The 72,089-nt window shown below is 41.0% G+C and overlaps 2 protein-coding genes and 1 pseudogene across 4 annotated transcripts; all 3 read left to right on the top strand.

The window, feature by feature from the left end:
- The first annotated feature begins 17,179 nt into the window (after positions 1 to 17,179).
- LOC127649030 (5-beta-cholestane-3-alpha,7-alpha-diol 12-alpha-hydroxylase-like) lies at positions 17,180 to 19,611 on the top strand. The gene has a single exon (XM_052133910.1). It carries the CDS (start codon positions 17,197 to 17,199, stop codon positions 18,727 to 18,729), a length of 1,533 nt encoding a protein of 510 aa, XP_051989870.1. The 5' UTR covers positions 17,180 to 17,196; the 3' UTR covers positions 18,730 to 19,611.
- A 7,762-nt stretch (positions 19,612 to 27,373) lies between these two features.
- LOC127649023 (5-beta-cholestane-3-alpha,7-alpha-diol 12-alpha-hydroxylase-like) lies at positions 27,374 to 28,148 on the top strand (annotated as a pseudogene).
- A 4,265-nt stretch (positions 28,149 to 32,413) lies between these two features.
- gjc2 (gap junction protein gamma 2) lies at positions 32,414 to 69,976 on the top strand. Of its 3 annotated transcripts, none has more exons than XM_052133913.1 (2): positions 32,414 to 32,506; positions 68,202 to 69,976. In XM_052133913.1, the coding sequence occupies exon 2, from the start codon at positions 68,231 to 68,233 to the stop codon at positions 69,482 to 69,484; it is 1,254 nt and encodes a 417-aa protein (XP_051989873.1). In that variant the 5' UTR covers positions 32,414 to 32,506; positions 68,202 to 68,230; the 3' UTR covers positions 69,485 to 69,976. The 3 variants fall into 3 exon arrangements, with proteins under 3 accessions (XP_051989873.1, XP_051989872.1, XP_051989874.1); XM_052133912.1 differs by lacking the exon at positions 32,414 to 32,506 and adding an exon at positions 59,674 to 59,895; XM_052133914.1 differs by lacking the exon at positions 32,414 to 32,506 and having other exon boundaries at positions 68,241 to 68,348; positions 68,471 to 69,976.
- Positions 69,977 to 72,089: the final 2,113 nt, after the last annotated feature.

Genomic DNA, 72,089 nt, shown 5'->3' with positions numbered 1-72,089 from the left:
ATGCGGATGCCAGAGTGTGCCCTGCCCCTGAGAAAGAAGGTCCTTCCTCAGGGAATTCGCCAGGGAGGGGCTGTAGCGAGGAGTACAAGGTCCGAGAACCAGGCCGGGTGGGCCAGTATGGAGCCACTAGTGTGACTTACTCCTCGTCCTCCCTGACCTTGCACAGCACCTGTGCAAGAAGGCTCACTGGGGGAAATGCATACTTGCGCAACCCCGTGGGCCAGCTGTATGCCAGCTGTCTGCCCGAGGGGGCCTCTGTTCAGCCATACCAGAGCGGGCAGTGGGAGGTCTCTCGGGAGGCAAGCAGGTCTACCTGGGCCTTGCCGAATCGTTCACAAATCAGCTGAACCGACTGGGGGTGAAGCCTCCACTCTCCACTGGGCAAGAGTTGTCCTGACAGCGCGTCGCTACCACATTGAGTTTGCGGGGATGTGAGTGGCGCATGGCGACCTGAGTCGCTGCTGGCTCCAAACGAGGAGGCGACGGGCGAGTCGTGACATGTGGCGGGGCGTCACGCCACCTTGGCAATTTATGTATGCTACCGCAGTGGTGCTGTCTGACCTGATTAGGACATGTTTGTCTCGAATTAACGGGAGGAACTGTCGCAGGGCAAAGAAAACAGTCAGCAACTCTAGGCAATTGATATGCCAGCACAGAAGGGCCCCTCTCCAAAGGGCCGCAGCTGCGTGCCTGTTACAAACGGCGCCCCAACCCGATCTGGATGCATCGGTAGTGACCAGGACACGTCGGGACACCTGCTGCAGGGCCACACCTGCCCGTAGAAAGCAGAGGTCTGTCCAGGGTTTGAGTGTTTGGCGGCATGCGGGGGTGATTATCACACGGTGCGTGCTGTGGCGCCATGCTCGTCTCGGGACTCGAGTCTGAAGCCAGTGCTGAAGCGGTCTCATATGCATCAACCCCAGCTGCGTGACTGCGGCGGAGGATGCTATATGCCCCAGGAGCCTCTGGAAGAGTTTTAGAGGGACCGTTGTGCCTGGCTTGAACTTTGCGAGGCATTTCAGCACCGACTGTGCACGCTCGTTGGTGAGACGTGCGGACATTGAGACTGAGTCTCAATAATAAAGAAAAGCAGCCAGTAAGTGCCCAACATGGATGGGAACTCCTTCAATACTGTTTAAAAAGCATCCCATGGTGATTCCTCAAGAAGTTGGTTGAGAAAATGTCAAGAGTTCATTTCTGCAAATTCTAGGCAAAGGGTGACTACTTTGAAGATGCCAAAATATAACACAGTTTCTATTTATTTTGGATTTTGTTTAGTCACAACATAATTCCCATAGTTCCATTTATGTTATTTCATAGTTTTGATGACTTTACTATTATTCTAAAATATGAAGACAAAAAGCTGCCTATATATATATATATATATATATATATATATATATATATATATATACATTGGTATATGTCTCAGTCACTGTCATGACTGCTATGTTGCTCGGAACTGCACACAAGAATTTCACCTACTGTTGCACTTGTGTACATGGTAGTGTGACAATAAAGTGATTTGATTTGATTTGATTTTGATATATATATATATATATATATATATATATATATATATATATATATATATATATATATATATATAGCCAACTTAAGGTCAAATACACATTTAATCTCACTTTATCAGATTTTAACAATATCATTTATTGTAGCTTCTCTTTCTTATGATATCCACTCACATTTTACACACATAATATTCAGTATAACAGATGATCGCTCCCACTCCCATAAACTATTTGACCTCCTATAACCTCAATCAAGATATCAAAGTACTGTACTGTATGTGGTTGGGTTGCCTGTTCTAGAATTGTGGTGTCAGACTTTTTAATAGCCTTATATTTACTTCCTGATATGATTACATTTCCTAAGATTTTTTACACTATCGTTAAAGTAAAATTGCTCTAATGCATATCCTGTATACATTAACGTGGTGTGCTTAGTCTGCAATCGCACCAGTGACCTGTGGAATGCACGAGAGACCTTTCCACTGTTTACTCGTATCCGGCTAGAATGACCATAAACAACAGAAACAATATAAATCAAGAGACGCACTGCACTTAAATATTTTTGTCTAAACATCCTTAAAATAAGATACATTTGTTGGAGAAAATTACACAAGATATTTAGTCATGCTATCAGAGAAATCTTATAAAATATAGTGAGGTTTATTATTAAATAGTTTTAGAAAAAAACTATTTGGCCTTTATTTTAAATTTTTTTTTAACCACATTGGTAAATAGTGTTTTCTTGTTTTAAGCATAGACCTTACTAAATTGTGTTATATGCCAATGGGTCAAGAAAACGTCTAGGTTACGAATGTAACCTCCATTCCCCGATGGAGGGAACGAGACGTTGTGTCGGAGAAGCGACACTAGGGGTCTCTCTTGAGCCACCGAATATACCTCTGATCTATGAAAAAAGGCCAATGAGAAGTTGGCAGTCAGTATTTGCATACCCCGCCCCCGGACATACGGGTATAAAGGCGAGGCAAATACTAGAGTTCATTCAGGGTTTTTCTGAGGAGCCGGAAATGGTCCGGCCACTACAGCGGCTCGGCTCAACGACATGGCCGGGAAGGACACAAAGTCTCGTTCCCTCCATCAGGGAACGGAGGTTACATTTGTAACCTAGACGTTCCCCTTCTGTCGCTCTCTCCATGTTGTGTCGGAGAAGTGACACTAGGGGTCCAATTTAAATCACGCCATGCGCTGAGCCATGTACGTGGTCTGACACAGGAGCGGGCAGGTGTTTTTTACGTGCTAGACGACCAGCTGTATCAGACTACACGTATCCTTCCCCAATGCCCCACCAAAGTCGTCGGAATCCCTTTGGTTACCCTGACAGGGGAACAAGGTGACGCTTGCCAACCTGGGAACGGGCCAAGACTGGCTGGGCCTCTTTTCTCTCTATTTTCTCGCATAGAGCAATAGACAGCCGGGGCCCTTACACGCATTGAGGGAAGGGGGTCTTACCCAATTTCCTATTCTTTCAGGGGGAACAGACCCTGCGGAGACCACCCCTACCCAGCTGGGGAGGTAAGGTGCTGAATACATCACATGTGTTTTTAGGCGACACGTGGAAGTGGCGCGGTGGTAGATCCAGCCTCAGCGAGGGGGGAGTTGCTACACACGGCGACCGGAGGGCAGCCGAAACTTACCCAAGGAAAACGCGGGTCTGCTGTAAGGGGACCGTATTGTGGAAAATACACACAGGGGGAGTCCGCGTAGGAGTCCTCACCCTGTGGAGCACCTATTCCAGTACAGGGTAGATTTGAGTACCCGCAGAGGATTGGGTCGGCAAGTTCCTCCGCCGAACTGCGGACCCATGAGGGCTAGGGAGGAATCGACCAGGGATTCGAGCTGAGTGGAATCTCCTGGGAAAAAAGACGCACAGTTTTACCTCAAGCAAGGGAAAGGGCGTATATGCAAGCGATTCACCCGGTCAGCCCATCAGCGTGTTACCGAGTTCTACTGGCTCGGACCTGAGAAAACACGGGATGAAACCGACTCAACTCTGAGATTGTAGTATCTTGTAAAGGTGTTGGGTGTCACCCAACCCGCTGTTCTACAAATGTCTGCCAGGGAGGTAGCCCTGGCCAGTGCCCACAAGGACGCAACACTCCTTGTCGAGTGAGCTCGGACCCGCAAAGGGGGGGGGGCACGGCCTGAGTGTGATAAGCCAGTGAAATGGCATCTACTACCCAGTGGGAAAGCCTCTGTTTGGAGACAGCGTTTCCTTTCCGCTGTCCCCCAAAGCATACAAAGAACTGCTCAGAGTGTCTAAAGCTCTGCGTGCGGTCCAGATAGGTATGCAAAGCACGTACCGGACACAGCAAAGACGGGGCTGGGTCTGCCTCCTCCCGGGGCAGCGCTTGCAGGTTCACTACCTTGTCTCTGAAAGGTGTGGTAGGAACCTTGGGCACGTAGCCCGGTCGCGGTCTTAGGATCACATGAGTGTCAAAGGGAGGTCTCTGGAGGCCCGCAAGGACAACCGAGAGGTCCCAGGAGGGGAACAGGCTTGGCCGGGAGGGATTTAACCTCCGGGTGCCTCTTAGGAACCTGATGATTAAGTCGTGCTTACCAAGGGACTTGCCATCTACTGCGCCGTGGTGGGCCGCGATAGCAGCAACATACACCTTCAAGGTGGATGGGGACAGCCTCCCCTCCAACCTTTCCTGCAGGAATAGGAGCACTGACCTAACTGCGCACCTCTGTGGGTCTTCAGCCCGGGGAGAACACCAATTTGTGAACAAGCGCCACTTCAGGGCGTAGAGCTGCCTGGTGGAAGGGGCTCTGGCTTGGTTGATCGTGTCTACGACAGTGGGTGGTAGGCCAGCTAGATCTTCCGCGTCCCCGTCCAGGGACCAGACGTGGAGTTTCCAGAGGTCTGGATGCGGATGCCAGAGTGTGCCCTGCCCCTGAGAAAGAAGGTCCTTCCTCAGGGGAATTCGCCAGGGAGGGGCTGTAGCGAGGAGTACAAGGTCCGAGAACCAGGCCCGGGTGGGCCAGTATGGAGCCACTAGTGTGACTTACTCCTCGTCCTCCCTGACCTTGCACAGCACCTGTGCAAGAAGGCTCACTGGGGGAAATGCGTACTTGCGCAACCCCGTGGGCCAGCTGTATGCCAGCGCGTCTGCCCCGAGGGGGGCCTCTGTTCGGCCATACCAGAGCGGGCAGTGGGAGGTCTCTCGGGAGGCAAGCAGGTCTACCTGGGCCTTGCCGAATCGTTCACAAATCAGCTGAACTGACTGGGGGTGAAGCCTCCACTCTCCACTGGGCAAGAGTTGTCGTGACAGCGTGTCCGCTACCACATTGAGTTTGCCGGGGATGTGAGTGGCACGCAGCGACCTGAGTCGCTGCTGGCTCCAAACGAGGAGACGACGGGCGAGTCGTGACATGTGGAGGGAGCGTACGCCACCTTGGCAATTTATGTACGCTACCGCAGTGGTGCTGTCTGACCTGATTAGGACATGTTTGTCTCGAATTAACGGGAGGAACTGTCGCAGGGCAAAGAAAACAGTCAGCAACTCTAGGCAATTGATATGCCAGCACAGAAGGGCCCCTCTCCAAAGGGCCGCAGCTGCGTGCCTGTTACAAACGGCGCCCCAACCCGATCTGGATGCATCGGTAGTGACCAGGACACGTCGGGACACCTGCTGCAGGGCCACCCCTGCCCGTAGAAAGCAGAGGTCTGTCCAGGGTTTGAGTGTTTGGCGGCATGCGGGGGTGATTATCACACGGTGCGTGCCGTGGCGCCATGCTCGTCTGAAGCCAGTGCTGAAGCGGTCTCATATGCATCAACCCCAGCTGCGTGACTGCGGCGGAGGATGCTATATGCCCCAGGAGCCTCTGGAAGAGTTTTAGAGGGACCGTTGTGCCTGGCTTGAACTTTGCGAGGCATTTCAGCACCGACTGTGCACGCTCGTTGGTGAGACGTGCGGACATTGAGACTGAGTCTAACTCCATGCCGAGAAAGGAGATGCTCTGAACCGGAGTGAGCTTGCTCTTTTCTCGGTTGACCTGAAGCCCCAAGCGGCTGAGGTGTTTGAGCACCTGGTCTCTGTGAATGCATAGTAAATCTCGGGAGTGGGCCAGGATGAGCCAGTCGTCGAGGTAGTTGAGTATGCGGATGCCGGCTTCTCGGAGCGGGGCAAGAGCTGCCTCTGCGACTTTCGTGAAGACGCGAGGGGACAGAGACATGCCAAAGGGGAGGACTATGTACTGAAACGCCTGGCCGTCGAAACGCCTGGCCGTCTTTGAGTAGAAGAGTAGCGATCTCCGCGCGCAGGGATTGGGCATGTTCGCCGTGCACTGCGGTAAAGCGGACGCCCACGAAGGGGGGCGGGGGCCTGGCAAACTGAATTGCGTAACCGAGTCGGATGGTCCGGGCCAGCCAGCGTAACGGGTTGGGAAGTGAAAGCCACGCATCCAATCTCCGTGCTAGGGGCACCAAGGGGACGAGTATTTTACTTACCCGGCGTAGCTTCGCAGCGGGGCGGAGCAGGTAAAGTGCCGTCGGGAGGCAAGTGTGCGTCCCGAGGCTTCAGTGCTGAGAAAAGACTCGAAGCACTTACCTTGCTCCGCGCACCCAGCAGGGGGCGGGTTAGTGACTGAGGAGGAGGTCTTATGGTGGCGTCCTCTGGACTCGTCAGAACCGGCCGGCCGGGGGTCAGTCGTGGGGCTGAAGGCGGACCTGTGGCCGCGTCCAGCTTGCCGGGACTGTTGAGATCTGGGGGCAGAGTGCCGTGAGAATGGCATTTGCGGGCCAGATGACCCAGAGGCAAAGGAAATAGCTCTTTTATTGAGAATTTGGGTACCGCTGCCCCGGTTAAGGGGAGGGGCAAATGAAATGTATTCAAAACAAAATTCTCCTCCCAGCCCTCCACCGGGGGACGGAGCGGTCTTACCATCTCCGGAGCTAACGTCTTGGGCTCTGGGTCGTCCATCTCAGGAGCGCCTGGGAGCCTTCCGGGTCCACAAGGGGGTCCGTGAGACGGGGGGCGTCGACTTCCTGCGGGGCGCTCGACGCGTGGGCTGAGAGCTGGGCCCAGGTTGAGGCGGAGCAGCTTGTTTCTTCGCAGGGGGACGCCCTCGGCGAGCAGACGGGGCATGGCCCGAGGTGGCAGACTTGCGGCTGGGCAAGATCTGGGAGATCGCCTCCGTCTGTTTCCTCACCGCTGAGAACTGCTGGGTAATGTCCTCGACGGTGTTGCCGAAGAGGCCGAACTGGGAGACTGGGGCGTTGAGAAAGCGAGTCTTGTCGGTCTCACACATCTCGACCAAGTTCAGCAACAGGTGTCGTTCCTGGACCACAAGGGTGGCCATTGCCTGCCCGAGTGACTGCGCCGTGACCTTCGTGGCTCTGAGGGCGAGGTCGGTCGCTGAGCGCAGTTCCTGCAGCACATCGGGATCAGGGCTACCCACGTGCAATTCTTTGAGCGCCTTGGCCTGGTGGACTTGCAGGAGGGCCATGGCGTGCAGGGCGGAAGCGGCCTGTCCAGCGGCGCTGTAGGCCTTCGCTGTCAGCGAGGATGTTGTCCTACAGGCCTTGGAGAGGAGTACAGGGCGACCCCGCCAGGTGGTAGGGTTTCCGGGGCATAGGTGAAGCGCAACAGCCCTATCCACCGGGGGAATCGCCGTGTATCCATGGACCGCTCCGCCGTCGAGGGTAGCGAGAGCGGATGAGCGAGTGGCTTTGCGAGAGGTGCGAGGTGCGGCTGGAGTGGCTTGTTCTCAGTTGAAAACAAGTCGCGACCGCAACGTTGTCATGGTCATGCTCTCACAGTGAGAACATGAACCATCCACAAATGCAGCCTCGGTGTGATCGCTACCCAGACACACGAGACAACGCCTGTGGCCGTCTGAAACGGAGAGCACTCTACCGCATCCAGGAACTACACAGCGGCGGAATGGCATCTTTATAAAGACGCGTCCTGAAAAGGACGTTCACGCTCGCTGTGTTTGCTCTTTTAGAGGAAATTACTCTTTTAAATAAAATCACTCTTTTAAGAAACTCTTTCGAGTTTTTATCTGCGCTGTCGAAGCGCCCAGGGGCAACAATGCACAGCCGTGCACAGGATAGGAGAAAGCCGCTGTTATGTCAAATCCAACAGCATGCAGATCGTCAGAGGAATACACGGGTGTGTGTAACTCGTAGCAGACAGCATACAAGACCATCGGCTCCGAAGAAAATTTCTGAATGAACTCTAGTATTTGCCTCGCCTTTATACCCGTATGTCCGGGGGCGGGGTATGCAAATACTGACTGCCAACTTCTCATTGGCCTTTTTTTCATAGATCAGAGGTATATTCGGTGGCTCAAGAGAGACCCCTAGTGTCGCTTCTCCGACACAACGTGGAGAGAGCGACAGAAGGGGAAATACATTAATCAGAATATTTCTTGTGTTTAGATATTTGTACTGGACAATTTTTCAAAGAAAGGTAATTTTTGTATTGCTACTTCACTTGATCATTTTTAGATATAAAATTGGCCACAATATGAAATGTAATTAGTACAAAACTAGAAAAGGAAGTAAACTAATTTCAAAATAAAAGTCCTGAAAACATGAACAAAATCACATTTAAACATGAAAACATAATTTCAAAGCAGCTTTACAGAAATGTAATCTGTAATAGAAAATGATACTGCAATGAAAACGTGATTAAAAATCATGTTTAAAAATTATTTGTTTTGAGGCCCCCAGTGAGCAAGCCAAAGGACCCAACACTCCATAATATGTTAATGGAGGAGAATAAAAACCTTAGGAGAAACCAGGCTCTGCTGGGGGAGCCAGTTACTCTCGGGCTATACAGCATGAATATAATGCCAATATAAAGTTAGCTTAATGTAATACAAGTCATATGATAATTGAGTAAACTCAACAACCGAGTTGATGGACAATGTTTAAAACTAATGGATATTGATTGAACTGTAAAATTAATGTTTAAGTGTCTTTGAAGTCTATCCCGAATTGACTGTGGAAGTCCTGGTAGATGCAGTATCCTTTTTTATTTGGCTGATGAAGGCTATGTTTGGCATTAATTTATTTTCTCTGTATTCCATTTTAAGAATTGTGTCAAATGGTTGTAAAACGAAACTTAAATTTGGTCTGTTCTTCACAAAAATCTATTGTATGGCTTCAGAATCCTTTAAATTTAGCACAAGTATGAGATAATAGACTATCAACCTTAAAAACCTATTTTGTAGTTTTAAATAAACAAAACCATTGCCCCTACCCTAAATTCTACGTCTAACAAACTCTTGATTCTTTTCAGCAGTAGTCAGTATTATGGATAGCTTATGCAGCATCTGGTTCCCTCCTTTCAGAGAATCGACACTATAATAGAAACCAGATGTTCCCAATCAAGTCGGTCTCTCAACATGTCAAGAGGCTGATTCAGGGGCCATATACCACAGTGCCATGAACCTGATTTAGACTGGGCCTACATACACAAGATATTAGAATTGTGCAGAGAACAACCTCCACACTGAGGTGGGAAGGAAATTAATGACAAACTAATGTAAAAACCACTGACCAAAAGTGACATAAATAATAAAGTGGCTTACCATACAGGGAAGCACTTACTCGGATAGGAAGAACACTATTCCAAGGAAATATTAGCCACTAGACAAAGGGGTAGTGGACACAGACTTACAATTTACAGACAGAAGCTTTGTACAAACAATGCAAGAATGATTTCCACACAAAAGTGGGGATAATCAATACTTAGAGAATACTATCAAAGGCAATGAAAAAACTATTAGAGTGGCATTTTCCAACAGCAAAACAACCTCCAGGAGTAAAACAGAACAGAAACCATTCAAGGTAAAATACACATTTTACTAACCAATTGGGTAGTAAACATGATATATACACCAAAGGCACACTACAGCACTGTCTATTCAACAGCGAAGACAGTTCAGTCTTCATTAACATAAAAAACCTAGGAAAGAAATGGAAGAAAACGATGTTATTAAACCAAGCAAAAGTATTAGGGGAAGCCCAGCTTCCGCCAGGCAAATGTCCAACAAGGACACGGCATTCACCCACACCCAAGAGGAAGCCATGCCTCTGGTAGAGTGGGCTCTCACCCAACAGGGCATTTCAAGCCCAGTGAATCATAGGCCAGAGCGATAGCATCAACGAGCCAATGAGAAAGTCTCTGTTTAGAGACTGCCAAGCCTTTGAAACAGCCTCCAAAGCACATAGAGAGCTCATCCATCAGCCTAAGCTGACAAGTACGCTCAACATAAATATGCAATGCTTGTACTGGATTGAGCAAGTGCAACATATGCTCCCCATCTAACTCAAAAGGAGGAGGAGGAGGAGGAGGAAAAAGCTTGTAAGGTCACCACCTGAGACCTGAAGGAGGTGGACAAAACCTTTTGAACATAGCCTTCTCTAGGCTTCAAAATGGCCTTTGAAAAGACTGGACCAAACTCCAAACAGGAACTGTTTACTGGAGAGCCTGGAGATCACCCATGCACTTCACCAAAGCTAGAATGAGTAACAGCACAGTCTTCAGAGAGAGCATGCGTAAATCAACCAACTCGAGCGGTTCAAAGGTTAAAAATGAAAAGATTTTAATAGCGTAGATAACTGGCTGCAACAGTTATTTTGTCTCGAACGGCTCCCGTTCAGCAACCAGACATGGAGTCTCCACAGCTTTGGCTGAGATTCCAAGTAGTGCCCTTTGCCTTAGAGAGTAGATCACTTCTTATCAGGATTTTCCACAGTGGAGCTTCAAATAGCTCTGCCAGATCCGGACAGCAATGTTGGTTGGGCCATTCTAGCGCAACCAGCAACACTGTTTCCTGATCTTCTCTACAGTAATCTTGCACAACACCTTGTGCAGCATATGCACAGGGGGAAATGCATAAAACGTTTCTCTTCAGTCCACTTGTGCATAAAAGCATCCAAGCCCAGTGGAGTCTGAGATCTGTATTTGTATCTGTATCTGTTCATATGCAAAAATTATCTGTTTCTTATGAAACGTGTATGAGTAATGTGAATTTTACTCTCACATTTATTATTTCTATTTATAAAATATGCCTTGTATATGACTTTTCATAATGATAACCTAATAATAATAATAATTCTTATTATCATCTATGGCATTGCAGAGGGCGGGGCCTGGTCGTGATTATACCCACCCCTTATCAGGCTAATTAAGCCTCCGAGAGGGATAAAGGCCGATGGCAGATGGTGGTGCGACGAGAGAGAGATAGTTTACGCACATGTCCGTCATGTGTGTTTGTGTCTTTTAAGTTATTCATTAAAATATTCTTTATATTATCAAGCCGGTTCTTGCCTCCTCCTTCCCATTGAACCCCTTTACATCATTATAATACAATTATAAAAATATAATATTTTATTCTTTTTTTTTTAACAGATGAAGCTGAATTTGTAGGCTACATTATCTTTGGAAAATGTTGTTTAACTGTGGTTTCTCCAGATATTTCTGGCATTAATATCTGCATATAAATAAAAATTCAAACATTAAAAGAAATGAAAATAATCTCAATATAGCCTACTAACAGATGAAAGTCCTGTAAGTTTATCGATAATTTTAACCATTATTTATTTGAAATATAATAATAACAATAATAAAGTAAAAATTTATGTAGAGCTTTTCCAGAGTTAAAGAACACTTAACGTTCTCAAATTTATGCACAGTTTTAAAGAAGAAGAAAAAAAGACAGAGTATGTTTCAGTTTCTTCTTTTTACATAAGGAGGAATATCCCTAATAGATTAATAGGCTACTCTATTGAGCATTAAAGTCTTAACCAGATAACCTTAATCACTGAGGTGGATATAAATGTTGTCAACTTTAAGAGACGGATAGATGAGCTCCGACATGAAATCATCACAGGAATTTATCATCACGCTCAGAGTTTGGCTATAAATAAATAGATGGGAATCTTGTGTGAATCATGGGATATATTAACAGATATTTCAAGAATTTGAACATGTAGATGCGCACAATTAACAGAGACCGCAAATATTTTGTATCTTATTTGGATCAATCCATTATTCATTTTGAATGCATTATTCGTGCCTTCCTAAATAAGGTATTTGGCTTCGGGGACATCCCTATTGGAGAGTACCAGAGCCGGCAGTGCGTGTTCTCTGGGGAGGCATAAAGATTTGCTTCCACTCTCCCAAACACTTTCCAAATCCTCAGAACAGACTGGGGATGAAGTCTCCATTCCCCCAGGCAGATGCCTTGATGCGAGAGCAGATCAAACTCAACAATGGAAGCGACCAGACTCTGCCCTGGCAATTTACATATGCCACCACTGATCAGCACATACCAAGTGTTCAGGGCCAAAAATACTGTCAGTAAATCCAAGCAATTTATATGCCACATCAGCCTTGCTCCGGTCCTGGAGCCTAAGTGCATGGACGCCCATTGCAAAGGCCTCCCCAGCCCGTGCTGGATGCATCTGTGGTGACTACTTTGCATTTGGTCACCTGACCATTTGATAATACTCTACTTTCTTCCAAGGAGACAACATGGTTAGACAATGGCGCGTCACCAGAAGACCAACGTGACCCTGAGGCCACGCATGTCACGATACTCTTGCACCAACCCAGAACTTAAGAGTTATCATGTTTAACAAGACCAGAGGCGTGACAGTGGCACCTGGCAACCCCTGCACCCTCTGAAATTCAGGCTGCTTCAGCATTTCAAGTGCTGGAGAATAGAATGAATGTTGATGTCTGTAAGGCATGCAAGCATTCAGGTTGAATCAATCTCCATTCCCAGAAAGGAGATATTCTGCACTGGCACAAGAAAACTCTTTGCCCAGTTGACTCTCAGACGCAGCTGCTGCAGATGTGTGGGCAGCATGTCTGTCTTTGCAAACTTGAGCCTTTGACTGCACTAAAAGCAGCTAGTTATCAAAGTAGTTCAAAACGCGGATGGCACTCAGCTCCAGAGGCACACTTCATGAACATGAACAGAGACATAAAGTGAATCTCAAGAAAGGCCTGGGAGATGCACACATAAAAGTAAGTGTCTTTCAGGTCGAGACATGAACCAGTTTAACACGCGAACATGAGACATGATGTGCTTCCGAGTAATCATTTTGAATGGAAAACTGAGCAGAGTTCGGTTCAAACGGCGCAAACCCAAAATCGCCCGAAGTCTGTTGTCTTTCTTTGGAACAAGAGAGTAACAGCTGTAAAAGCCTCTCTGGGTGTCACTAGGGGGAACAATGTCCACTGTGTCCCTGGCAAAGAGGTTTTCGATCTCTGAGCATAAAATGAACGTGTCCCTGACTGTCACCGCAGAGGACTGTAGTACTGACATGGTGAACAAGGCCGAACCAGCTTGCCCTGATTCTGCGTACTACTTAGAAAGAGCGGACGGAAGTCTACAGGCTTAAGATGGGAGCCCCAAGCATTTTTTCCAACTCAGCACAGGTGTGCCGCGATCGTTTCTTCAACCTCTGGGACCTTGGAATAACCCTTCTGCACGGCATGGTCCAGGGTTGTGAAAGGGGCAGTTCCAGAAACGTGAGTGCATGCAGAGTAAGGCCGAGACCAATGAGACAAAGCCTTGCTTTCTGACGCGGCAATAGGCATCACATCATCATCCGGGAAACAGTCAAACAAAATCATGCTGTGCACCCCGACAGAGGGACGGAGATCAACGCTGGTGCATTCCATGGGGGAAGACGCTGTGTAAGGAGTGCAGGAGGACAGCAAAGCTTGCGCTGGCGGTAAAGCCTCCTTGAAATCTTGTCACTCAATATCGGAGCCTTGCGCACCACCCTTGTGTGTTCCTTCGTCTGTCACCTCAGGAGACAGAAGGGGCATTGTGAGATGCTAAGGGACAAACATTGGCCACATAATCTCAGTTCTCTCTGAGCCCACACAGCAGCGAAGAAAGAAAATCCTCGCTAGAGCACGGCAGGAGAAGAAAGTCAGTTCTGTCCACTGAAACAGGTGCACAAATATGTAACGAAACTAGGTGAAGTAGGCATGTATCCTACATATGTATAATCGACTCACTTGAATACGCTTGTAACATAGGTGGTAATGTGATGCAAGCAATAATGGAGTGGCAGTGGCGTAGAGGGCTAAAGCACTAAACTGTTAAGCAGAAGGTTGCTGTTTCGAACCCGACAGCCACCACCATTGTGTCCTTGAGTAAGGCACTTAACTCCAGGTTGATCGGGGGGATTGTCCCTGTAATAAGGGCTCTGTAAGTCACTTTGGATAAAAGTGTCTGCCAAATGCATAAATGTAAATACAATAAAATGTATCATTTTTCAATTCATGCATTTTGATGTAATAAGTAACAGAGTAACATGGGGAAAAATAGGTGTTTATGATTTTTCAATCTGATGTTTTACTCATGACTTGTGTGAAAGTCAATAAAACTGGTTGTTGTTGTGCCTCTGTATTTATTTTACCAGAGAACTGCAACAATATGTAGAATGAGGCATGTAAAACTAATTTAGCAAAAATGTCTTCGATAGGTGTGGGTGAGAAGGAGATCAATATTTAAGTCCTTTTTTACTATAAATTATTCTCTCTGCCCAGTAGGGGGCGATATGCATGAAATATGAAATTACTAAAAACAGAAGAAGGACTTTTAAGAGAGAAGAGTGCATATGAAAGTGAAAGTGGAGCTTTATAGTAAAAAATTTATTAATTATTGATCTGTTTCTCAACGCTTCTCATTTACTTGCATTGAATGGACCAACAGAGCTGAGATATCCTTCTAAAAATCTTCATTCATGTTCAGCAGAAGAAATTCATACACATCTGGGATGGCATAAGGGTGAGGAAATTATCGAATATTCCTTTAACATTCACATATTTTTACAACACACAATGAAGACTTATGTCATAAAGTGAAAATCTTAGTGAATATCATATATGATATAATGATATGGAGAACTTAAATCATTTTCAAGTAAATGCATATATTGCATATTTTTGCTGTGATCTTGCTTTATTGTTATCATCTTCACTGCCAACCCCTGACTTGGACATGACATCCCAGGCTGAATATGAATCCCACTCCGGCCCTGTCTTAAAGCAAGACAATAATCTCAAACATAAACTGGAGTGGTTAAAAAACAAAGAAGTGAATGTCTTACAATGGCCCAAATTGTATTATTCTTAAATGCTATTACCAGTTAAAGTTTATAATTTTCTTGTGCCACCTGTGCAGATAATAAACAAAAGATATTTTGTTTCTAGGTACTTTGAGTTGTTTATACTTCCCAACCCACCATATAATAATGTTTACTTGATTTATGTTTCCATTAACAAGGCATGGTGAAGTACCATTTGGTCATCATTATATATGAGATACACACACTCAAGTGACCTCCATCCACAGATCTTTTAAGAAAAGTCATAGTAAACCAATACAGAAATCTTATATATGGCCATACTGTATATGAACATATGTTGAAAATTATAGTTCAAAAATGTGTCACGGCTCTGGTGAGTTTGTTGGTTTGTTCTGTTTGTTTTGTTATTTCTCTCCCTCATGTTCAGTAGGCCCTGCTGGCATGCATGATCAGTGTTTCCATAGGAACACTGATTGCTCCCAGGGGAACGCTGATCATGTCACTAATTAGCGTGCTAGTAGCACCTGTTTCTCCGCCAATTAACTCCCTACTTAATCCCTTTGTGTTGTCAGTATCTTTGTTGTTTGGGGTAAAGTAACTTACCTCATGCTATCTGCCTAGTGGGTCCTGTCTCATGTATCTGTTTGGTTGCCCATCTCTGCTTGTGTGTCGGGAGAGTGGTTGCCCTCCAATTTGCTATATGCTTGTTCTCTGTGCTCACAAATCTTCAACGGAGGACTCCCTGTCTCTGCCCGTGTGTTGGGAGAGTGATTGCCTTCCAGTTTGCTGTGTGCTTGTTCTCTGCACCTCACTATGCTTCAACAGAGGATTCCTCACGAATATGCTCCTAACTACCACGACACACACTTGCCTACTAACACAATATTCACGAACTTCTCCCCTGCTACTGCAGCTGGTGCTGGGTCCTCCACTCTTTGCCATCATAGCTTAATTAGCTCTTGGGTCTCTTTGTCTCGCTCTGTGACAATATGAACATACTGTATGTAAATTCCACTAGTTTATGAAAAAATATCTTAAATATATGTAAACTGCTATTTTTGTTGTACTGTGAAATGCAGTAATTTGCATATATATTCAAGTGTGTGACTTTTTATATCAGTGAAAACCGTATAAAGTATAAACAGATTTTTTCATATGTTTTGTATATTTTACCATATATCAGATTCTGTAAGACACATTATCCCTAGTTTTAGTATTTTAAAATCTTTCAACAGTGTGGTAAGTCAAAGGAGGGTTCATTTTGAATTATTCACATCATTAATGAAATTAAAGATATCAAAAATCACATGCATGCAAAAATCACATGGTTTATCTTGTCATTGCCATTTGACAATTTCATTTAACTATCACAGTAAATATTGATGTATTTAGGTATTATTCTTTGTAGGTTTAATTGCAATTAGTAAATGCACCTATTGAAAGTTGAAGGACAGTAATTTAGCAACAGGCAATGAATCAAGGTAACCTTTATTGTGCAATCAAGATCATGTCTAACTATCTCAATGATAAGAAAAGCCTTAATCCTTTACATTCTAGACTGACACGAGCATTTACTGCATTCAAATCACTCAATTATTTTACTTGTAGTAACTCTTCCATATAGAAAATTTAACGTATATATTCTTAGTTTAAAATGTTTCTCTTATTTCATTTTATTTATTTTTTTAGTTTTGAAGGACTGGCATAAATCTCGCTTGGCCTTAAAAGGTTAAGTCATTAGGAATCAGATTTGGTCTGATTATTATAATATGTAATTACTGAATACACATTGCAGTTCACCATATGTATAATGATGTCCTCCAGGTGGCATTTCAGTGAATTTATGTCTATTTTTTTCTTCTTTTGTTTACTTATTAATGAATTCAATGTTTGCAGGTTTGGATTTTAAGTAGAAAAATAAAAATGTTATGAAATGATCCAACAAAGAAGTTGTGTGTTTTTGCCTTGAGTAATTTTATGAAAACTTTCTGTTGGAGATTTTATTTCAGACATTGTCCCTCACTTTGAAATGTATGCTTAACAGGATAACACAGATTAGCCCAATTGATTTATTGTACACACACATTCATGTAACAGAAATATAAAATGACACCAGAATGTTATGAAAATCAATAAATAACATTTTTTGAATTTATTATAAAAGTCACAATCTGAAACAATTTGTTAAAAATATTCTGCACTAAAAATGTACATGATTTAAGTAAGTGACTTACAATCAGAACATTTAATTTAATTATTGTTTTTTGTAATAAGATAAAGTCACATAACATTTTTTGGAATGCTGTCAACTGATGTTAAGGTACAACAAATTTAATACATAATATATTCTGCCTACAACACAACACACAGTAAAATTCACTTATATATATATATATATATATATATATATATATATATATATATATGACCACATTTGTGTCATTTCCTGTAAGTGCACAACAGGAACTGAAAAGAAGTGAGTCATATGACCTGTTATGACTACATGGGGAAGACTATAAACACAACTGTCATTTAAAACAGTGCAGAGTGCTGCCTGGAAAACAGCAAAAGAAGAACATGGGTTACCTCCCTCAAATCCTGCTTGCTCTATTCATCTCTGTCATAGGTGGTCTTTACCTCCTTGGGGCTTTTCGCCGCAGAAGGGCTGGAGAACCCCCTCTGGATAAAGGCCCTATTCCCTGGCTTGGCCATGTACTGGAATTCAGAAAGGACACTGCAAAATTCCTGCAGAGAATGAAGGAAAAGCATGGAGATATTTTCACAGTACAGCTGGGAGGGTTTTATTTCACTTTCATTACAGACCCACTCTCTTTTGGTGCTGTGGTCAAAGAGGCAAGAACAAAACTAGACTTTTCCAAGTTTGCAGAGCAACTGGTTATAAAAGTGTTTGGCTATCATTCCATGGAAAACGACCACAAGACACTCCAATCTTCAAGCACCAAATATCTCATGGGAGATGGTCTGGTTGTCATGACTCAGGCCATGATGAACAATCTTCAGAACTTGATGCTCCATAGTGTCGTATCTGGGAATGACAAGGCTTGGCAAGAAACTGGACTGTTTGCTTACAGCTACAACATTGTCTTCCGAGCAGGCTTCCTGGCACTTTTTGGTAATGAGCCTCCCAAGGGTACAGGGACTTCAGAAGAAGCAAAGGAAATTGACAGGCAACACTCAGAAGAAATTTTCTTGGAGTTCAGAAAGTATGACCAGCTCTTCCCCAATCTGGCTTATGGGGTTCTGAGCCCTGGTGAGAAGATAGAGGCAGAACGTTTGAAGAAGCTTTTCTGGAACATGCTCTCGGTGAAGAAATTGAGCTCCAGAGACAATATTAGTGGCTGGGTTCAAGAACAGGAACAGGCTAGGGCTGAGAAGGGCATGCAAGAGTTTATGCGGGATCGGCACATGTTTCTACTTCTCTGGGCATCTCAAGGAAACACGGGTCCTGCAGCCTTCTGGCTTCTCTTGTATCTCATGAAGCACCCTGATGCAATGGCAGCTGTCAAGAAGGAAGTTGAGGAGGTTCTCAGAGAAACCGGGCAGGAGGTAAAGCCTGGTGGGCCACTAATTGACCTGACCAGGGATATGCTCCTAAAAACGTCCATCCTAAACAGTGCAGTGGATGAGACTCTCCGTCTAACGGCTGCACCTGTCCTTACCAGAGCTGTTCTGCAGGATATGACCATCAACATGGCCAATGGACAACAGTACGACATCCGCAAGGGTGACAGGGTGGCAGTTTTCCCCTACACTGCTGTTCAGGTGGACCCAGAGGTGCACCCAGATCCCCTCACTTTCAAGTATGACCGTTTTCTCACACCAGATGGAAGCAAAAAGACTGATTTCTACAAGGCTGGAAAGAAACTCAAGTATTACAACATGCCGTGGGGTGCTGGAACCACCATGTGTCCAGGAAGATTCTTCGCCACAAATGAGCTGAAGCAGTTTGTCTTTCTCATGATTACCTACTTTGACTTTGAGCTGAAAAACCAGCATGAAGAGATTCCAGGTATTGATATCAGACGATGGGGTTTTGGCTCCATGCACCCAACCAAAGAAATTCAGTTTAGGTACAGACTAAGATTTTAGACTTAGAAACCTACATGTGCCTTTATTTCATGTGCATTTGAAGTGGTTTCTGGAAAAAAGTTAGTGTTACTGTGTCCTCTAATACTCTGAAGTGTTGTTTTTACAATATCTCAGAGACCATGAGTGTGTGTGTTTACTGTGTAATGAAAGGACTTTACTCGTGCTAGAACACTTGTCAGACAATAACACTGTTAAGAACATGATATTTATACATACGTAAACTGTGCAGGATCATTACGAATTTTGAGATATCTCCTATTATGCAGATTGCCCATGTGTTATTTAAGATTTTTTTGATCTCACATACAGTATAAAATAAAAGTATTAATTAAATTCCCCGTCTTTCGTCATTCTTTATAACTGAGCTGAGTATGATATAAAACTAGAGCACTGTATAAAAGAAAAAGTTAGAACATCCTGTCATACTACATGCTTTTTTTCTTCTTTTCTTTTCTTTTCTTTTTTTTTCTGCAGAAAGTGGATCAAACATAAGTAGTTCTTAATCTCTCTAAAAGCCGTGTTATCCAAGTAGCATGCTGACACTTTTTAGGCCTATTTTGATAAGCATAGCCAAATATTTAGAGAATGATATATATTTTAATAACGTAATTGATTTGGCTAGAAAACATATGCTGCCCAGCAATAATAAGCACTAATTGCACATTTATTTGGGAACTTGTCTAAGCAAACTAAAATGCCCCAGGTTTCAATCATGCAAATTTTATAAACAATGTAATAGGAAAATATGTGCTAAAACTTTCCGCTAAGGAACTCTGTAATATATTTCCATGACATGGAAGCAGAGTTAGTTTGGAGGTCCTGAATTACCATGCAATATGTTTGTCTGTAAATGTATAATATTTGCACAAATTCTATTATGATAATGTATAATTTGTCCATACCTACAGATAAAGGTTTATAACTCAACTCTGTTAATGCTCTGTCTGTCATTCATGTTCTGTTTGGTGTCTGAGATCAAATAACCCAAAAGCTATTTTAATACCTCAAAAATACACTTCAAACATCCTTCATTTGTGGTTTGAGATCCATAAAACATTAATAAATGCAATTTTTCACATGATAAGATTTTTAGATTGGTGTACACACAACAGATATCCACTCCAGCCAGTTGTCTTTATTACATTTTTTTTTGCCGGGGCTCAAATTCAACCAAAACAGAAATAATGTTACCATAGTGGATAGCAGCCACACTAATGAAAAGTTTATCTTACTTTGTGATTCAGCAGTGGGATAAGCTTCTAATAATATCTCCATACTGGGTTTTGATTAGGACAGAGCAAAGGTTTGATTTACAGGTGGGTCGTGTGGGATATATACCTACCACTTTTAGCTGGAGATGTCCCGATACTGATACTCTGCTCATGTACATGTACTTGTGCTCGTAAAAATGCTCAGATACCAAAAACCAATACCATCTGACATATGAATGCCGTTTCATAAACATTCAGTGCACAGATTAAAATCACGTCATGTCCTAGTGAGATTATTTTCCAGCAAAAGCTGCTTTTTAATGAGATAAATATATAGTTTGCATGTGCAGTGCTTTAAATGTATGTGGTTTTGAATGTGTGGAGCCGGTGTTGTGCTGACATAAAGACACAAAGTGCTCATACCTTTAAGAGATCCTTGGCTCATACACAGAAAACAACATCATGAGCATCGCAAGCTGTTTGTAGCAGATGACAGCATGCAGTGCGCTAATTCACTTTTTAGTGAGACTCCACAAGGGACATACAGAGTACATACAATTAATAGCAGTCTTTTGTGGTTAAATAATCACTTTAAGTCATGTAGAAACCAGCTTTTCTAGAGTGGGAAGCTACTGTCAATACATCAAAGCTCCTTGGTCTAACAACACAGAAGCACTTCAAAATAAAAGCTCCACCAAAATAAAAGATCAATTTAATTAAGGTGAAAAAGTACGACAGAAATAGATCACTACTGCAGTTTTGTAATAATCAATGTAGTACTACAAATAATAATAGGAATGATACATCAATAGCAATTACTATATTTAATCAATAACTAACATCTGTGATGATCTGTTATGCAGCACTTTGGACTGTGCTGTGAGGTTCTGAATAATATATATACACATATACTGTATATATATATATATATATATATATATATATATATATATATATATATATATATATATATATATATAAAATACAAAATCATGCTGAAAATGAATTGTTATACTTTCATTTGAATTCTTAATGTATAATGATTGCTCATAGCACACTCACAGATGCACACTCTCCTCGCTCTGCTGTTTCTGGTGCTCTTTTTCTGTTAAAATGCTAAGCTAATTGCAAATAGTTTTGACACATCCACTAACGTACATATGCAATATTCATTTATTAAATTATAAAGTTATATGTGGGTGGATTAGAAGTCAGAACTCCTTGTAATAGAGGCGAAAACATTATCATGAGACCAATCAGTCATTCTGGCTAAAGCTTTCTGATCTATATATTATTCCATTGACTAACCAATCCCAGTAATGACAGTGTTTGAAGTACGATAAAGATGACAAATCAATTTTGAGAAATATTTATTAGAGTGCTTGATTTGGTCATCAAAAATGACTATTTATCAAAACAGAATAAGAGTATATTACATTATTTGCACATAACCTTATTAAAAGTTCCCCACCACTTTTAAAAACAAATTGACACCCCTGGAACAGACAACATAATTAAAGAACTGGAAAGGGAACAGTGACCTTGCTTGTAATTTTATGCTGCAAGAAGTATAAAAAAGATTTACAGTTTAATGTTGTGTTTACATTCCATGGCCTTCTCAAGGGATTGGGTGGCACTAAAACTGCATGAAGGAACTGAAAGCGTTGGGTCACAGAATGCAGGCAGACGTTTGATTAGTCTCCAATCCCCAGGCAGGAATTTGATATTTTACCATCTGACAGAAGAAAAATAAAACTGTACAGATTTATTTAGTTTTAAGAAATATTAATCGCTCCAACCCTCCCCCTCCCACCCTCCTTTCCTACTCCGCTGGCGCCTACTGGTCAGCCTGGCTAGTACTTCCTCTTGGTCTGCTCCCTGCCCTTCTGTTAGCAATCCCTTGATTTGTCCCATCTGCTTCCCCAGGCTGGAGTCACTCAAATCTGCTCTTGACCTGGAGTCAACCCCTCTGGTTGGTCCTGCCAGCAACTCCCTGGTTTCTCCTGTTTGCTTGATACATGCACTGAATCATGCTACTGACTCATTTTTTATTTAGCATCAAAATAGACTGTGTAAAGAAATGACTTCAGTGTGCCAGAGATGTCACTTCACTCACAGCTCATTGATTCAGCAGCTGTTTGCAATCTGCAACCCAAACTAAAACTCTGGAGAAGGTTAGCTGTGTAATGCAAGTTACCATGGTGATAAACACAGTTAAAATAACAGATTTTGCTCAAACTACACTCTAGGTAATCTATACTCTAAACCAGGGCTTCCATCAAGTTCCCTTGTCGGTATCGTTGGTTAGTTTTGTTTGACATTACTATCAAATTTATTTTTAGTCTAGTTCTAGTGTTTTCTGTTTTGTTCTCTATGTTTGTTTCTTGTCTAGTCTCTTTTCTTGCTTGTTTTACCCTATCGGTATTTTGTGTGTCCTGCCTTAAGGCGGTTTTACACAGGACGTGGTTACCACACGTTCCATATTTATTTTTATTGAGAGAGGCTGGTGGAAAACGGAGGCGGCAGTCGAAGCTGCGCCACTTTCCAAGCTCGTTTACGAGAATCCTACAGCTTGCGGCACACTACAAATATTTTACATATACAAATATATATATTTTATATTACGCAGCTGCTGCTTGTCACTGACCAATCATAGCTGAATTTATTCACAAACAATCAAACGACATTTAACTTTTATGTGGTCAAACACAAAGTGGAGAAGAATAAACTCGCTGTTGCTGAATTTCCTGAGCTATATAGCGTTTCTTTAAGCATTTAAAGAGATATAAATAGGATAACAGCCAAGTCGGTGAACCAAGTGAAAATAGGATACTTGCGTTGTTTATGTTTGGAAGACAGACGACTGTGCGATATATGCAAATGGACTATGGACCATCTACTTAAATGTTCCCTTCTACTGCAGGTGTCTAAAACATCGACTTAAGATAATAAGAAAATACCATTTCTCACGTGGATTATTAGCAGATTGTTTAGTGGATATTGTATGTAGCCCCCCCATTTTAATGATTGATGTGATGTTATATATTCTATATCAGTTTGGCAATAGAAGCATAAAGCAATGCAGTTCCCCTTCTGTCACTCACTAGACATTGTGTCGAATGAAGTGACACAAGGTGACTTCCTGGGACTGAAAGAATAGGACTGGGAAAGACGCCTTCCCAGACGCATCTGATGGCGTTAAGATAGCCCCAGCTGCTTCAAGTCCTATGTGAGAGCCATAGTGAGAGAGAATGCTAGTCATGTAGCACCTGTTCCCCCCCTCAGGGGTGCGGGGAACCTAAGGTCTGTATGTGACATCTCTTTTGGGGCGTTGGGGAGTTCTACGTGCAGCCGACACAGGTACCTCTTGCACGCAGTAGCCTGCTTGCACCTGTCTTGACCGTTCACGTAGCATGGTCAGTGCATGCCATTTTTATATGGGACCCCTTGTGTCACTTCATTCGACACAACGTCTCGTTCCTTCCCTCGGGGAACGTCATGGTTACTGTTGTAACCTCCGTTCCCCGAGGGAAGGAATGAGACGTTGTGTCCCTCCTGCCACAGCACTAGACCTACCACTGTAAATGGCCGTAACTTATTTTCGGCTCTTCAGTGCAAAATCCTGACTGGCACTCACTGCCCCGTTTCCTTTTATACCCGTATGTCCGGGGCGGGGCATGCAAATTCTGTCCGCCAACTTGACATTGGCCTTTTTCTCATTGTATGATATTCATTCCAAACTGCTGCTCATCATGGCTGGCTGAATAAAGCTCCAAATTCCTGCAAACTGCCAGGAAACTTGCTCCTGTCAACAACTAGTAAAAATGTATGAGAGTTTTCTGCAAGATGGGATAACAGTTTTTTTTCTTTCACTTTAATAGCAAAGAAATTCCTTAAAAAGATGTTACTGCATAAGAATAGATCCACGAGCAGCAGTTTTCTTCCAGTTGGAATGAATAACACAAGGATAAATGGACCAGAAAAATTGCGAGGAAGCTCTGTATAAAGGCTTTAATGCATAACAACAGATAAATAAAAAATTAAAAAAGGAAATTGATAGCAATTCATGATAGATCACCACAGTTTATTGTGAATATGAATTGATCATATGCAAGAACAGTATGTGCTTTGGGGCCTAGTTGCAGCATCCGTCACAATATTCTCCCACAGCGACATTCGCGGGAGGACGCATACTGTATGTTAACATAGAGACGTGCACAATGGTGAAATCCATCGGTGTAGCGCATGGGTATAGAGTAACAATGTTTCCTCAGGTTCTTATTTACTTGCTTCAGCAATGCATGTATTGACAAGAACATTGGAAATGATTTGTTTTTCATTATTTTTGGCAGATTGGGTTCGTCTTTTATTAGAGAATTTGTTGAAGATGAGACCAAATAAATGAATCACTCATGCAGTAATGCAGGTAATTCCAAAGGGTTTACATACTTTTTCTTGCCACTGCAAATTTATAATTTGTTTCTTAACTCTGAAAGAAGTCAATGGTTCCTGCCATTTGCTGAAGTGGCAAGTGAACTGACATCTACCAATAATGACTGGCAGGTCATGTCATCCACCAGTGGCAGCTTCTGTCAGCCAGCGAGAGACTGAACCGTTATTACGGTGTGGGTTGTGCAAATCGTTTGTCAACTCTCTTTTGCTAATACATGCATGCCAAAATTACCCCACCACTGGCAAGTGTGCCTTAGGTTGCAGACTCCAGAGCTAGCCGTTTAGATTACTCCTCAACATCGATGCAGCAAGCAGTCTGTGGCCATCATTTCCCCAGCCCACAACACTGTGCTAATGGTACAGGCAACAGCACAACTTGCAAGACACACAAAAAACCCTAGAAAATTAGAAAACTGGTTAGGATTTATTCAAAAATATTTTCTGAAGTCACAATTTAGAAAACGTTAAATTGAAGAAAAAAATAGGACTAGTAACTGAAAAATGAACAATGAAAGTTATTTTTCTATTTCTGCATATGGATTGGTATTGTCTGTTAACAGTAAGGCTATGAAATGCATACACAAATATTATGCAAAATAAAAGTGTACATCCAATGAACATTGGCTTATAAGAAAGTTATTTAACTTACATAACATGGCAGCCCCTATGTGTGGACCCTCTCCATGTAGAATAAAACATATTTTATAAGGATACTAATGTGACTGAAGTCTTCATTTTAATGTGAGTGCTCATGATTTCCTACATATATTGCAAAATTACAATTCATGTCTGTAGGAGTTAACCTAGTTGTTTAAGGGGAAAAATAACAGAGTGCACCTTTAAAGCAAGACAATGATCTCAAACACAAACTGGAGTAGCTAAAAAATAAAAATGAGATTGTCTTACAATGGCCCAAACTGTATTATAATGTTCTTGTGCCAGCTGTGCTTAGATTCAGATACCAAACTAGAGTTATTTTGTTGCTAGGTACTTTGAGTTGTTTATTCCTTCCCAACCCACTATATTATAATATTTACCAGATTTACTTTTCCATAAGCAGGCATGATGACGTACTCTTTGGTCATCATTATATATGGGATACACACTCAAGTGGCCTCCACCCACAGATCATAACTGTGCTTTCAGAGGCTTGTACCGCAAAGCTGACAGTTCACCACTGTCCTACCAGGTTTTGATAATGCATTGGACAGTTCTTAACCCAATTCTAGGGATTTCACAAATCTTCTTTTCTTTGCTTGATACAGGCTAATAATTTGCCCATTCTAAAACATAGGAACATATTTTCCATGACCACAGGATACGTCTTCCTACTTGGTTGTTTAAGAAATAAGAAGCTGCACACTACATCAGTATGGGTTAAAAGAATTGTTACCAGCTAAAACTTAATCACTGCAATAATGATCCAATCATAGGCTCTTAAGCATCTACTTATTTAAATCCAAACAGCAACTCTTTTTTTTGGCCAGGCAGTGTACAATAGTCACTGAATACACACTGCAATTCATCATATACTCTATTATGTGTTATGCTGTACATTAAAAAATAAAATAAATATAAATATATATATATATATATATATATATATATATATATATATATATATATATATATATTTTTTTATTTTTTTATTATTATTTTTTATTGCTTACTTATTTATAAATTCACTTTGAATTAATTGCATGATGTGCTGAATCATTAACTGAATTAATCACAAATAATCGCATATCAATATTTATTTAGAAAGGCCCCAAATAAAGATAATTTTGTATATAACTATTTAAATAATTATAAATAAAATTATATTTCATAAATATTCAAAATAAAATAAAAAATAAAATACACACAGTATGTTGGCAGCAGACAAGTAAAGCATTTAGACGAACAGTGTCTTTAAAAGTCAAAATATTGTTTGTTTTATCCATAAAATTGAACATAACCCTATTATTGGCTTAATTCCGTTTGCACTGTTTTAAATTGTTGGTCTATGTACTCATGCATCGGACGGACACTTTTGAAGCATCTCACTTTGGTAGCGTTGTTTCTAGTTTCTAGTCTAGTTTTTTTTAGGATGCTGTGTCAAGTTTAACGTAGTTTGAAACTTTGAAAAGTACATCTCGAGATCCCCGAATTTTGCTGTCCTCTGGCTGTCTGTTTGGTCTGAGTGCATGAACGTTTCGTCTGTGGAAGGCTGTGCTGCCTGCTCTCGTTGGTTTGACATATACTTAAAAACATCAATGTTGTTGATCTAGCTTAAATTGCTCAGAAATTTTGCTTTGAAAATCTGGTTTGTGTCAGTGGACCTGAAAGATATACATTTTCATGTACAATGATCTCCTTGTCACAGGCCATTCTTGGGATTCTGAGGGTTTCAGTTCAAGGACCTTCCTTTAGCCTATTCCCTTGCTCCTCACACTTTTACCAAGTGTGTTGATGCAGCACAGGCTCCACTGAGCTGACTAAATAAAGTCATATAGATTTTTTCAGTTCTGTCAACTGATGTTGTAAGATATGGCACAATTTGGTAATCCATAGAAAATTTTGTCTACAACACTTGGAGGAAATTATAATTTGACCACTTGGAAACAGAAACACAATAGTATATATTTCACTCAATATTTTGAGCCATTTCCTGGCCCTCTACAACAGAAATTGAAAAGATGTGAGTCCTGCGACCTGGAATGACAGCTGGGTTGAATTTAAACACAACTGCCAAGAATGAGGAATCAAAAACAGAGCAGAATGTTGCCTGAGATATGCCAAAACAGGAGCATGGGTTACGTCCTTCAAATCCTTCACGTTCTATTCATTTCTGTCATAGGTTTTCTTTACCTTCTGGGGGCTTTTCGACACAAACAGGCTGGAGAACCCCCTCTAGATGAAGGCCCAATTCCCAGGCTCGGCCATGTGCTGGAATTCAGGAAATACAAAACAAAATTCCTGTAGATAATGAAAAAAAAAGCATGGAGATATTATCACAGTACTACTGGGAGGCCTTTATTACACTTCCATTATGGATCCACTTTTGCATATATACGTTTGCAGAGCAACTGCTTGCAAGAGTTATTTTTGGCTAAATGAGCACAAGTTGCCCCAATCATCAAGCACCAAATAGCTCATGGGAGACTGTCTATTTGTCATTACTCAATCAAGGCCATGATGAACAATCTTCAGAACTTGATGCTCCTTAGTGTTGTATCTGGGAATGTCAAGGCTTGGCAAGAAACTGGACTGTTTGCTTACAGCTACAACATTGTCATCCATGCTGACTACATGGCACTCTCTGGTAATGAGTCTCCCAAGAGTACAGGGACTTCAGAAGAAGGGAAGGAAATTGACAAACAACACTCAGAAGAACTAACTCTTCCCATATCTGGCTTATGGGGTCCTGGACCCTGGCGAGAAGATAGAGGAAGAACGTTTGTAGAAGCTTTTCTGGAACCTGTTTTTGGTGCAGAAAATGAGCTCCAGAGACAACAACTGGGTGCAAAACAACAACAGGCAACTGAGAAGAGCAAGCAAAAGTTTATGTGGGTTCTGTTTCTACTTCTCTGGGCATCTCAAGGAATCACGGGTCCTGTAGCCTTCTGTCTTCTCTTGTATCTAATGAAGCACCCTGATGCAATGGCAGCTGTCAAGAAGGAGGTTCTCAGAGAAACTGGGCAGGGTGTAAAGTTAGGTGGGCCACTGATTAACTTGACCAGGGACATGGTCCTCAAAACATCCATCCTAGAGTAAAAAGGTGTTTTCACAATATCTCACAGAGACCATGTATGTGTGTGTTTACTGTGTCACAAATGGACTTTACCCATAATAGAACAGTTGTCAGACAATAAGCTTAAGAATGTCTGAGAATTGACTGACCTTTGCACCTGTCAGGTTTGTATGTGTTTTTGTTCATGTCTTTTACTTTGCTAAATATGTTCCATGCCATGTTTGTTCCTGTTTCCTTGTCATGTGATCTTGTCATGTGTTTCCCATGTTCTTATGTCTTGTCCCCATTGGTTCATTGGGTTGTTAGCAGTCTAGTTATCTTGTTATCAGTTCTTCCTTGTCATTGGCTATCATTGTCATGTATTCTCCCAAGACCAAGTATTTAGCCCTCATATTTGCCATTTCCATTGTTGAGTATTATGAACGTTGTTAATTTAAGCCAAGTCATTTCAAGTTAAGTTAAGTTAAGTTAAGTTAAGTTAAGTTAAGTTAAGTTAAGTTAAGTTAAGTTAAGTTAAGTTGTTCATGTAGGTTTTGTAGTCCTGTTTGGAGTTAGGGTTTATTGGATTCCACGTCATGGCCACCGAGCAGAGGTGGGTAGAGTAGCCAAAAACAGTACTCAAGTAAAAGTACAATTACTTCAAAAACATAATTACTCAAAGTAGAAGTAAAAGTACTAACATAAATAATTAGTTGAGTAAGAGTAAGAAAGTATCCAATTAAAAGAGTACTCAAGTAGTTAGTAACTCGTTCCTTTCACAAATGACATAATAGATGTTCACTCCCCTATATTCCATTACAAAATACACATTGAGCATGTACTACAGAATTATTATTAATGGAAATTCTGTCATCATTCACCATCATGTTGTTCCAAACCTGTATGACTTTCTTTCTATCATGCAACACAATAAGGCGATATTAGACAGAATGTTTGCCTGAGTCACTGTTTACTTTCAGTGAATGTTTATATATATATATATATATATATATATGTGTGTGTGTGTGTATGTATTATATTGGAAGTGAATGGTGACCTAGGCTGTCATCCCTAACATTCTGTCTAACATATTTTGTGTTCCACATAATACAAAGCCTCACATTGGTTTGGAACAACATGAGGGTACAGAAATATTAAAGAATATTACAGAATATAAAATTATAGCTGAGCTATCACTTTAAAGAGATAGTTTACCCAAAAATGTTAATTCTCTCATTATATACTCACCCTCATGCCATCCCAGATGAGTATGACTTCCTTTCTACAGCAGAACACAAATTTTTAAAAGATTATTTTAGCTCTGTAGGCCAAATGTTTGATGCTCCAAAAAGCACATAAATGCAGTATAAATGTAATCCATAAGACTCCAGTGGTTAGATACAGGTCTTCAGAAGTGATATGATAGGTGTGGGTGAGAAACAGATAAATATTTGTCATTTTTTGCTAGACAGCAGGGGTGATATGCAGAGAAGAATGTGAATCACCAAAAACACAAGAAGAATGTGAAAGTGATTTGTTTCTCTGTTTCTCGTCCACACCTATCACATCACTTCTGAAGATACTGATTTAACCACTAGAGTCTTATGGATTATTTTTATGCTGACTTGTGTTTGTTTGTTTAGCTTTAAAATGTTTCCACCCATTCACTTGCATTGTATGGACCTACAGAGCTGAGAAAATCTTAATTTAAGTTCAGCAGAAGAAAGAAAGTCATACACATCTGGGGTTGCATGAGGGTGAGTAAATAATGAGAATTGTAATTTTTGGGTGAACTATCCCTTTAAGAGCTCTTGTCAGATCTAGATGAATGTGTCAATAAGAAGAGAAGTTTGGAAACATTTCTAGTATTTATTACAGTGAAAATGTCCCACAAGGACTTTATATATAATGCTGAAATATAATGCATTCTTTTGCTATTTCATAGCTTTTAAAGTCCTGTGTGGATTTTTATTTCATTGTTGTTACTGTTTTCAGTGTCCTAAGTATTTAGTTCGTTGTACAGCATTACTGCCGCTCTCTAAATGTAGAGCATGCAGCTTACATAGGGCACCAACCCTGATCGTGGAACACTCGCTGTGTCTGAAACCATCCCCTATCCACTATATAGTGCACTATTTCGAGTTTTCGCTATTTTGTAGGAGTGTCTGAATTCTGAGTGATGTTTAAATGGATTTATACAGTTAATCCACCTGAAGTAGCTGTGATAGTTTTTAGTACCCCTGCAAGGGCACAGAGTAAATGCATAAATACTGCTTATGACATGCGGGACAAAGCTGATATATTTCTGCACTAATTAAAAAATGTACACTTAAAAATGTATGTCATAAGAGCCCAGTAACAGAATCACTCTGAAAATTACCATCTCATTACACAGAAAAGCCCGCGTTAGAATTTGAGCCAAAACTTACCTCAGCGTGCTGCCTTAATTTGGAGCTGTGACTTTAATCTTGAAATATCAGCTTGTCTTGGTGTTAAACGAAAGCATTGCATGACAAAACTATTCTTTTTTTCACTGTATGGAGTTTGAAGAGTTTGATGCTGCTGCACTGATGACTCATCGTGTGCAGCTGTGAACTTCCGCTCTCGTAAAAGTACCATTCAATAATCTCTCAATAAATTACATATTAATTCAAATTAAACCCAGTAATGTAACAACAGTTACACATTGTAAAGAAGTAAAAGTAAAAAAAATCATTAGAAATCTACTTGAGTGAGAGTTAAAATTACCCACTTTTAATCCTACTCTAAAAGTAAAAATTTCCCCAAAATGTTACTCAAGTAAATGTAACGGAGTAAATGTAATGAGTTACTACCCACCTCTGCTGCCGAGCCAGTGCCACCTACTGCTCCATGCATGTCACAGCCATGACTCATTCTACTTCATGCCAAGTCACAGCCACGCCTGAGACAGCTCCATGCATGTCACAGCCAAGCTTCAGTCTGCTCCATGCAATGTCTCAGGCTCACCTCTGGTCAACGAGTCAACACCCAAGCCTACCATGGTCAATGAGCCAATGCCCATGTCTGCCATGGCCAATGAACCAGCGTTGCATGCCTTGTCTGTCCATCCCAGAGCCAGCATTGCAAACCTTGGGCTATTTGAGTTGGAATTGGTTCTCGCCCTTGTGCCCACCCTGAGTTCTCCTAATCAGCCGTTTCCCCCAAGCCACCGGCTCGATCATCGCACTCTGAGATATCCCAGACATGGAGAACATTCGAAACTCTGACTCCGTCTAGACTCTCCAAGCCCTGGACTCCATCTTGGCCTGTCGATCCCTCGACATCACCTCACCTCTCCATTCCCTCAGCTACACCGCGGTCCTTCAGCCTGTCGGCTTTTCCGGGGGCCCTCGTCCCTCCAGCTCCTCCTTGGTCTGTTGGTCAACTAGCTCCGATCCTCTGGCTACATTTCATATCTCCGATCCTTCAGCTGTACCAGGGACCTCCATCACTACAGCTCCACCTTGGTCCTCCCTGTCTCCGGCTCCACCCTGACCCTTAGAGTCTTCATCTAATCTCTTGGTATCCAGTTCTCCATGGTTTCTCCCCTCAAGCCTCTAATGGCTCCGCCGTGGTCTCATGCTCCATGCTCTGTCACTCCAGGCCATGCCCCACACATTGTTTCACCATGTATGCATGTCCTGCCACGTAACCACGTCAAGTCACACACTATACGTATACAGTACATATTTGTCTTTTAAAGTCAAACGATAGCTTTGTGTGAGGAACAGACCTAAATTTATGTCAGTTTTTTTTATTAATTAATTTTACCTTCCGCTGTAGCTCTCAAATTGCATAAATCTGAATAAATTGACACATCAAGGTTGGATACGACCAATGTAAGTTTATTTACATCAAACCTGGTGCAACGTGTCATTTGATCATTCTGATCGTGTGCTGTTACTTTGTATTGGCTATGATTGTTAAACTACGGTATATAATGTCTAATAATTTTAAAGAAACCATACAGATTGACCATTTGAAAGATCTCACTGAACAATCTAAAATTGCTCATGCAATGCCACCAGTCTTACAATCTTTGTTCAGTTCTCCACTTAGCACTGGAACAGGTTCATTGGCTTCAAGGGATTGCAAGATGTAACAGAGATAGTAGCGACTAAATCTGGCCGGAAAAAACACAATAAAAAAACAACACAATCACGAGAGTGCATCCTCATGTGGGCTAGCCTGGAGAACAAAGGGGTCTATTGGTCAATTGTGTTCACAGTGTCACTGCCTGGTAGTGAAAGGTTTTGAGGAAAATTGTCCATTGTCCATACTTGTCCGGCTGTGGTGAGACAGTCAAAGGTTGTGGTTTCACTATTCATCCCTGGTATTTCTACATAGTAAGGAGATACTGATCTACCATTAATGTGGAGAGGTAGGTGATCTGTTTAGTGTTAGTGTTTGTTAGTGTTGGCATGTTTTGAACTGCATGTGCTGTGCACAAAGTGTCTAGAAAGAGAATCTTATAATGTTTTAAGTGGTTTAGAAGTTGTTTATATTTGCTTTTAACACTTTATATATAGATAGGTATCATTAGGTTAAGGTTAATTTCTCATCCTTACAGGCAGCTAGTCCAATTTTTGTCTGTGATATGACATGACTGTCATTCCTACATTAAACATAAGCTTGTAAGTTCTGGCATGATTGGTCTATTGTGAGGCACAGATGTGATTACCCAGACTGTTGAGTCTGCTATCAAAGACCAGTGAGAAGAATCAGATTGACAAAAACAATTCAGCCCATACACACAATGTAAGTATTCATCAGCATGTGTGCTTTTATTATTTTTCTTTCAATCAACAGACACACACAGATGCACATCATGTTATCACAAAAACAGTAAGTGTAAAAATCAGTCTAAGCTACTTTCCGATACAATTCTCAGAGGATTTGAAAAGGGCTTTTTTTGTCTTGCAAATGTGGAAGGACACGTGTTGAAATATATGTAGTACAACTTACAATTTGGTTATGTAAACTGTAACAATCTAACTATACTTAAAAAAGAATTACAATTCTCATTATTTACTCACCCTCATGCAACCCCAGATGTGTATGACTTTCTTTCTTCTGCTGAACTTAAATTAAGATTTTCTCAGCTCTGTAGGTCCATACAATGCAAGTGAATGGGTGAAAACATTTTAAAGCTAAACAAACAAACACAAGTCAACATAAAAATAATCCATAAGACTCTAGTGGTTAAATCAGTATCTTCAGAAGTGAGCAAATGATGCATTGTTTAACACTGCTTTACTTACCAGTACACATGGGGTTGTAGGAGACCCTGGCAAATATGAATTTACGTAATGTTGGTAGTAATTTATGAGTTTAAAGGAATGAACAGGAAGGATTCTAGCTACACAAGCTCAATTTGATGGGTTAATGCTATCTGACCTGTGTCAGACTGCAATTCATACTGCAATGCAAAACCATGTTGCAAACTGTCATTTTTCTCTTTCAGTTTAACAACTGTCATTGCGGTGAACCAATCTGAATGTTAAGCAAGTTAAATGTAGGTAAACTGTTGACATGTTTCAGTTTAACGGCAGAGACATGTGAAGCTGTCCCGAGGCACCGAGGCTTGTGCAACTCAAGAGCAAATTAGGTATGTTCAGAGGGCTGGCACAATAGCTTTGCATTGGTAAGGCACTTGTGTCTTCGTAAAATATAAAGTATGTTCTTGGCCTATGTTTCCAACTAAGAGTTATTTTGAACTCTTTGTACTGTGCAACATGATCATGAACATGATTTTTGCATCGGCTCAAGCATGTTTACCTTCACTTGTGATGTGATCAGAGGTGCGTTACGTCAACAGCATGGGAGAACCAGGTTTGCATCCCGCATTGAAACCAGGAAGTAATAGCGTTCGCACAATCAATAATGTGCCCGATTCGGATGTTGTGTTTTTCCCTCTAAGATAACATTTTTACTCCACTGATGGTTAGCTTTTGGTTTGGGGTTTGAGTTGGGGGGTTCAGTTTATAAAATATGCATTTCTCTTCACTATTTTACAACCTGTACAGCTGAAAACAATTGGCTTCACAATACGACAGTTGTCAATGCGGTTCCATATCATAGTATGATAAAATTATATAATAGGCAACTGCATAACATGAATGACAGTAAAGTCATTAAGTTAATTGGCAAGAAACAATGTTCAGTTAAACTGGCACAACTGATCAGCTTTTTTATTTGTTTACAACAGGACAGTATGCTATATGGACATGTAATTTAATGAGGTTAATAGAGAAATTAATAGTCATTTTGAAGCATATGTATAAAATCATGACCACTCATTTGAGATGAAGAATTCAGTCATAACAGTAACCTCATAAATACTCTTTTATTCTAAAAGTGGCAGGGGTGCCTTATGAGGTCTGCCAATTTAGAATCACATGACCAGCTGAATACTACTCACTTAATCTCAGTATTGGCCCTGTTATTGAACTCTTTCACTAATGCATAATTAATTTCTACAATGGCATTGGTAACAAAAATCTACTGTGTATAAATGATGCAGCATCCAGGCCACCAGGTGTCAGTGTAAGCCAATAAATCCCACTTCGACATACTTCAAAAAATGACTGAGTGCACCTTTAATCTAAATCTAAATTAGATTTTATCATTTCAAACAATGTTGCAAAGTTCAGTTAGTCAAAGACAATGACTCACCAAGTGCTGCACATGCTAGAAAATCTCTATTCTCTCTTTGAATCCATGCAGCCTTTGAATAATATAAATAACTGGCCTTTTTCTATGAGTTTAGACTACTGTTGTGGGTCAGAACACCACAAATGAGCTTGGTCAGTGTGACTGTGCACCTGTATGGTTAAAATAAAATGATATAGACAGGAAATAATCTGTACAACCGAAACATCATGGTCAACAAATACTGCACCAAAATGGGAATATTGTCACCAGATTGTCTTCCCATCAATACTGCCGCTTCCTATAAGCAGACTATGCAGTCTGCGTAGGGCACCAACTCCCTAGGGGGGGGACCAGAAAGTCCACCGGCTGCCCTTACTTGCACGTTATACATTATTCAAGGACCCGAAAGCAACTGCGGAACACAGATTTCTGCGCCACCACAGGTTGATCGCTTGCCCCTGCCTGGCCACCCCTTTGAAAAACAATAGGTTATTCACATAACCCCGGTTCTCTGAAACATCGAGTGGAGAAATCCACCTATCAGAAGGGCATCCGTACCTGACCTCTGCAGAAGCATCCAATTTGACCAAGTCTGGCTAGACAGACAGAAGCTCGTGACCTATGCTCGGTAAGGACCCACCCACGTGGGTTACTCTGCAGAACCAGCCGGCTCATTGGCGAACGAGGGGTCCCCTGAGAGAATGACCACAGGGAACGCTGGGTTATTTTGATCGGCCCAGCTAAGAGAGGCTTCACCGTTTCCCCCATCATAGTTGCAGATTTTGAGGTCGGTGTACAGGGTAGCGGCGACCTTGAGCCTTCGGCGCCTGAGTTTTTTAGGCAGCGCCAGGCAGTGGCTACAGTTTTCCGTAAATTCTAGAGCCTCCCTTGTGTGTTTGAGACCCATGCATGCAAAACCGAAAGGATGAGGGTCTCTGGCTGTGATGAGGGCACCGCACGCAGTCGGGCAGGCATGCGATAGGTTGACCCCGGAGGAAGCCGCAGGTTTGGAAAATGCAATATTAGGGCGAAGCGTAAAATCCGTGGCGCGTAGCCGTGGAGCAGGGGAAGTGGTGAGAGAGAAAGGCGGGCAGCCTGGTGGTAGTTTAAGCGAGCATGGGCGGCTTGCAATAAACAGGAAACAGCTAACTAAAGTATGGCTTCAGAAGACTTGGCATAAGGCATTAGTTGTATTGGTTACTTTTGGTTTTTGTTTGTCCTTTACCTGAAATATTCAGTGGACATCAAAGGCCTGTTTTGGTACTTCAACATGTTTACTATACTAATGATCTGCTCTTAACTCTGGTATAGGTTACAGGATTTATATGGTAAAAAAACAGTGCACAAAAAAACTTAAGACTTTGTCTAAAGGTTGGAATTTTGGAAGTCTGGCTGACAGAATAAGTCTGTTTGATTTTGGATTAGAGTGTCTGACAAATGCATACAAGTTAACAATCAATATAAATGAAATTGTGCATTTGTGATTTTTACAATTCTACAGGTCTACTAACAATGTTAGTCAAGTTTTTTTTTGTTGCACTAAACCCCCCCAACCATTATAATCAAACCACTGTACCTTTTATTAAACACTTCTTCACTTGTGAATTTAACTACAATATTTATGTTTGTCACAACTAATGCATCTAGGCTTTGCTGTCAGATTCATCCTTCAATTTCAGCCTACTTGCAATGTGCATTACATTGACACATCATTGCAAAAATCTGTGCAGAAATGTGCTGCAATGATTCAAACTGATATGATCAGGGACCTTTTTGAACCTTCAGCCACTCATTTCTAATGTTATACAGGTGAAACTCGAAAAATTAGAATATCGTGCAAAAGTTCATTAATTTCAGTAATTCAACTTAAAAGGTGAAACTAATATATTATATAGACTCATTACAAGCAACGTAAGATATTTCAAGCCTTTATTTGATATAATTTTGATGATTATGGCTTACAGCTTATGAAAACCCCAAATTAGAATATTACATGAAATCAATAAAAAAAAAGGATTTTAAATACAGAAATGTCGGCCCTCTGAAAAGTATAATCATGCATATGTACTCAGTACTTGGTTTGGGCCCCTTTTGCATTAATTACTGCCTCAATGCGGCGTGGCATGGATGTTATCAGCCTGTGGCACTGCTGAGGTGTTATGGAAGACCAAGATGCTTCAATAGCGGCCTTCAGCTCTTCTGCATTGTTTGGTCTCATGTCTCTCATCTTTGTCTTGGCAATGCCCCATAGATTCTCTATGGGGTTCAGGTCAGGCGAGTTTGCTGGCCAATCAAGCACAGTAATACCATGGTCATTGAACCAGGTTTTGGTACTTTTGGCAGTGTGGGCAGGTGCCAAGTCCTGCTGGAAAATGAAGTCAGCATCTCCATAAAGCTTGTCTGCTGAAGGAAGCATGAAGTGCTCTAAAATGTCCCAGCAGACGGCTGCGTTGACTCTGGACTTAATAAAGCACAGTGGACCAACACCAGCCGATGACATGGCTCCCCAAACCAACACAGACTGTGGAAACTTCACACTGGACTTCAAGCATCTTGGATTGTGTGCCTCTCCATTCTTCCTCCAGACTCTGGGACCTTGGTTTCCAAATGAGATGCAAAATTTGCTCTCATCAGAAAAGAGGACTTTGGACCACTGAGCAACAGACCAGTTCTTTTTTTCTTTAGCCCAGGTAAGACGTTTGACATTTGAAGCCCATGTCCAGGACCCGTCTGTGTGTGGTGGCTCTTGATGCAGTAACTCCAGCCTCAGTCCACTCCTTGTGAAGCTCCCCACACATTTGAATGGCCTTTTCCTGACAATCCTCTCCAGGCTACGGTCATCCCTGCTGCTTGTGCACCTTTTTCTTCCACACTTTTCCCTTCCACTTAACTTTCTATTAATGTGCTTTGATACAGCACTTTGAGAACATCCAACTTTTTTGCAATTACCTTTTGAGGCTTTCCCTCCTTGTGGAGGGTGTCAATGACGGTTTTCTGCACAACTGTCAGGTCAGCAGTCTTCCCCATGATTGTGAATTCAACTGAACCAGACTGAGAGACCATTTAAAGGCTCAGGAACCCTTTGCAGGTGTTTAGCTGATTAGAGTGTGACACTTTGAACCTACAATACTGAACCTTTTCACAATATTCTAATTTTCTGAGATTCTGAATTTGGGGTTTTCATAAGCTGTAAGCCATAATCATCAAAATTATATCAAATAAAGGCTTGAAATATCTTACTTTGCTTGTAATGAGTCTATATAATATATTAGTTTCACCTTTTAAGTTGAATTACTGAAATTAATTAGCTTTTGCATGATATTCTAATTTTTCGAGTTTCACCTGTATAGCCGCAAGTGCTACAACACAGCACAATGTTTATTAGTCTTTCCTCACAATTTATGCTTATCATTAGAATCTATCTATTATACTTCTTATTACCTCATGTGACTGGATGGGCCAAGTTTCTGAACACTGAATAGCATTGACATGCAAATGTGGATGTCATGTGTTGAAGTATTCATCCACTTGACAGCATGTACTATGGTAATGTAACTATGCCATCTAGTGGTTTCAAACATGAGGATAGGACTATTGACTGACTGATTGTTTGAGATAGAATAACTTATTTAATTATTAAATGATTAAAACGGAAAAATATAATTAAAATGATAATTAAAATATATATATATTTTGTCTAATAATCTAATTTTTATTATAGGCCTATTATCAAATGTGTGTAATGGAGCACTTTATTTAGGCCTATATGGAACTAGAAAAATTCATTGATGACAGCTAATAAAAATAATAGTAGAGGCAATGATGAATATTTATGCCTTGAATGAATATTGTGCGCACATTTTAAGTCTCCCGTGTGTTGCGGTTGTACAGAGACAGTTCCAAACTAAATTGTGCCCAAGACAAAAAATGACCAAAACAGTGATTGCGAGTGGGCTGGCCAATGGGTTGGCCAGGCTTCAGTCCATAGTGGCCACAGCCACGCCTGACCACCCCCTAGCTCCGCCACTGTTTATATGTTGCACATTTTGTATATGTGTATATGCTTTGAAATGTCATTTAATAATTTCAGTTTCTGTTAGCAAACACAATGCTTTGATATTTTTTTACCTTTTACATTTTTGCAGTTTCATGACTTTCATGAGGGGAGCACACACAGACTTGTTTTGAGAGAGACGTTAGGTCTAGGTTGTAAACCTGTGTTTTGAGAAGACCATCCTATTGCAAAACATATGTCTTGTAAAGACACACCATTCGTCCATACCCATGAGGAGGCCATGCCTCTAGTTGTGTGTGCTTTAACACCATTTGTGCAGATCTTACCCTGCAACTCTTAAGCCAGGGCAATCGCATCAACGGTTCAGTGAGAAAGTCTTGCTTGGAGACGCACATTCCTTTTGTGCATCTTCCAAAGCACACAAAAAGCTGATCAGACAGCCTGAACTGGCGGGTGCGCTCAGTGTATGCATGTAGCGCCTGCACAGGGCATAACAAATGCAAGGATTGTTCTTCACCCAAATTAAATAGAGGAGGGAAGAAAGCTTGAAGGTGTACCACCTGCGCTCTGAAGGACGTGGTAAGAACCTTGGGCACATAACCTTTTCTGGGTTTGACAGTGGCTTTTGAAAGACCATGGCCAAACTCCAGACATGAATTTTCAGTTGATAGTGCATGCAAGTCACCAACCTGTTTTACTGAGGCCAGAGCCAGCAGTAGTGTGGTCTTAATGGAGAGCATGAGGAAATCAACAAAGTCCAAAGGCTCGAAGCCCTGCGAGCCCTTTAAGGACCAAAGTTAGGTCCCAAATTGGGACTGTATCCGGCCAAAGTGGATTTAATTGTCATAAAAGGAACTTTATGATTCAATCATGATTGCCTATAGTGGCACTGGCTTCAGGTGCATGATACGCAGAGATAATCACCACATAAACTTTGCGCATTGACGGAGTGAGACCTGTGTCTAATCGCTCTTGAAGTAATATGAAAATTTAATGTATGGGGCAGTTTACTGGGTCACCAATCAGTGAACACATTCCATTTTAACACATAGAGGAGTCACATGGATGGCGCTCTGGCCTGAAAAATGGTGTTCATGACTGAATGCGTCAGTTCTGATGCATTTAGAGCGCTCCGTTCAGAGGCCACACATGCAGGTTCAACAGCTTGGGCTGGGGATGCCAGATTGTGCCTTGCGTCTGAGAGAGGAGTTCCCTACTCCCATGGCGAGCTTTATAACAACTCTGTCATTTCCGGAAACCTTGGCTGATTGGGCCATTTTTTAACAATTAACAGAATTGTTTCCATGTCCACTCAGACTTTGCTGATGAAAGAATGAAGGAGGCACACTGGGGGAAGTGCATACTTGCGTTTTGCCGGCCATACGTGGGCCAGCGTGTCATGGCAACATTTATACACCACTACGGTTGTGTTATCTGAATGAATCAGAATGTGGTGATTCACAATATCAGAATGAAAAGCTCTCAAAGTTACAAAGACAGCCAGTAGCTCTAGGTGGTTGACATGTCACGGCTGTTTCGCACCTGTTACCAGGTGTCGAAAGTCAGGCATCCATTAAACACCGTGCCCAACCTGTGTCGAATGCATTTGTGGTCAGCACATTCTTTCTGAAAACATGACCCAGCATAACACCCTGTTGTTAGAAGGCTGGTGCTGTCCATGGTGCTAGAGCAGCCAGACAGTGGCGAGTTACCGTAATGCACAGGAAAATAAAATTACTTCGGTGGTAATGGTTTTTCAGTTTGAACTGAAACAGACACAGAAGAATGGTCTGTATGCACTCGTTCATGAGGTGCACATGCATGAACTACTAAAAAGGAGATTTTAAAAAAGTGTGCTTTTCGCAATTTGACATTAGACCAGATTTCCATATGGCAAAGCAGCAAGTCTCTGTGTTCGCTCAGTAGTGCCAGTAGTTACACCGATACATTTCATGAACGTGCGAGGGGCCAGATACAGATTGAAATGAAGGACTTGAAATTGATATGCAGTTCCCTCGAATGCGAATCTAAAAAACTGCCTGTAACGTGGTGCAATTGAGACATGAAGTACGTGTCCTTCAGATCTATTGACACAAATCAGTCCTGAGGACAGATGTGTGATAAGATCTGTTTCTGAGTAAAACATTTTGAATAGACGCATAGTGAGCACTCGATTCAAGTATCTCAGAACTATAATGGGCCCCCGCCTGCTGTTAATGGCTATAAATCCCACTGTGTGTATCGCAGTCTGTAAACGCAATACTGGCATATCGTGTGGTCAGACCACAGATTGTGCTCGATTGTTGTAAACACCAGCTCTGACACATCCGTAAGGACTTGCCACTTGACGTTTGTCATTGCGCTGAGGCGGCTGCCTTCTTTTTGGGCCACAGCTTGCATGGCTTTACCAACAGGCTGCTGGTGTGGGGATTTTAGCAGGGTGCTGGACCGAGACAGAGTGGGAGCGAGCCAGTTGTGATGAAGTACTGCTCCGGTTTGGCATAAAAATTACTCATAGGCTGTGATTGTTGCTGAGTCGTGACATAGCCCTCAGCAATTCTATTCATAGAGCCTCCGAAATGGCTGGCTGGAGACACCGAAGCATCAAATAGAGTGGCTTTCCCCGCGTCACACATTTCCGTGAGGTCAGCAAGATGTGACGATCCAAAAAAAACAGGATGTTCATTGACTTGTCAGTGGCCTGTGCAGTGACATTTGTAGCACAAAGCACTAAGTCCGTAGCGGTACAGAGCTCTTTGAATGTAGCTGGATCGTAGCCTTGCTCGTACATTTGTTTGAGGAGCTTAGCTTGGAAAACTTGGAGCACCGTCATCACTTGGAGTGCTGAACCAGTTTGGCCCACTGCTGAGTTTGCTCTTCCAGCCAGAGCGGTGTTAGTCGACACCCTGCTACTCGCCGGGCAGAAATGGCCCACTACTGCATCTTTCAGAGGGGGTAGTTGGGCATAACCATTTTCTTCCCTGTGATCCACATTTGAAAGGATGTAATCCCCGCACAGGAAAGCTGAATAGGGCATGCACCAAGAGTTTGATAGTTTGTTATGAACTTCATGGAAGAATGGTGCAGATCTATGAGACGCGGTCACTTGGGAGAGGTTTCAACTAGGTCATGTGGAAGGCAACTCCCCATATGTGTTTGCACGCATTGTCAAGTGTACTGAGCATTTTCAATTCCCATAAATAAAAGCATACACCAGGCAATAAGTCTTGTGACATTTTAATGGGGAAACATGTGTCAAGTTCCAGTTCTCAACCATATTTGGTGATTTGGTGTTGCATCTACAGAAGTCTACAATCTGTGTTTCTTGTTTATATATGTTATCTTATCCAATACTTTATATTAAATGAAAAATCTTTCTTAACCCTAACCCTAAATGTACAGAAGTATATAAAACGCATCATAGCTTTAGTGTTCTGTATTTAAATCTTCCACCAAATTAACTTGATAATCATTCAAATATGAGCTGTTCAATAAACATCATGACTGTGACCTCATCAACATGAGATAACAGTTGTGAGCATAATGATTTTGGTCAGTGCTGACCATTATAACTGTCAGAGCTGACGATAGCGGGCCCGGGCGCGAGTTGGCTGAGTTCACCCAGTAAACTGTAGCTCTGCTTGGCCTCTGAGGAGGAGATGTGGCTCTGTGTTGCCATGACAACCCTGATGACACGTAGAGTGAGGAAAACTCCTTGGGCTTTGCCTCGTCCTGCACATGACATGGGCAGTTTTGACAAGATCATGTGAAAGATGAAGAACCTCAGGCTTGCTAAAGTTTAGTGTTAGAAACAACGGTGTATGCTAAGTGCCTGTGTCTGCATACATGCAACAGTTGCATGCAGCAAGTCCTATAAAACTTTGGGTGTTTGGGTGCTATTTAAACAAACATTGCAAATGAAAATCAGTTGAAAGATACATTTTATTTCTTAGTGGTGTTTGCTAATGCAAGCATATTATTATTGCTCATACTTAAGGGCAATTTAAATCCTGCTAGAGACTTGCAGTAACAATGCGACCTGATCTCATTCATTTTCAACAAGAGCTGGCAACTTCCGTTGACAGGAGTGACAGCGACCATTGGAGACAGGATATAGCTGTCAAGCTACATGCCAAAGTAAGATATGTTTACATTTATGCAAACAAGGAGTGATTTCAAAAACACTCCTTGTTTGCATAAAAACACTTTCCCGGACTTTCAGTTTCATCATACCACGGTGGTGGAATGACCTTTCCAACTCAATCCGGGAAGCTAACTCACTCTCTATCTTCAAAAAACGGCTAAAAACACATCTTTTCCAAAAGCACTTAACCGGTCAATAATAATAATAAAAAAAAAAAAAAAAAAAAAAAATATATATATTTACATTTCTTGTTGCACTTAAATCTGTTTTGTATACTATTATGATGATAGTAAAACTTTGTAATATGGCACTTTTTGTACCACTGTCTCCCTAAGATGATTCGCTGATGTTCTTCCTCTTTTGTAAGTCGCTTTGGATAAAAGCGTCTGCCAAATGAATAAATGTAAATGTAAATGTAAATTTCATCAGTGACTACAAATGGGATTGAAGACAGTGGAGCTCAAGTCATCCACTCCAGTCGATGTTGCTGTGAGCGATTTCACTGTTCTGTCCAATTTGTCTGTTACCATGTACATTAAAAAAGATAAAACATTATGAATAAACAAGTATGCTTGGAAAACCGTGTCAGAAAGTGTTGCCATTCCGAGTGAGTTTGATTTATACATTGATACAGTAGATCATTCATCTTGTTGATGATATTTTGCCAGTAATTATTTTGCCAGTAATATATCTAATTTGTAATCAGTTCTGCAACCTATTAATAATGTAAGAGTTACCAGCAGTAGGAACGGCAAATAGTACAGAAACTGGAGACATTCAGTTGTTTCACTGGTGGTGCGACCGTTGCTTTAGAGTTAGTGATTTGAATACATTTCTAGGTGTAACTCGTCCTATACTCTAGGTGTAACTTTGTATACTCAAATCTTGGCTTGATGGAAAGTGTGCCATGTGATCAAATTTGGAATTTTTACCTGGCAGACGAAATCTCATAAACCCACTTTGAAGTCATATCTATGGTCTATAAAAGTTAAAGTGCTCTGCGAGCCTTATGGGAGTTCAGCCTCTTAGCAGAACCAACATACTTTACATTTTTGTGGTTGGTCCAGACAAGGAAGGGAATGGCTGGGCCCTCCAAAAGGTGGCACCACTCCTCCAAAGCCAACTTGACAGCCAACAACTTCCTGTTACCGATGTTGTAGCTCTGCTCAGCTGGGCACATTTGGTCAGGGAAGAAGGGACAGGGGTAGACTTTGTAGTCTTTAGGGGACCCCTGGGAGAGGATTGCATCAAATCCAACATCGGAAGCATCAACCTCCACAAAGAACTACCTCTCAGGGTCGGGGAAGCAGAGGATAGGAGCAGAAGAGAGGCCTCAAGGGAGTCAAAAGTGGCCTATGCCTTGGGTGACCAGAGAAATCATGACTTTATGGAGGTGAGAGCAGTTATGGGTCATTCAACTGACTGCAGTCTTTAACAAAGCATTGATAGAAACTAGCAAACTAGGATCTGCTGTTGCACCTTGCAGGAGGTAGGAGTCAGCCACCTAGAAACAACCCTAACCTTTGCTGGATCCAACACTGAAATCTGGGTCCAACAATAAAACACAGGAACGGAACCAACTGTGGGTGGATCGAGCACTTCTCTGCCTTAATATCCAGCAAATTTTTCAGCAGCAATTGCAGAACCCGCCTGGTGTGCTGGATGTGCACCTGAAGTGACAGAAAAATGATCAGAATGTCATCCAGGTACACAAACTTGTTAACCATATCACTTAGCACATCATTGATAAGGGCTTGGAAGACAGCCGGTGCGTTGGTCAACCCAGAAACATGACTCGCTATTCAACGTTCCCTTTAGGATTATTCAAAGTCATCTTCTATTTGGGCCGCCATCGCCATGGGCTGCTTGGTTGATTGTCATGGTGGCCGAGGAGTGCATTCTGCAACTGGACTGCTGATCTCACAGGGTTTTCAACTGCCAAGTCCATATTGGCCAGATCGCACTGCCAGAAAATGGCCCTGCATTGACTCAAATGCAGGCTCAGTTATATTAATAATGTCATGTATCAACTGATGTCCAAAGTGTGCTTTTAAAAGATTATAATGTGCTGAGACAGAATGGGCCAAATGTTTGTAGACTTGTGAATTATTTACACTAACATCAGATTACATGGATGATTAATTGTATGTTGAGGAGCGCAGATGTGTTTTCCAAAGGAGGAGGGGAGTAAAAGTTTAAAAAAGTAATTACTTTAAAAACATAATTACTCAGGTAGAAGTAAAAGTACTAACAAAAATAATTACTTGAGTAAGAGTAAGAAAGTATCCAATTAAAAGAGTACTGATGCAGTGAGTATTTCATTACTTTCACAAATGACATTATGAACCTATATTTACCCTATATTCCATTACATAATACACATTTAACATGTATAACAGAATTATAATTATTATTATTATTAATGGAAATTCTGTCATCATTCACCATCATGTTATTAAAAACCTGAATGACTTTCATTCTTCCATGCAACACAATAAGGAGATATTATACAGAATGTTTGCCTGAGTCACTATTTACTTTCAGTGAATGTGTTTTTCTCCATATTTTGAAAGTGAATGGTGACCAAGACTGTCAGTCTCTAACATTCTGCCTAACATATTTTGTGTTCAACGGAATACAGAGGATCACACAGGTTTGGAACAACATTAGGGAAATGATGACATAATTTTTAATTATGGCTGAGCTACCACTTTAAAGGGATAGTGCACCCTAAAATGAAAATTCTCTCATCATTTACTCACCCCCATGCCATCCCAGAGATGTATGACTTCCTTTCTTCTGCAGGACACAAATTAAGACTTTTGGAAGAATATTTCAGCTCTTTAGGTCAGTACAATGCAACTGAATGTGACCAGACTTTTCAAAATGACCATCACCATGTCACACATGACTGAATTACCTGAGTTATTAAAAGGACGAGGACAAGCTGGAATTCGGCCTGAGTGGATGAATAAACACAAGTTAAATACTCTTCAAAGATTTGATATATGCTAGGGCTTTGGTGTGCAAATGCAATGTAAGTTTTTTCCCAGAATGTGCCAGGGTGAAGACTTGATGGGAGCAGTTGGAACGGGTGGCTCAAGCACGTTGACTATAATTTAAGGAATGTAATACAGTTCTCTTTGCAGGTGCGTGAGTTAAAGTACCGTTTGCAAGATGACTCTTTCTTCATTTGATGCTTTATCTCCCCTAGTTCATGTAGAAGAGAAGGAAACCTGGCTCTTAAATATTCTTTCTGTGGGAACTTCACACAAGTGGCATCTGAGGATAGGGTGGGACTATATTTTTGTTGCATTCACTGGGACTGACAAATGCAGAAGTCTGACAAGATGAAGAAGCACACAAATCAGGGAAAGGGAAAAATGAATCATTACAAGTAACAGGTGCTGAGATGAGATGATGACAAGATGCACATGACACAAACTGGGGTGGTCAGTCTGAAGTCATTACCGGGGTGGGAACTTTTGAATTGGAACTGTAATCAACCACCCGGACCACCCTATCATAGTGGCAGGGTAAACACTGGAAAGCACTAGTCACATGTTCTTCTGAAAATGGAAACATTTAATCTTATAATTGGCTGTTGATGATGTTGTGTGTTGATTTGTCACATTACTGTTAAAATTGAATCCAGCTACAGTGAATGGGACAGCCTGTGTCTGTTAAACTGCTGTTAATGAATTATTATTCATACTGGGCTCAAAGAAATGGAAAATAGTCTCTTATCTGGAAAACCTCTCTTGTATTTTTTTTTCTTCTCATCTGACATTTGCAGATGTTGAGATACGGCAGAAGACCTTGACCAAGCAAGAAATGTTCCTAAGTAACAGACTGTTCAGACTTTAACATTAAATACAGTGTATATATACAAATAATATATATATATATATATATATATATATATATATATATATATATATATATATATATATATATATATATATATAAATAAGCTATAGTCTGTGGTTAACTTGCTCACTAACTCTATTACACCCAGTAATGAGGGAGTAAGCCTCTGTTATCTGTTCATATCTGAGGCAAAAAAAGTTTGGCTACACATGTTGGGCCTCATGTATTCATATATAAGACAATGGCAGGCCTGCACACAGTCATATAGCCTGCCTGAGGCCTACACACACACAGTTATAAACCTTACTGTTAACAGCCGTGCCAAAATCAAACAAAGGGAGTCCAAAACATACTGCAAATCCCATGGAGCCTTGCTCACTTTACACCTATGTGTGAAATTCCAAAGGATCGAACTCTCAACTCCTAATGGATGAGGTTCACAAACGAACACCCCTCAACCATGACATCATCGGGAGTAGAAATACTTCTGAGATCCTTCTGAGCATCGCTTCCAGCAACTTTGCGTGCCGTGTGTAGATGCAACGCATCGCTGCTCTCAGTTGAAACCTCGTTGCCCAAGGAAGAAACGTACTGTTAATTCTAATAAATGTTAAAATTATTTTAATAATTAATGATTGTCTATGATAATAATTAATATTCTATTGAATTTGATAACTGATGGTTATCTTTGATGATTGTTGATTTAAAGGATTAAAAAGCTAACATTGATTTTAATCAATTTTCTATTGATTTTAATAATTGACGATTATCTTTGATAATTATTAATTATTACTAATAAACAAACCCACCCTGATCGTAGCACACAACACACCCATTCCAGCAAAAGATGACTAACTTAGATGCATTATGTGTCTTTTACATGAAGCTTTGTTAGGTTCACAATAATCAACAGTTTACTTGTAAGAAAGCTACAAAATTAAAACTTACCAGTATGAAAATGCTTTCTCCATGAGGGGCAAGTTGCCCTCTCCCCAAGCTGCTCAACTTAATTTACAGTCCTAGCTGAAATCACGCAAAATGTTAGTTCAGTCAGGCCACGAGATGCAAGTTCAGCATCAGCTGACACCCAGCTGACCTACTTCCTCCAATCAGTAGTCTATCTATTAAGCACGGCATATATATATATATATATATATATATATATATATATATATATATATATATATATATTCAATACAGCATTCTTGCCAGACTAGCCAAGCACTGACAACAACCCACCTCCTCCCCAGCTACATTTCAGTAGCTATCCAGTAACCTAGTATTTGTACACAGCCCTGGCTCGGTAAATGGGACAAAAACAAAGTGGAACAGACCGATCCACACAACACTACTCCAGTCAATGAGCAACAGGGGTGGTTCTTGCACGTGCACAGGATGGGTGGGGGGGGCGGGGGGTTAGAGCGAGATAAAAATAATTATAAGAGTGATGGCAAATCTGGCTGATGCAAACTTTCTATTGTCCAAGGAGGACAAATGGCTGAGAAACAGTCCAAGAGAAAAAGGTCAGATGAATATAAACTAAAAAAGAAGGATTATGATAAGTCGAGGGCTAGGAGCAGCGTCAACATTGGTGTGTTGGAGAGACCTCAGAGAGGTAAAAGACTTGAAGACGGATGCAGAAGTTGCTATTTTTCTTCTCGATAGGTGGGTTACATAAATGTTGCTGTTTCATAGAACCCATATATGCTGTTTTTGTGATGTTAGATTTAGTAGCAGGAGAGTTGTGTGTCTTGAGCCGGTGTGCATAAAACCATCTCGCATGCATGAATTTGGGGGGCGGAGCTTCCAAAGGAGCACTGAAGGGAGGGGTGTGTTTGTTTTGGCAGTTGAGTTAGAATATCAACAGTGTTGCTCAGGAATTGCTGAGTGCACCTTTAATGGTTTATAGCTTTAGCCGACCTAGTTCTGTGCACTTTTCTGTATGTTGCTTTATGCTCCAGGTGACAGCGTCATGACCTGATCTTCTAAGCAGCCCAGATTAATCACCTTCTGAGATACCTCTCTTCAGATCAGGAGTCTCCTTTCCTTGGATATTTTGCCAAATGTTATGCTTTCCTTGCTGAATAGGGTGACCACCATGCGGGACAGTCCCGAAATTGGAAGCTTTGTCCCGCGTCCCGCAAGTCATAAGCAGTGTCCCGCATTAAATTTTGTCTGTATTATTTTTTATTATTATTATTATTTCTGCATCATTTTATTTCATCGTCCTTTAAATGACAATTTCACTATAAATTTTTTTTATATGAAAACACTGCACATGCGCAGTGCAGCCATTTTGGCCAGAGTGGGAAAACACTGAAAAAATGTTAACTGCAACAGAAAAATGTATCTATCCGGAGCTCCCGAGAAGAAAAAGCGTCTTTGTTGTTATATTAAATAGTGGGAGAAAAAATATACATGGTTAAAACCAGTTACAGGTGACCTTAAAAAGGAGAGTGAAGTGTATGCCACTGAAGTTTCACCATCACGCATGGAGGTGAGGGGGATATAAGGAAGCATGGAGATGGGGAAAGTCACAAGTGAAATGCACTACAAAGAAATGTTAATGCTAGCATGACAAGTTTTTTTCTCTCCACCAAATGATAGCAAACAAAATAAAATCACAGCAGCTGAAGTGACAAGTGTCTACCATAATGTGCAGCATGGTTTATCGTATCGGTCAGGCCACTGTACTACTAAATTAGCCCCGGTCATTTTCCCCGATTCAGAAATAGCAAAGAAGCTTGCTTGTAGAAGAACTAAGAGTGCATCCATTGTTACAGTTGTGCTTGCACCAGCATCTTCAGAAACATGCTTGAAACAGTAAAAATATGCCATTGAATGCAGATAGACCAGATTCTCTTCAACATTTCTCAATTGCGTCTGATGCATCAAACCATGGAAAAACTAAGTCATTCCTGTTAGCATTAAGATGTTACACACCCGACCTAGGAGTGCAGAACAAACTGTTGGACTTTTATGATGATTGCAATGTAAACTCTGATGCGATTTTTAACCAGGTCGTTTCGAGTCTCGAGGAGAGAAACCTGGGGTTAAAATGGATCTCTGCATACTCGGCTGATAATGCCAGCGTTAATTATGATGTGCATAACTCAGTGTATAAAAAACTGATGGACAAGAATGCATCAATTATCAAGGCCAACTGCGTGGCCCATATTCTGCACAACTATGGGAGGCATGCAGGCGATAAGATGAGAATTGACATTGAGAACATAGTCACAAAAGTTTACAACCACTTTTTGTCTTCAGATAAACATGTGCAAGAATTAAAGGAAGTGTTTGAGTTTGTGGGCGAGGAGTACACAACGCTTAACAAGAATCTGCCGACAAGGTGGCTAAGTTTGTGACCAGCTGTCAAGTGTCTGCACGACTCCTGGCCTGCTGTCAAAAGGTATTTTTTATCTCTTGGAGAAGAGCGCTGTCCATCAGCTCTTTGGAAATTGCTCGCAAATGGCGAGGATGGAGAGGACGTGCCCTGTGAACTCTGTGAAAGTTTTTTTTGACGCAGTGCTTAAGGTTGAGGGAGACGAGGCAACTGTGTGTGAGCTTTTTGAGTTGATGACCAATCTCAAATTGATACTCGGGCAAAGGGAAAAGGATCGAGTCTTTGGATTGGAGACCAGCACTCTCCTGCAACAGTTTCCCACTGCACATGTTGCTGTTATAGAGCAGGACCTTCTTATGTTCTATCAAAGAGTGCTTGCTTACCTAAACAAGTGGTTTGAGTTCACTGATGGCATCTACCTAAAGCACATCTCATGCCTGGCCATCAAAAGGGAATTTAGCTTCCAAGACCTCCCTGGAGCAGTTGAAGCATTAAAAATGAGCTTTAAACTGCACATGAACCAACTGTATGATGAATTCTGTGTTCTTTTGCCACGCGTAAAGGAAATCGCAACAACAACAAAACCTGTTGCAACAAAGTGGACTGCTCTGCTGAAGCACATCAGTGCCCCAAACATGACAGCTCTAGTATCTATGGCTTTGAGCATTCCTGTCACCAACGCGTTCGTGGAGAGGGTGTTTTCTCTGATGACCACTGCGTGGACAGTGACAAGGAACCGAGCATCTGTGGACCTCATAAAAAGTGTACTACTGGTGAAAGTGAACTACAGCTACACCTGCCAGGAGTTCTAAAGACATGTAATGAATGAGAAGGCCCTACTCGAAGCTGCCCGCATTGTCCCGCAAAATCAGGTCTGCTGTCCTGCAACAGAGCAATAGCCAGGTGGCCACCCTATTGCTGATGGTTCCAGTATGGCCACCCCATAATGGAACCATACTGCCAAAATAAAATTGTTGTATATTGCCAAAGTGGTCCTGGCTGAACTGTTGTTTTCTTTAATGCATTTAAGCAAAATTATATAAAATGGTACAAGCGTATCCTACTCAAATGCATGTGATATCAAATAAACAAGAATTAGATCAGAAGTAATCCAAAAGTAACCAGATTAGACTACCCTAAAAAGTAATCCAAAATATTATGTTACAGACCACAATGTAAATTATGTAATTTGTTTTCTGACAATCGACTCAGCACTGTTTATCGCATGCTGAGGCCTCAGCAGTAGCTATACTAGCTGGCAGTTTCTGTGATGTTCCAGCGATGTCCTTTTTCTCTGATGTTCCAGCGATGTCCATCTGATCTTGATTAGAGCGCTAGCAGAACAAGAGACTTCAGCCTTGCTGAGGGAAGTTTCTCTGGCAATGTTGGCATGAACCTCTGGGCGCTTGTTCTAAGTAATTTCAGTAAGTTCATGTTTTCATCAAACTCTGTTCAAGGGGCACTGACCGAAAGGCATGCTAAGACTGGCTCAACCAGAAGATGTAAACAAATGAGACTGTCACTACACAAACTGCCTATAGGTTAGCCACCACACTAGCTTATGGGTCTAGTCATAGTGCCTGTGTATGTGTGTGTGTGTTTTTCTGTAACTGAGAGAGAGACAGTAGGGAAGTGGATCTTAAGAAGGACTTTGCAGTTACTTCCTTGTTGTTCAGCTTAGGGTCTTCTGTCAGTATCTCGGGGGCACTTCTCAGTCACATGGCTGTTACATAAACACAGACAACTGTTGCCCCAGACCAACCCTGTCAACATAAGATTTTTGGAGGAACCTGAGAGTTGACATTAGAAAGAGCATACCATGGCTGGTTGGATGCTCATTTCACCAGCCATTTAAATTATTTTAACAATGCTAATTAAAAGTTGATTAATAATGATTACATTATTTAACTGCCTTTTTTCCTCCAATTACTCACCCCATTTCACCCTCATCTGCTATAGCTCTCAAGAAAGGTTTAATGACAGTGACATCAAAAGTCATTAGTTCCTGTGTGTTTCATGACCAGATGACATTGATGTTAATCCAGAAGCAACACATAGATGTTTATACTTGCACTGTTGAGGGATTCTGCAGAAATTCTAAAGGCCTGAGGGGGTGGAGCTCAGACTCACGCACTGCTTTAGGCATGTGATTTGTGAAACATTTGTCACACTTTGCTTGTAAGTATCAAGGAATAAACTCTGACTGGAAAAACTTTTCATTTTTCTCTATTTGTTTGTAGATTAATTAAGAGTGAAAAGCGATTAAAAACACATAGGCAAAAAGGTGATTGAGAAATATATATTATATTTTTATGCCATTTGCTCATAACAGCTGAGGTCACCGTTTTGCTGTTGTTTTTGACAACTGCTTCTGCTCTATGAGAATGATATAGCTGCAGGCAGTGCTCCTAAAAGGGGTGGGAGCTCCAAACCGCCATTAAAGATATAGGAAGCCCCTACCCTAACCCTTTGCCTAACACTATCCATGAGTGGAAGTGACACCCCCTTTTGGAGTTGGCACAGCCCACTTTTGGAATTTCAATGCCCCCTTTTGAAGATCCCGCCCCCATTTTAAGGTCTGTGGTCTGCAGCTATGACTTGCTCAATGTCTCAATAAAGCTCATTTGGTATCTTTGGAGTTTGGGGTTTTAGAAAAAGGGTTGTGGCTAATCCAACGGATCAGCTTGTGGAAATTCCAGACCTGCTAAAATGGTTTACAGCACCTTTAATTGTAAATAACAAATACATTGAATTAAAGGTGAAATGTGTCATTTCTGCACCACTTGTGTCACCAAAATGAACTGCAAAAAATGTCTGTTTTCTAACAGGTTTCTTTAATACTCCCCCTTGTCTTCCATTGGTTGGACAAACTTATAGTCTCACCCCAAACTCATGCCATTGGTTGAGTCTATAGTATGCAACAGTCCCACCTACTTTTTAAGCCATAAGACTTCCGGAAGTAATTTTCTCAATAACCTTTTCTGCCACTATTTAAATAAACAATATTGCCATATTTCACTTGAGATCTACAGTAAAGGGCAAGATTTTCAATTTAAATATGTTTGTGACACTAAGCTGAAGTATGGCTTCAACTGACTTGGAATATTTTGCCCATGTCATAAAGACCACTTTTAACATACTTTTAGTTTTTTCTTTTTAACATTTTGGAGTTTGGTAGTTCCAGACTTAATTGACTTTCATTACGGAATAAAGAGGCCTTTTGTGTTGCACAGAAGAAAGTCATAAGCAGTGGGATTGAAATGAGGATGACAGAATGTAAATTTTTGGGTAAACTATGCCTTTAAGAATTTTAAATTAATATATTTGCACATAAAATATTTGTCCAGTAAAAGGTTTATTTTTTATAATCATGATAAACCATAGGTATACACAAATCAGACACTTTTAACTTTGCAGAATACCACATTATTAGGGATGTCCCAATACTGATACTGGTATCAAAATCAGGTCCAAAACTGCACTCATATGAATGTTAATATTTAGTGCACAATTTAAAATCATGTTATATCAGTATGATTATTAAACAGCAAAGGCTGTGATTTATTGAGGTAATAATTTAATTTGCAAGTGCTTCGCTCTTCAAATGTGAGTGCTTGTACCTACTTCGGACCTAATAAGTAGTGGGAATTGGGCATTCCAAATTGGAAGATATATATATATATATATATATATATATATATATATATATATATATATATATATATAAAGTTTCCATTCATTCTATTGTAGAGGAACAGATTTCTGACCACTGGGACGTGTGGTCTCATCTGACTCTGTTGCATCCCTGAGGGAGGGCACATGAATGGGTAGCTGGATCCCAAATGCTATACAAGTTCTCACAGACAATACAATCTTGACAATGACCCAACAAGGGTACACAACATCTGGGATGGATTCTATCATAGCCGCATAGCCCCCAGTTGATGGAGCCCAAAAGCCCAGCTGAGTTGGTGGGCAGCACTCATCCATTGTAGCTCTCAAATCCACAGAGGCTTGAGAACACACGCATTCGCAGAAATCCACAAGTAGTTTTCTGCTCACTGAACATATAATGCTCTCTCTTGGCACTATAGTAAATGCAATGGTGGGGCACTCCCTCTAGACAACTGCCTATCTCCTGCAGTGCTGTGATGAGTGGAACAAACTAAGAACATTACATAAGATAGTGTGCTTTAAAATAACACTTATAATTTGTCTCCACAGTATCTCTCTGAAAATATTACATTTTAAAAGTACAATTAGAGAGCATCAATGCATTTTTTTTTTAAATGGCCGTTAAAGTAATTACAGTTGTTTGCTAAGAATCACTGTCACTATTCATCTAGATTTGAATGCATAGAGATGTAATGCATGCTATGTCAACAATTTTCATTCTCTAATTAAAATCCTGATACCTGAATATTGTGTGTGAAAATCCCAGGATATCAGCAGTTACAGAAATACTCTAACCAGCCCATCTGGAACAAACAATCATCCATGAAATATAATCAGCCAATTGTGTGGCAGCAATGCAGTGAATACAATCATTCAGATATGGGTCAGGAGCTTAAGCTAATGTTCACATCAACCAATGGGGAAGCAATCTCAGTGATTGGACCGTGGCATGATTGTTGGTGCCAGATGGGCTGGTTTGAGTATTTCTGAGAGGTCAACAGAGAATGGCCAGATTGGTTTGAACTGACAAAGTCTACGGTAACTCAGATAACCACTCTGTACAATTGTGGTGAGAAGAATAGCATCTCATAATGCTATTTTGAGATGCGGGTTGGCACTGTTTTGGTGGCATGAGGGGGACCTACACAATATTGGGCAAGTGGTTATAATGTTGTGGCTGATCGGTGTAGGATTTCTAATGAAAACACATTAGTGTACATTGTGTTAAGCAGCATGATATTTTGCAATAAATCTCTCAAAGATTAAAAATGGCATATTGGATGAAACTAGGGACTGAAATCTTTTGACAGGTTTCAAACAGGCTCAAACAGGTTTCAATGTAAAAACGTAATCAGGTTTATCCCAAAGACAACTCCGCTGTGATTAGTGCAATGTTGTTTTGTCACATGACAAACCCATTACTGAAAGCCCAGAGTCTCCTGAATATCAAATTACAATGTTCACGCATGTGCATGTGGGGTCACACAAGGATACAGTATATGTATGAGAGTTGCCGACATACTGTAGCATGCATTACAAATCTGTGCAATAATCCATTTAATCACATTTAATTTGTAACCGAAATAGAATTTGAAATTTGAAGGGCATAAAAACTGTTGTTGATGTATTTTACACAGAGTTGCCAGTTTCATATAAACAAGAAGGGTCACTGTAGAAACCAAGACACCACAGACAGACCTGCATGCTAATTTGGCTAAAATGGAAGAAACACACATCAACAATCTCTTCAGCACTTCACAAATAATGTAATTTTAAAAGTGATTAGAAGGAAAACACTTTTGAGAAACACAGTTCAATGGAAAGGAGGAGTCGAGAACTGACGTGACAATATAAATTATATTTTAATAATAAACTTACCATCTCCGGTCACTTTTATCCCTCTAGGGCTTAATCAGCCTAATTAGGGGCCGGGTGTACGGAATCAAGGCCCGGCCCCACCCTCCGCCCCGCCACATTCCTCACTCGTTCTCTCAGGCCGGGGAGCCACCGGCATGGCATACCCCGCTTTTTGCTGGGGGGCATGCCCTTCCGGCCCCATCTGTCAGCAGGGCATCCCCATCTTCATGGATCTGGGAGGGGACAAGGGGAGGGAAACAACAATAATAACAAAAAAAGTGGTCCACGGTCACCACTCCACCCTCTAGTGGATGACAGCTGAACGCCCCGCTGCATTTTTGGTGGATGGAAGGGGTCTTACCCACCCCTGGCAGCGGTCCTCCCGCTGCAGGTGGTCAGCCAGGAGCCCCTCCCCGCTTGCGGTCAGCGGTTCTCTGACCCCGCCATGTTTTAGCGGCTGGTAGGGGTCTCCTGCACCCCTGGCAGCGGGGTGGATGGTAGTGGCGAGGACTCTCCTACAGCGCATCCCTCCTTTTCCCGGGTTGTGGCACCAGTGTAACACATTTCAATGGAAAGGAGGCGGCAAGAACTGGCTTAACAACAATATAAATTATATTTTAATAATATACTTAAGCAAAAAGACAAACAACACAGGTGTCGGGAAGCTGCCCGTAACTCTCTCTCTCTCTCTCTGCCACACTACCATCTCCACCGTCTTTATGCTTTTCGGGCTTAATCAGCCTAAATAGGGGCAGGATGTGCGTAATCAAGGCCCGGCTCCGCCCTCCGCCCTACTACAGACCAACATTGGTCAAGCCTGTAGTTCACTGGAAGCCATATGACTTAACCAAAAACTTTAGGAAGAAAATTATAAACCTGAAAGTTTATTAGTATTAAGCTAAAAAAATATAATAATAATAAATATATATATTCTTAAATTTTCTCTTGTCCTTGATGACCTCTTGTAAACCTTTTCATGAGACAGAACAGACCCGATTTTAATGTCTTTACTAGTGGAAAAATGTAAGAACGATTACAAATCAAACTATTTTAGCAGCAATTCAAACCATTTTAAGGCCCAGGTGCACTTGGGCAGAGTTGGTTAACCTGCTCACCAAAAGGAGTGTGAGAACCAGCACCCATGCCGAATGTTACAACATTCCCTGGAGAGAGAATCCCTTGTGCAAACTTCCAAGCTCTATGTGGGAAAGACAAGGCACAGCGCAGTGCAAGGCCCGTCTCTCCATCCTATCTCTGGCTCTTTGCCTGGGTAGAACATCTAAATATTATGACACAAGAAATGACAGAGCATACCATTCTGCACTGTGGCAATGTGCTCCATATCGTGCCACATCTATCCCTCAAGGCTCCTAAGTTACTTAGTTGTTATGTTGACTTCTATGCTGATGGTATTCAACTATATGTATGATGTAACAGTAATAACAACGCTCTGTTTCTAACAACGATATGCTGTACTGTAACAAGCAAAAATGTATAGTTTTTTCCTTAAAGGAATAATTCACCCACAATATTTTGTCATTATTTACTCACCCTCATGTCATCCAAACTCTTATATTGTTATTTTTGTTAACTGAATGCAAAATATCTCTTTTCCATAAAATGACTGTTCACAGTGACCACATCTGTCAAGACAAAAACAAACCAAACAAAAAAAATAAAAAATAAAAACAACAAAAAATTTCAGACAAGGTATGCTCATTTCTCCCAATTAGAGACAGCATTCCACACATAACAACATTCCACACATCACAATAATTTATTTTTACAATACTTTTCAGCACATGTCAAATTAAATGCAAAAAAGGCACACACACACACACACACACACACACACACACACACACACACACACACACACACACACACGCACATGTTCGGGCTTGGCTCTCCCCTTCTCCAGCAGTCTGGATTGCCCTTTAAATCCATCTCCACTCTGACTGCAAACACAAAACAGCTGTTTGATGTGATTTACCACATGTGTCAATCCTTACCGTACTCACTCTTTCGGCCTCGCTCTCCACAGACAGGCGTCGCTCAGCCACATCCCATCACCACAGTATTATAAAAGCTTTCCATACAACTCACATTCCAGTTCTTCTGAAGTTATACGACATCTTTTTGTAATGTATGGGACTTTCCCCTTGTGGCCAGTAGGTTGTACTTGTGTATTGTTCTAGTTGTGTCTTTGTTCTTGGAGTCTACCTTAATTGTTAACATGTGTGTCTTATTACCTACTTAGATCATGTTAATGTATGCCCTTGTGTTCTCCCTGTCTTTGTCTAGCACAGTTTTTTTGTTGTTGTTTTTTTTTTGTGCCCTTGATGGTTTTCTTGGTTACAATAAAAGTTCTGCACTTGGGTTCTAAATTCCCTGCTTGTCAGTCCCATCACTGTTACATGCTAGACCTAATTTGAACCCTGCAGATCTTGAAATATTGGCTCTTTGACAGGAAAGTGATTCAGTTGTGTAAAACACTGAACTATTTTGTGTCTTAGCCAATTGTCAGGATTGGGAAGATGTGGCTCTCAAAGACTTTTATCGTTTTGGACAGAACAAACTACTAAAATAAATTATGCCAATTGGCAGGTGCAAATATCTTAATTACACCTCGCCACTTGTCCTCATCCAAGTCCACAGCCTCCTTGACTTTGCCAGGGTTCGCAGCTGCTTTACCCTCGACTTGTTCTTGACATTGCCCGGGTCCCCAGCTACTTTACCCCCACTAGATTCCCCTGTCACCTAGCCATTTGCTGTTGACTTTGCCTGAGCCTCCAGCCTTGACCTTGCCTGAGCCTGAGTCCCCAAGCCCGTCGGCACCTCCTTGGCCTCGTTCCTCCTCCGCCAGTTCACCCGTGGTCTCCTGCTCACCTATCTCTTAGTCGTCCGCCAGGTCGCCAACGGCTATGTAATGTTTGGGATTTTCCCCTAGTGGCCAGTAGGTGTCGCTAGAGGTGTGACTTTTATTTTGAAGTTCTTGTGAATTGTTCTAGTTCTGTCTTTGTTCTTGGTGTCCTCCTTAATTGTTTCCATGAGCAAATTCCAATCGCAAGCAGCATGGAATTACAGTTTAATTGTAGCCTTCACTAAAAGTCTTGTGAAAGGGTCCTTTGTGAAAAAATTGTTGGAATTACATTTTGAGTCGCATCCCCTTCCCAAACTTCCCTTTTAAGGGTGCAAAAATGCTGTTTGGTGTCTACCTTAATTGTTAATATGTGTCTTGTTACCTTGTTAGTTCTTGTGTATTTAAGGCCCTTGTGTTCTTCCTGTCTTTGTCTAGCATTGTTTGATGTTTCTGGTGTTTAGTGAATTCTTGTTTTTTTGCACTTGAGTTTTTTTATATAATAAAAGTTCTGCACTTGAGTTCTAAATCCATCATTTACACTTTTGAGTTGTTATAAACTGATACTCTTCCTCTTTTCTGAAATTCTAATTTGGCAGCCCCCATATTCGGACCCTCTCTATGTAGAATAAAACAGCTTGATATGACTGGAGTCTTAATCTCATGTGTTGCTGATGATTCAAAATTTAAATTCATTTCTTAAAGAGTACAGCTTTTTTAAATGAGGACAAAATTACTGAGTGCACCTTTAAATTATTTCAAATTCATTCCTTCAGTTAATTCTGATAAAACTAATAATGATTTTCATTTTTAAAATTGGTAAATTTAATATTGTATCCTATAAACATGCCTATATGATGAGGGCATGAAATGCAGTGTATAGTAGAAATGACACTTCAAAGTGTTACAAGAGATCACTGAAACATTACCATTTAAAATAACCATTTAAGTGCTAGCATCCACCAGCAGCCAGTCGCAGTTTAAACCCCCGAGTCTTGGTCATTTGCCATAGGAGCTCTTTCTCGTGTGTGTGTTTTTTCTTCTAACTTATACTTCCTCTGCTGCCTGTAGGGACGTGTAAAACAAGCCAGACTCAGAGAGGAGTCAAGACTTCAGAGAGTCAGACGCTCTCTCGCGCGCTGTGCAAACTATGGGATGCCAAGTGTTCAGTGCACTCTTAACAGCTGTTAGATGATAATGAGACATCGTTCCTTTTGATTGTGGAGCGGCAGACACGTCACAGAGCGCACCTGATATGGAATGTTGAGGCCTCCGCAGTTTCGCGGGAAAGTTATGGCCGTATGGATCGAGTGTATTCTGGAGGCGTTTCCCTGCCGCAACTTCCCAAGGTCTGTGTGTAGTTTCATGCAGTTTAAAACACATTGAGAACATGTGAGGAGCGAATTGTATAACAGGTGCTTTCCATTAGAAGTGTGTATTTTAATGTTTTTTTTTTTAAGTAGCTCATAGAAATTCTAATATTTCCTATTAACTTTTATTAATAACATTAACAAACATGATAGGAGTTAGTTGTCACAAGGGGATGTTGTTACAGAGCATATCGTATATATCAGTTATATCTCAGTAGCTACAAGGTCTTAAATGCCTTTTTTTAGCAGTGGTTTAGCATGTTTTTTTTTACCTTGTTTGATATTATGAAGGTAGAATTTAATTAAAAGTGTATATTAATGGTGTATACCATGGTGTGCTGTATATCAGGGCAGGTTATGTTCTTGACTGCTATGTTGCTCGGAACCTTCCCCCACTTGTGCATATAGTTGAGTGACAATAAAGTTGTAATTTTATACAGTTTATTAGTTACAATATCTGTTGGCCAAAACAATGTTTTAATAATTGTGTACTTTGCCTTTTACATTAGTTTCATTAATTGTTTAGTGTTTCATAGTTGTTTTACTGTTAAAAAAAAGTCAAATGATTTGGACAAAAACTCTAATTGTGATTATAAATATCTGGTTAAACCCTTAAGCCTTTATTTTGGCTGAGCTTTTATTTTGACAGAACGCAAAGGGAGAAGTTTGTTTGTAGTGGGGTTCACAAAGGTTTGATAATCACACTTCCTCATATTCGATTTTATTTTGATTAATCGTTCATCACTAGTACGTGTCAATATGCAGCTAACAAGGCAATCAGCTCACCTCACTGAACACCTCACTTATAACAACATGTGTTTGTCTAGCCTTCTGTTTCAGGTTTTCTTTCATACATTTTTTTTATTTTTTTTATTTTTGAATAGTTTTACACATAAAACTGCTAACACACAAAAATGCACAAAGTTATGTAGCAGCCTAAGATGAGATCTGCAAAGAAATATGCAAATAATTACAACAGCATCACAACCCCTTTATGATACTGTAGTAACTTTTGGAAAATAAAATGGAAAGTATTTATAGCACTATATAAACAGTGTGTATGAATTTGACTGGCTCATCTGGTCATCCATAAATGTGTATTCATATTTATGATCTTCATGTTTACCTTGTGCTTCCTTCAGCCATTTATTACACTAATACATTGAGTGGATTACTTACAGTACAGTATGACAGAGTTGTAACTGTTATCCAAAACTGAGCCTTTGTGTCTATAGGATGGAACAGCAAGGCTATTCAGAATATGACTAATAAGAGTGGAACTATATTTTTGGAAATCCATATAAGGTCAAAATGTTGTGCATCATTTAGAGTTTGTTATTTCAGGTCTGTGTGTGTATGTTTTTGTAATTATAATTCCTTGAATGGTATTGAACTAATGAAACACATTTATCTATGTTTCATGTCATGGTCTTTCAGTGGCCCCAGAAATGTTAAAAAGTAAATGTCTATACATGTGTAACAAAATAACCATATAGCTAGAGATAATTTTGAGAAAAATTCTAGCAGCTATGCAAATGCCACTTCATTTCATATTTTGTTTCATAGATTTTAAGTGTGTCATAGTGTACAAAAGTCTCCAAATACATTTTAGAGCCACTAAATGACATTACAAGTGACATCACTTGTATAAATAAAAACCTTAACAGACATTCAACTAGATGGTATATCTAACAGCCCAATTTTGGAAAGAAGTCGATGCTAAATTATCAGCATTTCTTAATTATCACATTCCTGCAACACCATCTCTATGTCTTTTAGGTGATATATCACAGATAATTCCCACACCAGAACACATAACCCCCCTACTTCTGTCTCTAGCTATCACCAATAAAACAATTATTATTATTATTATTAGAACTTTAGTCATCCCTGCCGGGCAATTCAAATAGGGCTACAGCAGTGCTTCACACAACAACACAATAACTAAGCAAGAATGCTGCATACCAGATCACACATTGAGAATAAAAAAATAAAAAAATACATACCAAAAAAATACAATAATAATGATGATAAACTTTGATATCACCCATTACATAGTCGAATAGCCACAGGCACAAAGGTAAATGTATATCGATTTGTGAATTATGAATTATGATCAACTGGAAAATTAAATATCCATAACACATTGCACAAATTTAAACAACTAATTATCTCTATCGCTTCCTCTCTATACAGTAACACATCATGATTGGTGAATTAATGCCCTGCAATGCCCACATATATTTATTTATTATAGATGACACCACACTTATGCAGACATATGTAATGGACTGTGCATATATACTTGAACAAATATATGTTCATACAAAGTAATAACTATATGTATGAATAATTATATGTGTATATATGGATGTGTGTGTGTGTATATATTTAGAGAGAGAGAGCGAGAGAGAGTATTTTATATTATATAATATTACATTATTTTATTATATATAATATATTATGCATTATATTATATATTCTGCCCCATTAATGCAAATAATTTCCATTTAGTTCTTTTACTAAGTTGTTTTCATCAATCTCTTTATCTCATACTTGTTTTTCCATGATTCTTTATTGTTTTCATTAGTATTATTATTGGTGTCATTGTAGTTATTATTATCATCATTATATATCTATATTTCAATACAAATATTTATTAAATTATTATTTTTATTATTTATGTATTTTTTGAGAAGTGAAAGAGAGAGATAATAAAAAGACCACATTACCAACAGGTCTATGGACCAAGAACAACAAGAACAGGCTGGCTGAGGTAAGACACCTGGATGAGACACATACCGTAGGATCACCACATGTGAATCCCCTGATACTGATATTCAGGCACCAATGGCAGAGACACGACCAGGTCACGCACCCATGCTCTGGAAGTTCCCGCCAAGGTACCATGCTTCAGGGAAAGCAAAGGCATCCCTCCACAAAACAACCTCATAACAGCATTGGATATGCACATGTGCATTTACAGCAAGATGCCATGCTCAACACTTGACTGTTTTACAAAACAATACACTGGCCCCCTCTCTCTAGTTTTCAAAACAAAACAATTGCTCCCTCTCTCTCTCTCTCTCATTTACTTTTTTCTCACTCTTCAAGCAACGTACTGGACCTGGAAGCAGACAGAGGGGATGAGCAGGAGAAGGGAGGGTGAACATTTACACAGACCTGACCATCCTCCAAACATCCTGGATAGGCCGTCCGCATTGCCATTAGCTCTCCCAGTCTGATGTTGCACCTTGAATTGGAAATCCTGGAGCGCAGGGAACCAGTGAATTACCATGGTGTTAGAATCCTTGGCTTGCCCCATCCATTGCAAAGGGCCATGGTCGGTCACCAGAGTGAAGCTCTGGCCCAGCAGGTAGTATCGCAGCTCCAGAACGGCTCATTTTATGGCTAAAGCTTCCTTCTCTACTGCTGCATACCGGGTTTCGGCTGGGTTCTGCTTCTGGCTGATGTACACTACCGGGTGTTTCTCTCTCTGTTGGACTTGGGACAAAATGACCTGGTGGGGTCTCAGGAGGATATCCAGCATTTGCTGGAAGGTGGTGGGTGCCCTGTGTAGTCCAAAAGGTAGCACTCGGTACTGCCAGTGGCCACTAGGGGTGCTGAATGCCATCTTTTCCTTGGACGATGGAGCTAGGGGCACCTGCCAGGATCCTTTGTTGAGATCCTGGGTGGATATATATACCACACTTAGCTCAGCGGCTCGATGAGCTCTTCCACTCGGGGCATGGGGTATCCGTCAAAGTTGTACACCTCATTCAACTTCCGAAAGTCGTTACAGAAGTGGAGGGTGCCGTCGCCTTTCGGAACCATCAGGACGTAACAAGTGTTGCAGTGTACAAAGGTAATTGGGATTGACGCTTTGCTGTTTGGTTGGTGGGTTGGTGGGGGGGGGGGGTGTATCTGGGGCTGGGCCAAGCTCACTTTGCTCCTGGAATCCAGGAGGGCTTTCACACATTGCCCCTCGATCTTCACCAACCTTTTTGGGGCTTCCCGGGGCACCGCTCGGTGTACAATGCAACCTTCCAGCCAGGCCTTGGCATCCGGGGGCTTTGGTCTGTGGGCATGGGTTTGACCCGAACGGTCGGTGTCGCTGGTTTGCTTACTGGTCATGAGGTGCCCTCCAGCGGTTGCCTTTCCTGGAGCATCCTCCAGCAATAGGTGCCAGTTCTCTCTCCGCCGTCTTGGGTTTGCGTCGCCTCTGCCAGTTCCACGGCCTCCAAAGGGTGGCGAGGGTCTCATGCAGTGGTTTCCAATTGCAGTTGTATATGTTCCTGCTCCGCCCGCTATTGCCGTGCTGTTAATTGTTCCGAAAATTGTTGCTGGCGAAGGGAGATATTTACGAGCTGATTCACCAGATCTTCTATCATCTTCAGAGAGAAATCTCGACCTGCAGAAAAAACAGATGGAGTGTTGGGATGAGTTGTCTTCACTCTAGCCAGTATTCTCCACCACTGTGGCAAGATGAATGAGGCACAGACAGACAATTCTCTAGTGCAATGTCCAAAACGGGGTGTTTTATTGACACAGCAAACAATAGTAAGGGAATGAAACTTAATGGTGCGCAGTGTCTTCAGTGCTGGGGCGAGGTGGGTGTGCCGCATGTCTGTGCACATGAATCCCGTGTGCAGCGCAGCTTTCCCAAATTCAATGCCAAATCTGATCAGCCTTCACTCGTTGTTGGACCCTGAGATTTAAGCGAGACAGAGAAGAGGGTTATTCTCTGAAGATGTAGCTTACAGTCTTCCTCTTTCGCTGGCATTTAAATCTTGTCCAGCTGATTGTTCGCAGGTTGGGCGGATCAAAGCCCACATTCCAGGGATGATACACTCTAATTCCAGGACGACGCTGATATGCGCATGGGGTACTCACCACAATGATACTTGTTATATGTTGCAATAATAAAAATAAAAAAACTATATGTTATACAACAGTAGAATTCCTTAGCCCAAAAGCTGAGAACCAAAAACATACTCTCTTGTCACCTTCAGTTACAAGATATGAAACAAGTACACTCTTTCAGTAAAATTCTATGACAGAATTTTCCACTCAAGTCAATAATCTTATGGATAATAAAATGTTATACACTTCTTTTTTTGTTTACACCTATTCTCCCCAAGGTGTCACAGGCAACAGGGTAAATGAACATTAAGTGCCATCTGTGTCTAGTTATCCAAGATTTCCTCCGTGATACACACAGTGAGCCTGTGGCAGCCATTCCTGCCTGTTCAGATGGCATGCCCACATCAGGGAATACAATGTTGAAAACATGAACAGGGGACCATTTGTAGTTGTTTTTCAAACCTTTCCAGTTATTAAAAACATAACTATGATTTGATTGACTTAGTGAAGAATGTCTCTCAAGCCGTTTCACATCAAAAGTTGTGCATATCCATAAAACATTTTTTTTAACAGTTATTTTTAATTTTCTTAATGTTTAACACTGCATCGTTGTGCTGTAAAGATAGAGTATGAATCTACTGTAGTATGATAGAGTATGGATATTCATGAATCACACCTGTGAAATACACTCACCTAAAGGATTATTAGGAACACCTGTTCAATTTCTCATTAATGCAATTATCTAATCAACCAATCACATGGCAGTTTCTTCAATGCATTTAGGGGTGTGGTCCTGATCAAGACAATCTCCTGAACTCCAAACTGAATGTCAGAATGGGAAAGAAAGGTGAGTTAAGCAATTTTGAGCGTGGCATGGTTGTTGGTGCCAGACAGGCCGGTCTGAGTATTTCACAATCTGCTCAGTTACTGGGATTTTCACGCACAACCATTTCTAGGGTTTACAAAGAATGGTGTGAAAAGGGAAAAACATCCAGTATGCGGCAGTCCTGTGGGCGAAAATGCCTTGTTGATGCTAGAGGTCAGAGGAGAATGGGCCGACTGATTCAAGCTGATAGAAGAGCAACTTTGCCTGAAATAACCACTCATTACAACCGAGGTATGCAGCAAAGCATTTGTGAAGCCACAACACGCACAACCTTGAGGCGGATGGGCTACAACAGCAGAAGACCCCACCGGGTACCACTCATCTCCACTACAAATAGGAAAAAGAGGCTACAATTTGCAAGAGCTCACCAAAATTGGACAGTTGAAGACTGGAAAAATGTTGCCTGGTCTGATGAGTCTCGATTTCTGTTGAGACATTCAGATGGTAGAGTCAGAATTTGGCGTAAACAGAATGAGAACATGGATCCATCATGCCTTGTTACCACTGTGCAGGCTGGTGGTGGTGGTGTAATGGTGTGGGGGATGTTTTCTTGGCACACTTTATGCCCCTTAGTGCCAATTGGGCATCGTTTAAATGAGCATTGTTTCTGACCATGTCCATCCCTTTATGGCCACCATGTACCCATCCTCTGATGGCTACTTCCAGCAGGATAATGCACCATGACACAAAGCTCGAATCATTTCAAATTGGTTTCTTGAACATGACAATGAGTTCACTGTACTAAAATGGCCCCCACAGTCACCAGATCTCAACCCAGTAGAGCATCTTTGGGATGTGGTGGAACGGGAGCTTCGTGCCCTGGATGTGCATCCCACAAATCTCCATCAACTGCAAGATGCTATCCTATCAATATGGGCCAACATTTCTAAAGAATGCTTTCAGCACCTTGTTGAATCAATGCCACGTAGAATTAAGGCAGTTCTGAAGGGGAAAGGGGGTCAAACACAGTATTAGTATGGTGTTCCTAATAATCCTTTAGGTGAGTGTATATAAAGGATTTAACATATCTTTTCTAATTTTACCTTTTGTGAAAAAAATGAATAGTTCACCCAAAATGAAAATGTATATTCTAATCAGGTCATCCTAATGTTCCTAGCCTGTATGACTTCCTTTCTTCTGTATAACATGAAAGGAGAACTGTTAAAGAATGTACATGACACTCTTTTCCAAATAATGAAAATGAGCATCTGGATTGCCAAGCTCCAAAATACACCATAAAGTTGTGACTTTTCTGTGAAAAACAGATTATATTTTTGCATATTCCTTACACAAAGGTATTGCATGGCTTTGCAACCAAGGGAACCTCTTCAACATGTCCTTGACGTATATGAAATATTCTGAAAATTCCTTGTCACACCATGCTCATGTGCTGAGCTTTGACTGTCTAGGGACTTTTTACCTAGTTTTGTACTTAAGGTCATGTTTGGAAACATTAATTCAACTGTGATCTAAAATAAAACACAATTCTGGAAAGACATTATTTGTGGGTACTGAATGAGAGAAAAGTACACCCAGGTGTGTATGCTGTGTCATTGCCTAAGAGCAAAAAACTAATGAACTGTACATCCTGTTACCCTGACTTCCAGTGTAACTAGGTTAGTTTTATTTAAGAGGATTTTATAACAAGGGAAATATTTCTCTATTATTTAAAGTAGTTTAGTCATCAATATGCAGCCCTGCTGGCACAATTCATGAGCAACCCACTGGGAACTCCTCCCGATTAGTCACTCCAAACTTGGCTATATGTCACTTCCACTTTATTTTGAATCGGGATTATACCTTGTAACGTAGCAGCTAAATTCATTTTGTATGTGGCAAATAAAAATTGTACCTTTTTGTTTCTTTAATTCAAATCTATTTCCATTCGTGTTCTGCGTATTACAAATTTTACATTTGTAAGGCCCTTTCACAAATGATGCACTATTTGTGATCTTGTGGCACTACCTTGAATTCCCCAAGACCACTTTGAAATTTTATGAGGTCACTAACTCCTTCTTTATGGTTGCTATGCTTCTCCATTGCAGTCTTTTGCCGAGCTACACTGGTGCGGACAATTACCCAACAGTCTATGCGGCAATGTGTAGACTTGGGGAGCGCTGTGACTCTGTGAGAGCCAAAAGTGGCATTTGGGACAGGGTCTAACTAAATATTTCCACTAATTGTCCTTGGGTATGTGAGAGCACATGAGGGGTGTAAAATCCTAGGTAAGGTGAACTTTTATAAATAAATGAACTTGGGTTTCAAAATGAATCACTAAGACTCACTACTAAGGTCCACATGATAATCAACATCAAAATTACTTGGTTACAATAAATTAGACATCATATGTACTCTTCAAAATGGCCTTGTGGAAGGACCCTTCCTATTGCTCACTTGCATTTACTACGATGCTACGAGTAGTGTCTATTTTGACACAGTGCAAAAATGCTGTTTGAAATTTGCCCAATATCTTTTATATGTATACATGCACACTTTTTTCTTTGCCTTACCTTCTTCTGTTTTCCCCTATTTACAGATCGTAGATAAACAGTTTCTATCACCAACATGAGTTGGAGCTTTCTCACTCGTCTTCTGGAGGAAATCCACAACCACTCCACGTTTGTGGGGAAAGTGTGGCTGACTGTTTTAATAATTTTCCGCATCGTTCTGACAGCAGTGGGAGGTGAGTCGATATACTCAGATGAGCAGACAAAGTTCACCTGCAACACTAAGCAGCCTGGCTGCGACAACATATGCTACGATTCCTTCGCCCCACTCTCACATGTCCGGTTCTGGGTGTTCCAGATCATTATGATATCCACCCCTTCTGTCATGTACCTGGGTTATGCCATACATAAGATCGCACGTTCCTCGGAGGAGGAAAGGCGCAAGAAGCAGAGACATCAGAAGAGGAGTCGACACAGCCGTTGGAGAGATGAACATCACCAAGGGGAGGTTTTCGAGGGTGATAATTATGATGATGCAGAGCCAATGCTCTATGAAGAAGACACTCTGGATGCACATGAAGTTAACCCAGAGACAGACAAGGGCAAAAAGCAAGATCTCGTAAAGCATGATGGCCGTCGCAAAATCATGCAAGAAGGGTTAATGAGGATGTATGTGCTTCAGCTTTTATCCCGTGCTATCTTTGAGGTAGGATTCCTCACGGGTCAGTATCTCCTTTACGGCTTTCGTGTGAACCCCTTGTACATCTGCAACAAGATCCCATGTCCACATCGAGTAGACTGTTTTGTTTCACGCCCCACAGAGAAGACCATCTTTTTGCTCATCATGTATGTCGTGAGCTGTCTTTGTCTACTGCTCAACATTTGTGAGATGTTCCACTTGGGAATTGGTGCATTACGTGATACTCTTCTTAAGCGTCGAAACCAAGGCCGACAACCTTCCTATGGCTACCCTTACTCCAGGAACATACCTGCTTCTCCGCCAGGGTACAACCTAGTGATCAAAGCAGACAAACCAGGTTGCATTCCCAACAGCATCCTATCACATGACCAAAACTTGGCCAGTGTTGTTCTGGAGCAACATTGCACAAGTCCTGATGAGAACATTCCATCTGATCTGGCTAGCTTGCACCACCATTTACGGGTAGCTCAAGAACAACTGGACATGGCTTTTCAGACATACAGCACAAAAAATGCTCAGACTTCCAGAGCCAGTAGCCCTGTTTCTGGTGGCACAATAACGGAGCAGAACCGGGTCAACACAGCACAGGAGATACAGGGTGCGCGACCTAAAGCCAGCACTGAGAGGGCTGGGACAATAGTAAAAAATGGAAAAACATCTGTGTGGATTTAAATCTTAATGGTAAACTACTATTTGACTACTTGCACTGTAAGTTTACCATCATCTTTGGATGTGTTGGTCAGAAAACACTGTCCCTGCTGAACCAAGCTACTGTTAGTGAGGGCATGGTAGAACACCACGTCCCCAATGATCTGATGAACATTTAACAAAAAGCAACAATGAATACCAGTCTAGATTGTTTAGAGGGATAGTATTCATTTCTGAAAATATGTTCAGTAGAACTTTATTCATATTGCTTTACTTGTGCTCACCCATCCTCAGAAGAATTCTTAATGTACTTCTAGATATATTATACTACGTATTATGTTTCTCTAAGTTCCAATGCATGCAAGTGTATTGACCATATTGGAAGTCTGTTAAACAATTTTGACATTCATGGATCACTGGTTTAGTTTAACTTTATAAAAACAACACTTATGCAACTACTATATTTAAAGCAAATCAGGAGGAAACTGAGAAGCTACAGTACTTTGGCACTGAAAATAAAATCCATTGAATAATGATATTATCCCTACCTTTCTTTTAACCATCATTCAAAACCTAATACCATCTGTTTGACATTCAGTTTTTGTTAGTGATTATATTTACTGCCAAGTAAGTTCATGACAGTACATTTGTTGCAGTGGTCTTAATCAACCTCATTCAATGTTTATAAATATGTTTTAATTATGTATTAATTTGTGTTTCTCTGCTGTGAAACAACTAAGGTTAGGGTTATCCCTAACTCTCAAAACAACCTAACTACCAGCAATAGAAATGTAACTCTAGTTTTTGTTTTATGCAATTGGAAATGTAATACCTAATTCAGATTTAAACCAAATCCCAATAAGTTTCTTCACTGACTTGCTGTTGTTCTTGACAGTTGGCTTGTTGACTGTTCCTGCATTATTTCAAAAGTGACAGCAGCTTTTATGGCTCAGCTGCAGCTTGTGTTCTCCAAAATTATCTAAAATCACAAGTTTTAAAAACAGTTTGAGAGCTTGTTTTAAGGTGCCTAAAGATGTTAATCATAATTCCAAGGTAGATCTCAGATTTCTCTTGCCGCCTTCCCTATCTGAGGCTCTGTTCCACATGCCCACATGGACAACAAGGTACCATTGGCAGGGCCGTCGTCAGAAGGGACAACTGCGAACAAGTCACTAAGGTCTTCTATGGTCAGATTTGGATTGATACCAGATTTATTTATCAGATTAGTTATAACTCTATGTTATGATATCAGATTACCACCTAAAATGTAAGATACCTTTAAAACATTTGTCTTAAAGCTTAAAGCTTATACTCACCAGTACAAGGAGCGATAGCAAAACTAGTCTAATTACATGGTCGTTAGGAATCTTATCAACTGCAAATAATCACAAATATATTGTAAATATTCCATATCATCCAGCCTTAGTTATATCGAAGTTTAAATGCAAAATTGAACATATTTATTTATTTATTTGTATTTGCAGAGTATTTTTGTGCTTATTTAAGGATCATGTCATTAGCTTAGCAACATGTGCTAATGGCAGACTCTGTTGGAATTATGACACCCTGTTGTTTTGCTTTGTTTTGGTTTTCGCCTCTGTTTTGTGTCCATTGCAGGAGCAGTGGCCTATGTCACAAAGCAGGATTAAGCAGCTAGCTAGGTAAGTTTAAACTTAGTTTAAGTGAACTCTGAATTTGCTCTTTCATAGGGGTTTCTCGCTAACATACGCTAATCAGCTAACCTGCTCCGGGGCATGATATGTTACCAATCAGATGTCTCATCCAGATTCTGGACCAATCAGCAGTGAGCAAAGTGACAGTGAATTCCTCCAGTATCTCTCACTCCAATTTAAAGGGCACTTCAATGAGACAGTTTTAGAAATGGACTAAATAAGCTATTTATGATCATTATTTATTGCAAGAAATATATTTTTTGGCAGTCTTGCATTTGTCTAAAGATACTATAATTTGTTCCCAATAATGGTCCCACACTGGCCATAAAATATGTATGAATAATTAAACCTAAAATAATTATATAATTTCTGTAAGATTAATACAATATCATATTTATTTAATGTCCTCTTGTGCTGTGTTATAACTCTGTTTAAATTCTTAAAATGTATCATCATTTTCATAAACATCTTCAGCGGAGAAGTCAATCTCGCTGACTCTCGCGCTGTCTTGCACGCGATTGGCTGTTTGCTTCATTCATTTGAACACACACGTGAACTAATCATAACCTCGGGATCAAACTCTGAATTGATAGAAAAAGTTAGTAACGTGTCTTGATACAATTTAACCCTAATGAAGCCTTTTTGGATTTGGTGAGTTTTGTCACTAAAACCAATCCAGGAATCCAGAATTTGTTCATCTTTACTGAATCTTTTCCTCCTCTAGGGGGCGGGGAGAGTGCTCTCAGAGATTGTTGGTCAGGTACTGATTACAAATGACATGACAAAATATGCAATCAATAACTTAATCTCATATATTACATTTTTGTGGTAATCTAATCTGATTAATTTTGCATTACTTTCAACCTAATTCTATTTTATTTTGTCACAAGCGTTGGAGTAGGATAATCATTTTAACATAAAAGTACAAAGAGGAAAAATTATTACTTACTTTATTA

The sequence above is a fragment of the Xyrauchen texanus genome, chromosome 9 (assembly GCF_025860055.1).
Source record: "Xyrauchen texanus isolate HMW12.3.18 chromosome 9, RBS_HiC_50CHRs, whole genome shotgun sequence".
NCBI classification, from domain to species: domain Eukaryota; kingdom Metazoa; phylum Chordata; class Actinopteri; order Cypriniformes; family Catostomidae; genus Xyrauchen; species Xyrauchen texanus.
This window is presented reverse-complemented; position numbering and strand designations above follow the sequence as displayed.

Coding starts and splice junctions, on each gene's coding strand:
- LOC127649030 (XM_052133910.1), top strand. CDS start 17,197: ATGGGTTACCTCCCTCAAATCCTGCTTGCTCTATTCATCTCTGTCATA.
- gjc2 (XM_052133913.1), top strand. CDS start 68,231: ATGAGTTGGAGCTTTCTCACTCGTCTTCTGGAGGAAATCCACAACCAC.